General features: G+C 47.6%; 2 protein-coding genes and 1 long non-coding RNA gene across 3 annotated transcripts; 1 reads left to right on the top strand and 2 right to left on the bottom strand.

Annotated features, from left to right (window-relative positions):
* The first annotated feature begins 17,042 nt into the window (after positions 1–17,042).
* LOC128405711 (uncharacterized) lies at positions 17,043–17,853 on the top strand. Its single transcript, XR_008328346.1, has 2 exons — positions 17,043–17,081; positions 17,408–17,853. It is a non-coding gene; the product is annotated as an uncharacterized LOC128405711 (long non-coding RNA).
* A 7,928-nt stretch (positions 17,854–25,781) lies between these two features.
* Positions 25,782–38,393, bottom strand: EBI3 (Epstein-Barr virus induced 3). The gene is made up of 7 exons (XM_053372642.1): positions 38,139–38,393; positions 36,792–36,909; positions 35,301–35,546; positions 31,991–32,105; positions 29,986–30,158; positions 29,033–29,196; positions 25,782–26,487 (listed from the first exon to the last, which is right to left on the bottom strand). Exons 2-7 carry the CDS (start codon positions 36,877–36,879, stop codon positions 26,335–26,337), a joined length of 939 nt encoding a protein of 312 aa, XP_053228617.1. The 5' UTR covers positions 36,880–36,909; positions 38,139–38,393; the 3' UTR covers positions 25,782–26,334.
* Positions 38,394–40,940: 2,547 nt separating this feature from the next.
* LOC128405718 (procathepsin L-like) lies at positions 40,941–60,178 on the bottom strand. The gene is made up of 8 exons (XM_053372621.1): positions 60,098–60,178; positions 54,602–54,738; positions 50,812–50,922; positions 50,414–50,572; positions 48,882–49,106; positions 46,740–46,908; positions 43,604–43,718; positions 40,941–41,573 (listed from the first exon to the last, which is right to left on the bottom strand). Exons 2-8 carry the CDS (start codon positions 54,728–54,730, stop codon positions 41,474–41,476), a joined length of 1,008 nt encoding a protein of 335 aa, XP_053228596.1. The 5' UTR covers positions 54,731–54,738; positions 60,098–60,178; the 3' UTR covers positions 40,941–41,473.
* Between the last annotated feature and the right edge of the window lie 10,240 nt (positions 60,179–70,418).

Here is a 70,418-nt window from a genome sequence, read left to right as displayed (position 1 = left end):
ATTCGTGTAGAAAAACAACTCAGAACTCTCCTGGTGACAGAGCACTCATTTTGCTCGTCTCTCCTCCAGTAACGGAACAACACTGAGACACAGGAAACACTCCCCTCAGTATACTAAACCACGCCTCAGAATGCGAGACGTCACTCAGAACTTCTTAACCCTGTAAGTTCTGATTCTCTCCACACCCCCTCTCGTATTGCATTCTGAGAGGAGTTGTGAACACACATTTATAGACCTCTGAGAGTTCAACACCTTCCCCACTGCCTTTCGCTCCTTCCTGGCATTATTGTCAGGCAACTGTTGAACCTCCTCACAAATCTCAGGTTCGCACTGTGCGAAACCAACCCACGCATTGGTGACCTGAAACCTCTCAGGTGGAATTCCCTTTGTTGCCCGAGATGATCGCCTGGGCACAAACTTGGGGTGCTTCTTCTGACCCACTGGGGCCAGCAAGTGTGTCTTCTTCATCAGACGATTCCCCCTCTGACTTGACCCATCTGTGAGCCTTTTCCATTATGCTAACAGGAGATGAAGGCTCACTCTTGGATACTCCTTTAACAACCTGTGGAGACGCCCAACCCTGTTCCTGGCCCTGATCATGGACTTGGTCCTCATCATCAGGTTCAGCCTCTGGCTCTCCCTCCTCAGATTCAGACAGACAATCTGAGTGAACGTCAGGGCTCGCTTTGCGCCTTGACCAACCATCCTGCTCACAGAACTCAGCATGTTTACTGATCAGAAGCTTGGTCTGATCACCTTCTGGATATGCAAACCTCCACCCCTTTGTCACAGATTCATACCCACAGAAGATCATTTCCTGGTACCTCGGGCCACCCTCCTTCTGCTGAAACTTTGGTACAGGCACCAAGGCTTTCGTACCAAACACACGGAGGAAATGCACTTGCGGTTTCTCTCCGTGGAGTGCAAAATACGGGGTTTTGCCTACCACTGAATTGTACCACCTGTTCATCGTGAAATTTGCAGATTTAATCAATTCAGCCCAAAACCTCTGAGGCAAACCAGAGTCACACAGCTGAATCTCCAATGCTTGAACCAGAGCTTTACTCCTAAGCTCTGCCACGCCCCTCTCCTGAGGAGAAGTCACCTTGTGACATATCCCTCTCTGGTGAAAAAAACTATTTAGAGCAGACCCAGTGACCTCTGAATCCCGGTCACACTTGACCCCCTGCACCTTGGTGGAGAACCGTAGTTCCACCTCTGCAATCCAATCTTTGATCAGTTGCGTTGCTTCCTCCTTCGTTCTCAGCGTGAATACCCATGCGTTCTGGGTAAAATCATCTGACAGCGTCAGCATAAACCTGGCCCCGCCCAGACTTGGCTTTGGCATGGGACCAAAAAGGTCTGCGTGCACAAGCTCAAAAGGTTTTGTGGTTACTCTCTCCACCCTGGGATAACTGTATCCCTTGGTCTTGGCTTTCCTGCAAGCTCTGCAATTTAGGGGTTTACCACATTCCTTTACTTTGCACCCTTTAGTGCACTCCGGTAACATCTGGATGTCTTCACAAGAACCATGTGACATTCTCTTGTGCCACACGCAAGCACATGAAACATGAGTGTGAACGGTGGCTTTCCCAACATTCCCTTCACCCTCCAGAGGTGTTTCCAGAACAAAGAGGTTGTTCTGATTTTTCTCAACACTTACTAGTTGCTTCCCCCCTCTGGAAATTGTACAGACATTCTTTTCAAAACAAACCTTATACCCCTCCTGTAAGAGACAAGGTACAGATAAAAGACAATGTTTTATCCCTGGCGACACGTAGACTTCCAGCTGCGCCTGTAAAACAGAAACATAAACATTTCCAACATCAGACAATGGCTTTTGTAAGCCATCTGCAAAACACACTGATTTCCCAGCTGAAACAGGTTTGCAGTTCCACATCTTGACACCAGGTGACTCAGTTATGAGATGCCTATTGGCACCAGAGTCCACAATCCAACGCATCACTTTGTCTTCACTGGAGCTGTCCTTCATTGTTGCCTTAGCAACAGACGTCCCGCTGCCCCCATCCTTGGGGCCTTGGCAGGTGTCCTTTAAAACCGCCATGGATGCAGTTAGCTGATAAGTGCCGTCTTTCCCCTCTGAGCCACGTACTCTCTGCGTCTTCCCATGCCTGCCTCCCTTGCTGGACTGGTTGCCATGGAAACCCGGCTGGTTCCCATGGGAAGCGACCTTGGCAACATCCTGCCCTGTCTCCCTTGCTCTCTGGGAGCAGTAGCGACGCAAATGGTCTGGAGAATTGCAAATAAAGCAACGACGAGCGGAAAAAGCCTGAACGGAGCATTCCGCTGGCCTGGCCCCTCTGCAACCTGAGGAGCCTCCCGAGCCAGCTTTGCCCTCTCTGATACGCCGTTCTTCTTCATCCCCCAAACGGCCTGTCACATACGCCAGCGTCAGCTGTTGCGGATCCATCGACTCCAAAGTTAGACACAGATTGTCATAACTCTTGTCCAAAGAGCTGAGCAAGATATAAACTTTCAGTTCCTCAGAAAAGTTAACTTGCAACAACCTCAGCTGGTTGAACACAGAAAGCATCTCAGTTACATGCTTCCTGATGCTGTCACCAGGACGCAGCTTCATCTCAAACAGGCGTCTGGTGGTGTGTATCTTCGCCCCAGCTGTTGTTCTGTGGTGCACTCTTTCCAGTGCACGGTAGGCCTCATAAGCGGTCTCGAGCCCTTCTACCAAAGGCAGCTGAGAACCCTCCAAACTGAGCACGATAGCTCCCAGGGCCTTTTGATTCTTTCTCTGCGACGCGTGTGCGTTTGCAACGTCTGCTGCCGCAGCATCGGCTGCTGGTGGGGGTAATGGACGCTGTTGGACTGCTTCCCACAAACCCTTGGCTACCAGCCAGGCCTTCAGCTTCCTACTCCACTCCTCCCAGTTCTTTCCGTCCAATTTTTCAAATGGGACTGCATACGATTCATGGCTGTCTGCCATCTTCTCCCCCGGGGCCCAGCGTACTCATGTAAACAACAGTAGCTTTCCAGCTCCCGGTTCAGCAGATCAGCTCCTCTCCAGCGAGTTCCTCCGCCCTCAAACCCTTGGCAGGACTCCAACTGGCTTCAGCGTTTCTCCAGTGTCTTCTCAGCTGGCTGCAACACACACCGGCACGTCTTTGCAACTGCTTCAAAGCGTTTGCTGACCGCCCATAACCTATGGAATGTTTGACTTGTAGCTTTTCTTTCTGGAGCCCACACGCTTCCGCCTCAGCGCTCTGCTCCCAGGACTTCCCACAGCTACTTGTAGCAGAGTGTCGCAGCGTAGAAACTGTTGCTGTGTGTGTGTGTGTGCATGTAATAACACAGGCTTCACGCACGGTGTCTTCCTTATCCTCTAAAAGTCTTTATTCGTGTAGAAAAACAACTCAGAACTCTCCTGGTGACAGAGCACTCATTTTGCTCGTCTCTCCTCCAGTAACGGAACAACACTGAGACACAGGAAACACTCCCCTCAGTATACTAAACCACGCCTCAGAATGCGAGACGTCACTCAGAACTTCTTAACCCTGTAAGTTCTGATTCTCTCCACAGTTCCTGGGGTATCTATGGGTCTTTCTACCAGGGCCGAGTTTTCTAGGGTGGCATTCTTTTTCGTTTTGACTCTCAGCCGTGTAACTCTTCGGTTCTCCCCCCCCCCCGTGCTCCTTCTTCCCCCGTTTCCTCGCCGCTATCCGAGTTGTCGTGAGGGGCGGGTGGTCTTTGTTCTCTATAGTAAAAGGGGATCAGGGCTTGTTCCATGGAGTCATCTGTGGGGTGTCCCTCGTGGGGGGGGGCAAAGGCTGCCGTCCATGATTTAAGATGGGCAGCTGATAGGTAGTGGCTCCTCTCGAAGCTTGGAGCAGTTCTTTAACCGTTTCAAAGGTGGCTAAATACTCTAGCTGACGGGGCTTCTCCTCCATCAGGTATTTTCTTAGGTGTTTCAGGCGGTCTTCATTAAAAGAGCCTCCTGTTGGCCAACGTAGTTCTGGTTTCGCGGAGGCTGTACTGGCGGGCCAGGTCTCTCTACAGAGGTCCTCTAATTTTTGCCTTGACAACAGTTTGTGGCCAGGTATTGACTTCCAATAGGTGATAACAAATTCAAGAGGAGAGTCAGGGTCCCTCTGGGACTTGGATGGCTTTCTAGAAGCCTTCCTCCCGGAGTGAGCCCGCTCATGCTTGGAAGCCTGGGTACCCATATTAAGATTCACGCGTGTCTGGGTAAAGAGGGGAGAAAGAGAGGGGTCGGTAAAGAGTTGGATAATTCACACAGGGATTAGGTTAGGGTTTCCTATCTCTTGTTGCTTGGCAACTTCCTAAAGGGTTTTAGCGAGCTCTACCTATCCAATTTTCCTTATTCCTTTCCTTATTCCTTATTTCATATCCTGGGGTTCCTTCCCACTCTGCCAATTCCTGCCTAATTCCTCCTGGGCTATCCCTCCTGGCAACCTCCTACCCATCGTCACAATCTCAGGAAAAGGGGCCCTACTGAACGCCCGCGCCGTGCGGTGCCAAATCGGGTAGTCCCTGGGTAGAGTTTTCGGGTCAAAAATCCCCCTTGCTTTCGCAAGCGGGCTCACGCACGATACACGTGTTACGTGGCTCCGACTGGTGTGGCTGGGATTGGTGATAGAAAGCAAGACCGCTTCCTGCCCCCTTGCCGGGCGCTAGGGAAGTTCGGAAAGAGAGCTCCAACCCCTTGCTTTCAACTGGGATGCCCGTTCGGAGAGTCGGCTGTCTTTCAAGTCGGCTCTCTCCATCTTACTTTCGGGCTCCCAATTGGTGCGGCTGGCTGGAGAGTTTAAGAAAAGGGATAGAGCTCAGAACCCCCCTTTCGGGTCGAGCAGCAGTCCACGGTCTCTCTCACTAACCGGACCAAGAGAAAGGTAAGACGGAGCGATAGAGAGGAGGGCAGAGATTCAGTTGCCAGGAGATTACCACCCCCCTCCCACCAGTGCACTGGGTTTCCTTTTCCTATACTCACGCGTCTTCAGTAGTGATCCCGGGATCGATGAGCAAGCCGGCTGGATCTCCTTTTGCTCCCCGGCTGAACTCTTGGGGCGTTCGATTACCGCCCGGAAGATGGCCGGAGGTCCAAAAGGGTCTTCCCGGGCAAAGTGGCCCGGAGCCGGCTGAAGATTTCGGGGGCCCCGGTCAGCAACACGGGAGAACCGCTCATCCCTGTTCGGGCGCCAACTGTTATGGTAAAATCTGGGTGCGAGGCTGCTCTGCCACCCAGCTCATCGGACTAAGTCCGCGGGTCCCTGCGGAGGAAAATGAGCTCAGCCGGAGACAGGAGCAAACTGCGGAAGATCCCAGTTTATTGCACAACAGGTTCAAGGCGAGATTGAACCCCGAGAAAGGGGTGACATGAACTTTTGAAACTTCCCTCCATGTCCCAGGGTACAGTGCGAAATACATCATCATTGCATCATGAATGTATTAAAGAGGAGTTGAGTTACACAGAATTGTGTCATGAATACATTAAAGAGGGGTCGGGTTAGACAGGATTAACATATGGAGGAGGGAGGGGGAGATATGCAGAGCCGGAGATATGCAAAATAAGCACTTCCTGAGCACCGGTGTTGGAAAACAATGGTCCATATATGCATGGTCTGCCACCTGGCATCGCCCGGAGGAAAGGCTTGGCAGAGCGATTTGATGGGATTAGGGTCTTCCTGAGTACGTGACTCCTCGCTTGAGGGATCATGGAGTCCGGTGAGGTGTTGTGGAGCCCAGAGGAAACTGGATCAATCGGCACAAAGAGCGAAGAAATCGAAGCTGTGGTTGATTTTATATGATTTTTCAAAGGTTTCTAGTCATTTTAGTCCACTTTATATTAGGTAATTGATATCGGAAACAAAATAGATACATTGTAACAAGAATTGACACTTTTACGAGGTCAGAAGTTTCGGTTCCATTGTTCTCCCAGCGGGGAGCCGTCAGCAGCTTGTCAGGAGGTTAAATGAGGCGTGCAAGAGCTCGCTGAGCCAGCTCTGCAGAGCAAATGCATGGTTCTGATTGGGTAGAACGCGGCCATTGAAAGAAACGGGGAATACAACTTCGTACGGTCGACTCACGATACAGATAGAGCGGGGAAAGCATAGGCATTGGGCTTATTTCGCCCGTAGGAAAGGGAAAGGCACTTTATTTGTGGGGTTTGGGGTAGAGTGTGGTGCTTATGGAACGGTGTGGGGGGGTGAGGTGGTCAGCGCGGGGCAGGGTTCCCTCGAGGTCATCGCCTCGGATTATCTGGTGATCAGTGGAAGGAGTCCCCCCCCCTTCCTTCCGTATCACCCTCGCCAATCTTTTTCTTCAGCCTCCAGTTCCCAAGAGACTGATCCTGAGGGAGAAGCAGCGGGACTCAGGGAGCAACAAAACCAGCCCCAGGGCCCGGCCAGTCAAGGAGGGAAGCCTGAAGGCCCCAACAGCGCTTCTGAGCCAAGACCTCTTTGGTGTTATCCATAATCCTAAATACTTGATTTTGGGGTAGATTTTAATTTGTATTATTTTTTACTAATTCTGCTTTTCCATCTGGCGACAAATTTTTAAGTAATAGTTTTGTCTTGTTTAAATTCAGTTTGAGCCCCGCAACTTTACCGTAGCCATATATTATTTCCAGCGCCTTTGTTAAACTCTGTTTTGGTTGCTCTGTAGTTATGATTAGATCGTCAGCAAATGCCCTCATTTTGTAACTTCTATTACTCAGCATAATCCCTTTTATATATTTTTCTTCCCTAATTTGTTTACAGAAAACTTCCAATGTTAATATAAAAATTAAGGGGGATAGTGGGCAACCTTGTCTGACCCCTTTACTGATTTCACACTCCTGTGATAAATTTCCATTTATTATGATTTTAGCTTTTTGTTTTGAATATATTGCTTCAATCCCTTTTATATACTGCATACCAAAATCCATATAGTGTAAAAGACTTTTCATAAATTTCCAGGAGACCCTATCAAAAGCTTTTTCAGCATCTATGGCCATTAAGACTGCCTTCTTTTCTATTCTTAAGTCTAAATACTCTAATAAGTTTATAATGTTCCTAGTGTTGTTATAAATGTGCCTCCCGGGCAAAAAGCCAGCTTGGTCATTGTGTATCATCATCTGGAAGACTTTTTTTGATCTTTCAGCTAAAATATTTGCATATAGTTTATAATCGTTATTTAGGAGTGTGATAGGCCTATAGTTGTTAATAAGTAGATTGTCCGCTCCCTGCTGCAGCATCTGGTCCCGCATCTCTGTCATCTCCCTCTCCTTGGCGTCCAGCATCTTCCGGAACTTCTCTCGCTCACCAGCCATCAGCTCCTCCAGCTCCCGTATCCGGTCTTCTGTGGCGTTTGCCTGCAGGAGAAAGAATAGCGCTGGCCTGGGACCCAGAGAGAGAAAGCCTCCCGGGTGGAAGGGCACTGTGAAAGGAAAGGGGGGCTAGGGCCAAAGCACTGTGCAAGCAGCCCCTCCCTCACCCAGCCCAAGGGCAGGGCCAATCCCACAGGGAAGGCCTGGCTCAGAAACAATCGACTGGAAAGGAACACTTGAACAATCCCATACGAGAAACACTGTCCTGAGCTGAAAGGAGTTACTACAAATAAACACAGGAACTTCTCCGGGAGGTATAAAAGGGCACACGCAGTACAAGGTAGCTTTGTGAGACCAGGACAGCCCCGGCCAGTCCAGAGCTGAGACTGGATGGCAGAAGGGCGTGTGAGAGGCTGCCTTTACCTCACCTGCTTCTGCAGCCCTGAAAGCTGGTAGCTGAGAGATTCAATCCTCACGCGGGCCTCCTTCAGCTCCTCCCGAGCAGCACTGGCTGCTTTGTTGTTCTGTTCGGAGCAGAGTTTGGCATTCTCCAGCTGACGGGAGATGGAGGAAAGCGTCAGGCTGCTCCCAGGGCTCTTCTGCCTGGAGATCTGCTGTACAAGGCACTGGGCACTTCCCCCCCCCAGCCCCCAACGCCAAGGAGCACCACAGAGAGCAACAGATTCCAGGAGGAGGGAGCTCCTGAAGCCCCTTGAACAGAGCTGCCCAGAAGCACTCCTGGCCGCTGACATGGAAGGAGTGCAAGGCCAAATGGACAGCAGCCCCCTCCCACGTCAAGCCTTTCCCAGCCCTCTCAGCACCTGCCTCCTCCCTCACCTTGGCCTGATAGGTCTGCTCCACCTCCAGCTTGTACAGCCGGACCTGCTCGTCATGCTGCTGGCGAAGGTCTTCTAGCGTCTGGGAGAGTTTGGACTCGCACTCCTGCTGGCGGCTGCTATCCACCTCCACCAACTGGCATAGACAGGCTGCCTCGTAATATAATTTCAAATTTGGTACCGAAAAGCCTCCTCTCTACTTTCTGTCAGTTAATAATTTAAATTTAATCCTTGGTCTTTTTCCTTGCCAAATAAATCTTGATAGAATTTTTTGCCACTCTTTGAACTGAGATGAGCCTTTAATCACCGGAATCATTTGGAAAAGAAACAGCATCTTCGGCAAAATATTCATTTTAATCGCAGCCATTCTTCTGCTCCAAGATAGCATCAATCTGTTCCAAATGTCCAGGTCTCTTTTAATTTCTTTCCAAAAGATGTTCTTTCTCCTCAGAATATCTGGGATATTCTGTTCAAAAAGTGCCTCGAACTTGGGATCTCAAGTTCAAAAAGTGCCTAGGAACCTCTTTAAAAAGCACCACATTTATCTAGAACCTTGAGGCCTTTTTTATAGTGATGTCCCAAAATGATATCTCTTTGTTCCCTGGTCTTAAAGACCACAATACAATCGTAGGTTATTTTAGTCTCTTTTTTGGGTCCAAATCTGTAAGCTTTCTCCACCCAATCTTCTACTTCCTCTTTTCCAGATCCCAGAATTCCACAAAATGTCCTATCAAAGATTCTCTGAGTTTATCCTGATCCTGTTCCAGATTAGGAAATCCTCTCAATCTCAGATGAGATTCGTTCGCGGTCAGCTGCAAATAAGCTATAGTATTTGCGTTTTCATGTTGCAAACGTTCCAAATCCTGCACTCTGACATTCTCCAGTTGCGTCAATCTTGCATCATGTGATTTAATTTCCTCTTTAACAACTCTCAGTTCGATACTTAAATGATCAATCCTTTTTTCCAATTTATTTATAGCGACTGTATTGCGGTCTAGTCCTTCTTTAATATCATTTAAGGCTGACAATACCGACTCCTCTAATTGTGTTGGTGCTTTAGAGCCGCGTCTGGGCTTTTCTTTTTCTGAAGTCATAGCTAAGGAATGTCAAGGTCCGTCACACAGTCTGCCAAAGTAATGGAGAAAAACAGTTTCTCTCCTTTCCACCAGCCAGATCAGAAGCAGCTTCCTTAGTCTTTAAAACTGTTTAAATCCCAACTACAAATATGGCAGAGAGAGATTTATCCAAGGCTCCCTTTGTTGAGAAGAAGTAAGACCATTTTTATCTACTTAAAAAATTACCAGTCAGAGCAGGACAGTTTATAAACTGTTCAGTAGAGACAGAGATGGAATTTTTCCACTTCCATTGTGGTATCACCATGGAAACTAGCCTTCCCTCCCGAATGGTCCGCTGCCGAAAGAGGATATCTCAATCTTATTTAACAAGTTTCCAGTTGATATAAATAATTCACAGCCCCTTTTCCTCCCAAAAGAGGGAGAGGGACAAAATTGCTTGCAGAGTTTTAAAAGTTTTTCTTTCCTTTCAGGCTTCAGTCTTTGTTCAACAAAAGGGGACTCCTTTTTTTGAGTCTCCCTTATCTTGCCAATTATTTCCAAGATTGATTTAGGAGTACTTACAGTTCTGAATTGCTAATTCTTTTTATGAAGGAATTGGCCACTGATGATCGCCAGTCTCGGAGCTTGTTTCCGCTGTGCCGCGTCTCCACCCCACTCGCTCTCGCAGCTCTTGCGAGCTTACCGGGGAACGGGGGAGTCGCTAAAAAGGCATCTGCCGGAATACCAGGTCCTCAGAACGCCCGATCTGAGGTTTTTTTTATGGGGAACTGTGTTGCTCTCACAGTCTCCCCCACTTCAAAGTGCAGGAGTTCTTTCAGCCGAAAGACCCCTCGACTGCCAGGAAGTTGGTCCTGTTTCCTTGGACTCTGCCGCTGGTGCGCTGTGTTACCGGAAATCCGAGGGCTCTCTTGGACAAAATAAAGACACCAACCAGAGCAATTCAGAGCAAAACAGCAGCCAGTAGGCTCGGTCTTTATTTTAAGGAAAGACTGTCGCGACAGGACTCCCACCGCCCACGATGTGAAGCAAGATGGAAGCCCCGAACAAAGGGAGACCCTAACTTTTATTACTTGCTAATCCCCTTAGCCACACCCTCAGAATTACATCATATTTACATCATGATTACATTAAAAACGGCGAAGCTGTCAAATGGAGCTGTCAAACGGCGAAGCTGTCAAATGGAGCTGTCAAATGGAGCTGTCAGATGGAACTGTCAAATGGAGCTGTGGTGGTTTTACGGAATCGGAGGCGGATTGGGGGTTGCTCCGTGTTGTCAGTTGTCGTGATGAGCTCGGAAGACCAATGAGCGGGTGAAAGTGGTGGGTCAGGTCCGGTCTGTTGGGCCCGATTCGTGCCCCGATCAGGTCCGGTCTGTTGGGCTCGATTCGTGCCCCGATCAGGTCCGGTCTGTTGGGCTCGATTCGTGCCCCGATCAGGTCCGGTCTGTTGGGCCCGATTTGTGCCCCGATCAGGTCCGGTCTGTTGGGCTCGATTCGTGCCCCGATCAGGTCCGGTCTGTTGGGCTCAATTCGTGCCCCGATCAGGTCCGGTCTGTTGTTCTTATTCTATGTCGGTGTCGTCGTCTCTCGGTGTAGCTGGGATGCAGTAAGGTGAGTCGTCTGAGGCAGATTCGGGTGGCGAAGCGGGTTTGCAACGGGTGTGATGCAACCAGGCTGTCTTTTCCGCTACCTTAACAGAAGTTGGGGTCGTTAAAAGTACTTGGTAGGGGCCCTCCCAGGTGGGCTGTAGGGTCACCTTTTGGTAGGTTTTCGCCAGTATCCAATCACCTGGCTGGTATGGGTGAATGTTCTCGTCTAGTGGGATGTTTTGGCTCGCTGCAGCGTATCTGTGAAGAAGAATGAGTTGCTTCTGGAGCTGTATTATATATTTAGTCAATTCGGACTCACCCACCTCTAATTCTGAAGTAGGAAATTGAGTATTATATACCGGGGAGGGTCTGCCAAACAGTAATTCATAGGGTGACAGTTTGAGATTACTGCGGGGACATGCCCTTAAATTATGCAGGACTAAGGGGAGGGCATTTAACCATTTGACCCCCGCGTCTTTGCAGAGTTTTCCTAATTGAGACTTTAGTTGCTGGTTCATCCTTTCGACCTGTCCGGAGGAAGGAGGGTGGTATGGGGTGTGCAGTTTCCACTTGACCCCTAGAGCGCTGGCTACTTGTTGGATGATGTCTGATGTGAAATGTGAACCCCTGTCGCTGTCTATATGTCTGGGAACACCAAATCGTGGTATGATTTCTTGTAATAGGATCTTTGCGACTATTTGGGCAGTTGCCCTGCGAGTAGGGAAGCATTCCACCCACCCTGTCAATTGATCAATGATAACTAGAGCATGTTTGTAGCCTTGGCAAGGGGGTAGGTCTATAAAATCTACTTGAAGACTTTCGAATGGGACGAAAGCCCATGGTCTGGCGCCTGGAGGGCACCTTGCGGTGTGTTTTGGATTAAAAGTCTGGCAAGTATGACAATTCTTTACGGCAGCCTTAGCGGCGAGAGTGAGGCCAGGGGCATACCAACAGTGTTGCATTGTATTGATAAGCTTGTCTCTTCCCCAGTGTGTGCGTTGGTGCAGTACTCTCAAATGCTTGGGTACCCATAGTCTGGGCATTATGAGCCTTTTGTCTGGAAAATACCAAACGTCGTTTCGTAAGTGGGCTCCTTGTTCTTCCCACCCTTTAATCTCTTCTGGGGTCGCTGTTTTGTACATCTCAGTAAAGTCTATATCTGATGGGACCTGGGGTCCCTGGAATTCGTTGTCTGCAGAGAGGGGTTGAAGGGCTGCTTCCTGCGCTGCGCGGTCGGCACATCGGTTCCCTATGGAGACTTGGTCCCTCCCCTTGGTATGCGCTTTACAATGGACTACTGCAATAGCTTCAGGTAGGTGTATAGAATTCATGAGGCGCTGTACTAGGGAAGCGTGTGCAATTTGGGTACCCGCTGCAGTCAAGAAGCCTCTCTGTAACCAGATCTGCCCGGTGGTGTGCACTAACCCAAAGCAATACTTTGAGTCTGTGTAAATAGTAATTCGTTGTCTTGCACCCAGTTCACAGGCTCTGATCAGGGCGATAAGTTCAGCGGCCTGCGCGCTGTATTTTGCATGGACAGGTCGTGCCTCTAGGGTCTCACTATCGGTTACTACAGCATATCCACTTTTCCGTTCCCCCCCTACAATCTTGGAGCTCCCATCAGTGTACAGGATGAGGTCAGGGTTCGTTAAAGGGAGGTAATCGAGGTCTTCACGTGGTTTTTCCACATGGCGGACTATTTGAGAGCAGTCGTGGTGTGGAGTGCCATCGTCGGGGAGGGGCAAGAGGGTTGCAGGATTAAGAGTGTTCACTCTCTTTATGGTGACGTTTGATGGGCTGAGGAGGATGGCCTCGTATTTGTTCAAACGTTGTATTGTGAAACGTTGGCACCCTTGTAAGCTGAGAAGGGTAGCAACAGCATGGGGAACGTTCACGGTTAGGTTGTGGCCCAGGACAGTCTCCTGCGCTTTCTCTAGGAGCAGAGCTGCAGCTGCCACTGCTCTAAGGCAGCCCACATTCCCTCGTACAGTAGTGTCTAGTTGAAGGCTGTAGTAAGCGACAGGCCTGTTTTTCCCTTGAAAAGGTTGTGTAAGGACGCCAGAGGCTACTCCTTTATTTTCATGTACGTACAAGGAGAAGGGTAGTCTATAGTCCGGGAGTCCGAGGGCAGGCGAGGTCCTCAATTCTCTTTTAATGGACTCAAAGGCTTCAAGTGCCTCTGCCGACTATTGTAGTTGGTCAGGGGCATTGTCGTGTGTCATTGCTGTAAGTGGGCGGGTGAATTCTCCGTAGCAGGGAATCCATGCTCGGCAAAATCCACTCATCCCGATGAAGCCTCGGAGCTGTCTTTTAGTTTTTGGCAGGGGTAATCTAGTTATTGCCTCAATTCTATCTGTAGTCAGAGCGCGGGTGCCCTCTCCCAGGATGTGGCCAAGATATTTGACTTCCTTTTTACAAAACTGTATCTTTTTCGGGGATACCTTATGTCCCTTTTGTGCTAATATGTTTAGGAGAGTTATAGTGTCACTTTTACAGGATTCTAGGTCCCGTCCACAGAGTAAAATGTCATCCACGTAGAGTCTCAGAGCGGAGCCTCCTGGCAGGGTCACATCAGCTAAATCTTGATGTAGTATAGACGAGAAAATTGCTGGGGATTCTACATATCCTTGGGGTAATCGGGTCCACGTTAGTTGTCCTGTCTGCCATGTGAAGGCAAAGAGGAATTGGCTGCCTGGGTCTACGGGGATGCTGAAGAAAGCGGAACATAGATCTATGACCGAGTAGACCACAGTTCCCTCCGGAATTGTGCTTAAGAGGTGGTGTGGGTTAGCCACCACAGAGTGTCTGGGGATAACGAAGGAATTCACGAGCCTGAGATCTTGTACCAAACGCCATTTGATGGGATTTGTATTAGGCTTTTTGACGGGAAGAAGGGGGGTGTTGCAGGGGGAGGCACATGGGACTAAAACTCCCATCTTGAGGAATTCATCAATCATCGGGGTCAATCCATCTATTGCTTCTGGAGGAAGGGGGTATTGCTTGGTGCAAGGGAAGGGCAGATCTTTCCTATAGTTTACTTTTACCGGGGTTGCAGATTTTAGGAGTCCTACGGAGGTTGACTCGGTTCCCCATAGGGAAGGGGAAACACTATTTAAGAGTTCGGGCGGAAGATTGATGGTGGTATTGTGGGCTTCTTGTAATACTCCTTGAAAACTGAAGATGGACTCATTGGGCATGTGCAAATAGATTCCTTCTTGTCCGCATTGTATAGTAGCATTTAATTTGCAGAGCAGATCCCTCCCCAAGAGGTTGACGGGGCTAGATGTCAGTAAGAAAGTATGTTTGATAGATAGGGGTCCGACGGAGACTTTAGCAGGTTTGGAAAGAGGACAGTTCCGAGGAATTCCATCCAGTCCCATTACGGTTCTGGTTTCTTCCCCGGGGGTTAAATGGCTATTTGTGAGAGTGGAATAGGTGGCTCCAGTGTCTAAGAGGCAATCGTAGGGTTGCCCATCTATTTGCATGGTGCAGATAGGATCGGAAGAGGACAGTTGCAAGACAGGACAAAGAAAAGGAAAGGAGGCGGGATCTGCTTTTAGTTGTCAATGCTCTTGATATTCTTCCATCGCCATTTCACAGGCTGGGCTGATGGGGTTGGTGGCGTGCTTAAAGGGGTTAAGAGGATCTTGAGCGTGATTCCTGGGTCTTGGTTGTGGAGGAGGAGGACCAGCCCGATACTGTGCTTGGGCTGCTGGTTGAATAGGTCCGTATGGGGGGTATGATTCCCTAGATTTAGAGTGTGAGGGTTCCTGGTAGTCTGGTCGGTATGGTTTTGGATTTCTGTATTCGGGTCTCATAATCTCTGGTAGGAGGGGGCAGAATCTCCTTATGTGCCCTACTTCTTCGCAGTTGTAACAAATACGTTGGTCTCGGTACTCCAGTCCCTTTGGTTTAATTTTATCCTTGTAAGGTGGGACTCCTCCTGCATAAGCTAGTACCCGCGGAGAGTCAGGCTTTTGATCTTTTCTCCTCCGCTCGTCCCTCGAATTAAAAACTGATTTGGCGATGGAAAGGATTTCGTTTATGGTCTTTCCATCATACCCAAGGTGTGCATTTAGGGCTTTTCTTATGTCCGCCGTTGCTTGGTCTTTGAAGAAGCCCTTAACTATGACCTCATGTTGGGGGCTTTCTGGGTCTATCCCGCCCCAGGTTTTAATTGCAGAGACCAAACGGGAATAATAATCGGACGGATGTTCTTCTGGTCCTTGAAGGACGGCTTGGACTTTGGTCCAGTTTACGGTTCGCTGACCAGCAGCTTTGATTCCATCTAAGATGGCCTTTTTGAAAATCTTTAAGGCCCATACCCCGTCAGTGGTATTGTAATCCCAGTCTGGGTCGTTAAGCAACGTCTGGGCGGTCAAGGGGGCCATGGAGACAGGTCTATTTGATTGATAGTCTTCGCGAGTCAGAGCCTCTCCTGCCTTTGCTAATATTTCTCTTTTTTCGGCCTCATTAAAGAGGGCTCCAAGTAACATATGTACATCTGCCCATGTGGGGTTGTGGGTCGAGAAGATGATGGCCACCTGGCGGTGGCATTTATCGAGGTCATCTCTCAGGGAGGGCATCTTGTCTGACCAATTCATCAGATCCGACGTAAGAAAAGGTTGATGTGTGAAGACCATGCAGGGCGGGTCCCCTGCCCTCGCCGGTGGTATGGGCAGTGCCCTTAAGGGAAAGGCGCCCTCTATATCCCCGTTCAGTAAGGTTTCCCTAGTTCGCGTTTGGCTGGAGACTGGTCCATCTGGCCCCTCATTAGTATGTTGTCCGTTCAGAAGGGCCGGTACATCCAAAGTAGGATGGTCCTCTCCCGTCCTGGAGGTGCCGGAGGAAGAGTCGGGCCGTGATACGGTCGCTTCTCCTCGGGGAAGGATAGTGGCTGGGGAAGTGATTGTATCTTCCCCCGGTCCGGTGCTCCCTCCACCGGGTCTTGCCCTGGCTCCCGGTAACTGGGGCGCTCTAGGTTCAGGGTAGTAAAAAGGAACAAGATTTCTATCCAGCTGTTCTTCTTGGGCCCTGATTTCGTCATACGGGGGAGGTCGGGCTGTTTTTAAAACAGCCATTTGGCGGATGATTTGAGCTTGCTGACGTCGAAATAGCTCACGAGCCTCGACAAAGAGGTTAAGGTAATAGAGTTGGCGAGGCTTCTCGTCGGCTAGATAGGACTTAAGTGCTTGCATCTTCACAAGGTTAAAGGAACCATGTGGTGGCCATTGGGAAGGTGGTTCCAGATGGTGGGTAAAAGCGACCCACGAGATGTTGCAGAGATCCCTCAGCTTGGATTTTGAGAGTCCCTTTCTCCCTCTCAATTCTTTCCAGTTAAGGAGAACAAAATTTAGAGGGGTATCGGAATCTTCTTCAGAGCGGAAAGGCTTCATAGAAGCCTTGTCGCCAGGAGAAGTCCAGTCAGAGTGTTGAGAAGCGTGAGCTCCCATCTCTCTGTTACACAAAATAGGGTATTTCGCTAGCGGTGGGTACTACAAGACAAAAGATGGACAGACAAGGGAGGACAAGGAGGGGAGAAAGGGTAGGAAGGGATAGAGAAAAAAATAGTGTTCTTTCAGGAAAAGTAGTTATCTTTCAGCAATTTTTTTTCCAGGTACCTCTATTTATCCCTATTTAAACTTGATCCTGCCTACCATTGAACCGTAATCAACTTATTATTCATGAACCTCAAACATCAGCCTTAAAGTCACGGGTCTCTCTCTCTACCCGATACACAACTACGAATCCTAAATTCTGCCTTAGTACTATTTGCACAACTGGTCCTAGTGTGGGGCCCCAATTCGTGAACCACCCTTTCTACCTCCACGACAGCCTCCTGCCTAGCCTTTGAGACTTAAGTTCGGAATCCCCTACTGAACGCTTGCGCAATGCAATGCCAGATCAGGGTCCGAGAAAAAGATCAAGTTCTGAAAAGAAGCAAACGACCTTGCGTTCTCACATATCCGGGTCATCCTCAACAAGAGTCGCCAGGCAGGAGGGGCGGCTTCGTTTGCATATTTGGGACAGAGAGAGTGAGAGAGAGCACTTTGAAGGACGCCTCCGGACGACTCCGAGGGAGGGACGTCAGGGAAAACAGTAAAGAGCCACGCTTTCCCGGACTCAATTCCAAGACAGAAAACGGGGGAGAAAAGGAGAGAGTGAGATTGGAAGGACGACTCCGGACGACTCCGAGGGAGGGACGTCAGAGAAACAGTAAAGAGCCGCGCTTTCCCGGACTCAATTCCAAGACGGAAAACGGGGGAGAAAAGGAGAGAGAGAGAGTTAACGTTCCCGGACGACTCCGAGGGGTAACGCTGGAAGCAACAAAAGTACCACAATTTCCCCGGCTACACTCCGAAAAGGAAATTGGGGGAGAGAAAGGAAAAGTTATAGACGCACCCGGACGACTCCGAGGGGTAACGTCGGAAAACAGTAAAGGAGTCACAATTTCCCCGGCCACGCTCCGAAAGGGAAATTGGGGAGAAAAGGGAAAGTTTTAGACGCACCCGGACGACTCCGAGGGGTGATCGTCTGACAGTAAAGTTCCGCGATCTCCCTGGCCACACTCCGAGGGGGAAAATCGGGGGAGGAAAGGAGAGAATCTAAGGCGTTCCCGGCCGACTCCGAGGGGCAACGTCAGAAATGAAAGAAGGAAAGTCTGGCTGTCGTGGGGACGTTACTTTACCTCCCCCCTCCCAATGTATTTTCTTCAAACCATACTCACGTTCGAAGATGTCCCCCGCAGATCCCGGGATCCTTTTCTTTAGCCGGCTTTACCTCGCCTTTGCTCTCTCTGGTTGGGCTTCTGGTGACGGTTGATTACCGCCCACAAAGAAGAGGCAGGGAGAGGAAGAAAAGGGATCCCTGGGCTAAGGATGCCCAGTGGCGCCCGATCCCCTCTATCTCCCCTCTCACCTTTGCAGGAGAACCAAGTGTCCCTGAGCACGGTCGCTAAAACTGTTACCGGAAATCCGAGGGCTCTCTTGGACAAAATAAAGACACCAACCAGAGCAATTCAGAGCAAAACAGCAGCCAGTAGGCTCGGTCTTTATTTTAAGGAAAGACTGTCGCGACAGGACTCCCACCGCCCACGATGTGAAGCAAGATGGAAGCCCCGAACAAAGGGAGACCCTCACTTTTATTACTTGCTAATCCCCTTAGCCACACCCTCAGAATTACATCATATTTACATCATGATTACATTAAAAACAGGAGGGGTCAGGGGAGGGGTTGGACAGGTAACTCGAGTATCTCAACACCTGGCAAGTGTCCCCCTCTTCCCCCTTTCAGTGAGTCATCTGGAAAACAAAGAAATGGGCGCCGCTTCCTGCCCCCTGGAGGGAATCCGCCCGCAGTCCTTTTGTCTTGGCTGAAGCAGAATACACGATCATATGCAGGCTATTGTGTCTTCTGCCGGTTTTACTGTCTAAGCCCATCAAGCCGGCTATCAGGGTGGGCAGGTCATCCGGGAGGAGGCACTGAGTACGTGCTCGCTCGGTTGAGGGATTATGGGTGGTTGGTACCAAGTCACCCCCCTTTGATAGTCCTTGTGATTAGAAGCCGAATAAAAGTGGTCCGATGAAAATCCGAGGTACGGTTGATTTTTGGTGAATTTCCGAAGGAAAAGGGTTTTGAAGTTCAAAGTACTCTCAAGTTTAGGAAACAATGTTGCAACATTTGATTAAATCAGTCACGGTCAATTGAATTTGGAAACATTGTATTAGCGAGCTGTCAAAGTGGGGAAGCGGTGGATGCCGGCTGCAGTACCCGCGTAGCCGCCACTAGGGGCGCTGTTCGGTAATGCTGATTGGTTGAGACAGCAGCCGGCTGACCTAGAGTTTGGGCGCCCGGTCAACCCATAATAAAGATAGGACGAGATCGGGGCGCCCGGTCTACTGGGGAAATTACATGAAGGGAATAGGGTTTCTGTAGATCTTGTCAAAATAGCACTTCCTTATTTACGGAAGGCTCTTTTTTTAGGAGACAGCCCTCTAAAGGGACGTCTCCAGGGTCGGGGAGATGTGTGTGTGTGTGGATGTGGTGCTTGTGCATTACATGTGAGTGTGTTAAAGGAGGGGGGGGTCTCCGGCCACAGCTGGGACAAGCACATCTCAGTAGCTTGTGTGCAACACATGTTCCGGCCCAGACACGCTCACTCCTAAGGAATGCGGCCGAGTTGCCTGAAGGATGGCTAACTTTGCCAGCGTGATTTCTCCCTCCAGCCCTTTTAGCCCAGCTGACACTGCAAGAAAGGCCAAAAGTTCATCGTGGCAGCATGGCTTCCCTCACCTCTTGGCAAGCTCATCAAGTTCTGCTCGCAGCTTGGCCCTCTCTCTGGCCCTCTCATCAAGAACTCTCCGGGCATCCGACTCTGCAATTTAACCTTATATATACAACAAATTTTCCCCACTCTTCCTCAAACTTTGACCCTTTTTGATCTCGGATTTTGCAAGTCATTTTGGCCAGTTCTATATACTCAAAGAGTTTAACCTGCCAGTCCGATACTGATGGAGTTTCCTGTAATTTCCATTTTTGAGCAACAAGAATCCTGGCTGCTGCTGTAGTGTATTGAAATAGTTTCGGTCTTCTTTTTTAACTTCCTCCCCTATTATGCCCAATAACATAGCCTCCGGCTTTTTTGGGAATGTGTATTTAAAGAGTTTCTTTAGTTCATTATATATTAAATCCCATAATTTTTTCATCTTCTCACAATTCCACCACATATGATATAAATCCCCTTCTTTTAAATTGCATTTCCAACAGGTTTTCCTCCTTAATTTATACATTCTTGCCAATTTTACTGGGGTGATATACCATCTATACATCATTTTTGCTAGATTTTCTCTTAAAGTAACACACACTGTAAATTTTATGCCTTCATTCCAGAGTTTGACCCATCTATCATACTCGATATTATAACCAAAATCCATCGCCCACTTTATCATCACTTCTTTTACTAATTCATCCTTTGTATCCCACTCCAATAAATAATCATACATTTTGGACAATATTTTATCTCTACCTTCCAGGATTTCTATTTGGTATTTAGATTTTTTCTCACCAAAACCTCAGTGCTTCTGAGCCAAGACCTCTCTTCCCGCAGCCTACCTTGTCAGAGCGGTTCTTCAGCTGAACATACTTCCCCTCTGGGTCCACGTCCTCGATGCTGATGCTGCCCTTGGCAGAAGCCTGCTGGGAAGTCTGGAAGGCGCTGCTACTGCCGGCACTGCTGCTCCTGGTGCCCAACCTGCTGGGGCCACGGCCAGAGAGCTCCTCTGCTATTTCCAGGCGCCTCCTCTGGGCAGGAGCTCAGCCCAGAGACAAGGGAGGCCCTTGCACACAGCTGACCTGCAGCCGGGCTATTCTGGGATCAGGAAATCAGGAACCAGGAATGAAGATGATGCCTATGGAGCGACTGCAGGCGGCCCCTTCCCTGCTGCTTCTCAGGGTGCTCTCTGCCTCTGCTGTGGTAACCCCCCCCTTTACCTTGGCCAGCTGTGCACGCAGGTCGGCCACCTCCGCCTCCAGGTGGCGCTTCTCTGTCAGGGTTGCCGTGAGTTCTGCTTCACTCTGATGGAAGAGGACTTCCTCTCACGTTGCCCGCGAGACAGTCGTATGGGCTGAGGGGGGGGCTGGGGGACAGCTTCAGCCTGGCGGGGAAAGGCAGGCGAGGGTCAGCGGGCAAGAGCAGTGAGGGAAGGGCCATCCAGCCAAAGAACCCCACCCCCCGAGAAAATGCCTTTTGTCTCACGTTCTCCCCATCTTTCTCTGGAATTCCCCGAAAGACCGGTAACTCGTAACTGCTGCCTCCCACCTTGTTTTTGTGGCAACCAAGTGACCTCCCCTTGGCGCAGGCCTGGGTCGTGTGTCTGGGGGTCCTGGGCTGCCCAGACAATGAGACACCCCCCCCTTGGCCTCACTGATGGGGTAAAAAAGGAAAGCAGAGCAAGACATTGGGCATCCGCTGGGCTGCAGGATTTGCCGGAAGGAGGCGTGGAAGGTGCCATCCAGCCGCCTTAGGGACTTTGCTCCAGATTTATGCAGGGTTTACTCCTGATCCTTTCCCCCTCCCAAAGATGTCCACAAGGCAGCGGGTGCAGATACTTCCTCAGGCTTTTCTCCCAGAGCCTGTCTCATGGATGGGTATAGCCGCAAGGACCAGATACAGAATTAAGGGGCATGGAATTCCTGAGTGCTTTTGTGGACCTTGCCACTGCTGCAACCCCCGGCGCGTGTGCATGTTTTGAAATCCCCAACCCTACCTGGTCTTTCATCTCACACACCCCTGTGAACCCAGGCAGCTTTCTGGAGCCACCTTTGCAGACACAAACTAGGACAGGTTACCTGCCGCCCCCCCCCCCAAGGTTGCTCCCTTGCCCTGTGACGGATGCTAGTGCGGCAGCTCACCTGTGACACTTGAGCTCCGCCATGCCTGGAGCAAAGTTTGAAGGCCCGGCTGTTTCACTGGCAGCTCAGGTTCAGAAATCCCACTCCAAGGGGCCACTTCTGGGGTTTGCCAGCCCCCCCCCCAGCCCACGGAGCCACGTCTGGCTGTTAACAGGAAAGCCAGCGATGGCAGTCAGTGCAGCAGCCGGCTTTGCAAGGGACACCAAGACTTTCAGGGTGACCGTGGCCACTGGTTTCTGTGCCTGCGCATCTTTTGGAGAGGATAAGAAAAGGCGGGGGCCAAGGGGCCACTTTCTACCCCAGCGCTCTCAAGCCCGGACCCTCTCTGGACCTTTTTTTGGGGGGGCGGTCCCCAGAGCAAGACATAGGCGCATGCACACCACAAAAGCAGCAAATGTGGCCCCTTTCTGCTGTCCTTTGGGCCTGGGGGAGTCTTGTTCTTTTCTCTGGCTCCACCCTCAAGTGGCCTTCCTCCTGGTGAGGTCCTGCAGGGCCCCCCCAAAAAAAATCACCTTCTCTCTGCTGCCTCTCTCTGCCCACCCCACAGCCAACCAGCATCACAAACTTGGAGCAAGGCCTAGGGCAGAGTGGGAGCTCCCCCACATACCCACATGGATGGAGCAGGAGGGGTCCTGGGGGGCCAGACCCTGAGAGCAGGATGGAGAGTGAGGGAGGGGTGGGGTTCACTTATAGGGTGAGGGGCAGGCTGTGCCACAGCTATGGTGGCTCAAGGGCAGGGGGGCACCCCTGCCACATCCAATGGCCCCATCCTGCCAGGGTCCCTAGGAGGAGCTGCTTCCCATGGAGGAGGCAGGGGGGGTTGGGGCTCCCCGCTTCTGACCTCTGTGGGGAGGGGGAGCCCTCTGCGTTTGGGGGGAGGCAATGGGAGTCCAGAAGGACACCCCCCTTTAATAGTAAAAGAAATCTTCTTGTGGGTGGCTCTGACTCGTGGTTGCTTTTTCCTGGCTGCATCCCAGTGCAGACGGCGCTGCTGCTTGTAGCTGTCTGCATCTCTTTGGCGAGGGGGGGCTTGCTCCTCCTAGGGGGTCCGCACAGTCCTAGGGGAGCACCGGCCCTCCCTTCCCAGCCCTTGCCCAAAACTGGGAGGGAGCAAGAGAGGGGAGCCCCCGGGAGCCCCAGGAAAAGCCATGGCAGGTGCGCCAACCCTCCTCTCCCCTGGGGGGCACTTTAACCCCTTGCTTGCCGGCCAGAGAATGTCTGCTCCCTGCCCCTCTCCACCTGCTTGCCCAGGGCCATTGCTGCACCAAAGAGGGGGTTTGGGCAGCTGGGCTGGGGGGCAAGAGAGGCTTCATCATCTCTCTGCTCCTTGGTTTCCTTTCTCTTTTTGCCAAGCCCAATGGTGCTTCTGAGCCAAGACCTCTCTTCCCGCAGCCTACCTGGTCAGAGCGGTTCTTCAGCTGAACCTACTTCCCCGCTGGGTCCACGTCCTCCATGCTTTTTGGGGGGGTAATATTTTTTATTAATTTTAGCATACAAAAAATTTAAGACATACCACACCTATTATTATACATATATCCTTCTTTGGACTTCCTTCAGCGTCTCTGATAGCCTTCCATCTTAATTATTTCTCCTGCAATTCCTAACTTAATATTGCCTTTACATTTTCTAACAAATCGTTTCTTCCTTTCCATTTTTACAATATTAGAACAGCCCCAGATAAAAATCTCCCAACCATAATAACCTTTTTTTAATATATAATTAATTTTTATTCAAATTTCCAATAACTAATCCAATTACAATTTAACATCCAGATTAACTTATATATCTTATAGACTTCCGTCAGCCTATCTGACAATTTCCATAATTTTCACAACTTTTCACATTCCTTAAGTTTATGTTGCACTTTAACAATCCTTATTTTATCTTTTCATTTAAGCGACATTCCTTACTATTCTCTTCACAAAGCTTCCTGAAATCCAACAAGCGTTATTTCCTGATCACACACAGTTTTGATATACTCTGTAAATTTGTTCCAGTCCTCGGTGAATCTCTGATCGCGTTGGTTTCGAATTTTACATGTTAATTTGTCCATTTCTGCGTATTCCATCAATTTCATTCTCCATTCCTCCCTCGTTGGCATTTCTTCCTGTTTCCATTTTTGGGCCATCAAAATTCTAGCAGCTGCAACTGCATATCTAAATAACTTCACATCTTTCTTTTCAACATCGTTACCTAATATGCCTAGTAACAATGCTTCTGGTTTCTTTACAAAAGTATATCTCAGCATTTTTTTCATCTCGTTATAAATCATTTCCCAAAAGCTTTTCACTTTCTTACATTCCCACCACATGTGATAAAATGTTCCTTCTTTCTCTTGACATTTCCAACATTTATTACTAACTTTAAACATCTTTCCTAGTTTCACTGGAGTTATATACCATCTATATAGCATTTTCATCACATTTTCTTTTATCGTAGTACATGCGGTGAATTTCATTCCCTCTTTCCACAACCTTATCCAATCCTCAAATTGTATATTATAACCAAAATCTTTAGCCCATTGAATCATTACCGTTTTAACTTCCTCATCCTTTGTAGCCCAACCATAATAACCTTATGGCCTTATGACTTTTATAAAAAAAGCAATTAATAATAGCAACATTTGTTCTAAAAAGGCAATAAAAAAGCAACATAAATTATTTCTCTCACAAAGGAGCGAAACTGAACCTCTGGTTACCCACACCAATGTGAGAAGCCTGGGCCATGGGTTAAGGTTAGGGTTTCACCTAGCTTGGCTCCCTTCCCAGGTGGATGAGTTTCAAAGAGACTTCTTGACAGAGCATGCAGCTCTCTCCTGGAGATGTTCTTGCTGTGGAGTTCAACTCCAGTCCTCGGCTCTTTCTATCCAAACCAAGTTGAAGGATGTGGAGAGAATCATAGAATCATAGAGTTGGAAGAGACCACAAGGGCCATCGAGTCCAACCCCCTGCCAAGCAGGAAACACCATCAGAGCACTCCTGACATATGGTTGTCAAGCCTCTGCTTAAAGACCTCCAAAGAAGGAGACTCCACCACACTCTTTGGCAGCAAATTCCACTGTCAAACAGCTCTTACTGTCAGGAAGTTCTTCCTAATGTTTAGGTGGAATCTTCTTTCTTGTAGTTTGGATCCATTGCTCCGTGTCTGCTTCTCTGGAGCAGCAGAAAACAACCTTTCTCCCTCCTCTATGTGACATCCTTTTATATATTTGAACATGGCTATCATATCACCCCTTAGCCTCCTTTTCTCCAGGCTAAACATGACCAGCTCCCTTAGCCGTTCCTCATAAGGCATCGTTTCCAGGCCTTTGACCATTTTGGTTGCCCTCCTCTGGACACGTTCCAGTTTGTCAGTGTCCTTCTTGAACTGTGGTGCCCAGAACTGGACACAGTACTCCAGGTGAGGTCTGACCAGAGCAGAATACAGTGGCACTATTACTTCCCTTGATCTAGATGCTATAGAAATGGGCCTGGAAATAGTTTATTATGTGTGTCTATCATTGTTTCTGTTTTTTTCGTCCAGCGCTTTGTACTGCTTCCTAAGAAGTAATTTGTTACTGAAGCAAGAAGAAATGTTCTGCCTGCTCTGATCTTGGGAAATCTTTTAGTTCTGTAGCATGAAAGAATGAGTGCCAGGAGTTTTCTTTCCCCTCCCTCCTCCACTCCAGCCCCTTTTCCTTTTGTGGACTGTCTTATCACTGGTACTTATAGAATCATAGAGTTGGAAGGGACCCAAGGGTCATCTAGCCCAACCCCCTGCAATGAGGAATCTCAGCTAGCTCATTCATAACAGATGGCCACCCAACCTCTGCTTAAAAAGCTCCAAGGAAGGAGAGGCCACCACCTTCCTAGCTAGTCCATTCTCCACTCTCGGACAGCTCTTTCTGCCAGAAAGTTATTCCCGATGTTTGGTTGGAATCTCCTTTCTGATAACTTGAAGCCATGGGTTCGAGTCGTACTCTCCAGAGCAGGAGAAAACAAGCTTGTTCCCTCTTCCATGTGACAGCCCTAAGATATTGGAAGATGGCTCTCCTGTCTGCTCTCAGTTTCTCCAGGCTAAACAAAGCCAGCTCCCTCAACCATTCCTCATCAGGCTTGGTTTCCAGACCCCAGAATAGGGCTTGATCTTGTAAGCCACTGGTATTAGTAGCAATAAAGGTAACACGAATCGCAATAAGAAAGATATTAGGCATCGTTAACAATTGTTTTTAAGAACATTGTTTACACATTTTCATACTGCTTAACTGTGTGCAATGCAATTATGTATTCATTGCTTTAAGTAGTAATTTTAAGTGCATTGTTAATATAAGAATAAATGTGCAATACTGTTAAAATGCATATTTTCATAAAATGTAAACAGAAATAACTGAAGTATCCTATACTAATGCAGTGATTGGACTAATATAATATAATAATCTGATGTCCTGCTTACAAGGACATCTGGTTGGCCCCTGTGAGAACAGGACGCTGGACTAGTTGGGTCACTGGCCTGATTCAGTAGGATTTTATTATGTTCTTGCTCTTGTTTTCCAACAGTAACATTATATAAGAAGATTGGCTGATAGGAGCCTTTTGAGTAATGAGATGTTATTAATTCCTATTAAGATAAATTTGAATACTGCCATTGGTTGCAGTGTGATATAGATAGTGCTTTCTCAAAAAGCCCTTGTCAGAAACTTCTGGATTGGTGGTCTATGATCTTTTGGGGAGGGTGTGTGAAAGAAACTAGGTTTTTTCTTTTTCAACAAGAAACTGTTGTTGTTGTCATTTTTTATACAGAATGTTTATTGGCATAAGCACATGTCAAATGCAGTGAGAATAATGAATGTAAGAAATGCAAATAGAAAAATAAACTGAAAATACAGAGGGGAGGGGAAACCGGGAAACAACTGAGAGTGCAATGAGAGTATACATTTATCACATGTATAGAAGAAAAAGGGGAGTCAAATTAGTTCCCAGTAAAGGAAAAGGAGGAAAAGGAGCTGAAATTTCCCCATGCAAATAGAAATTAGACTTCAGGCTCTGTGTGAACTCCAGAATTGCAAAAGGTGATGAAGAACTCTTGGCCATCCCTGGGAAGTGGGGGCACATCCGAAAGCCACAGGAACTCCAGAGCTCTTCAAGCGCATCACTCTGGCATCCAGGCTGCCCCTGATGCTGCCGGACTCCAGGCACTGTACTGGCCGTGATCAAGGAAGTCCTTCGCTGCCACCTGGGCATGGTACGTCACCCCAGGGCGGATCCCAGTCAACACAAAGGATATCTGCTCGGTGGGCCTTGTCTGCGAGAGACAAAAGACCACAGCTGTAATTTCATTTTTCAAAAACCTGACACCCACCATGCCACTCTGAAGAAAAAGGAAGCCAGTGTGGCCCAGTCTAGTGGCTACTGACTAGAAGTGGGGAGATGGGTTCAAATCCCTCCCCCTAACACGATGCTTCAGCCAGTTCTGGTATTGTTGTAAACAAAAATCTGCCTTTTTCCCCCTTATGGGGTATCCAAGAGCCCATATAGAGTCCTTACGTAGGTTCCCTATTGGTAGGAGAGAATAACAGAGGCCAACCAGAGAATATTGAGAAGCAAAGCAGCTAGTAAGCCTGATCTTTATTGATCTGTTGCAACAGGGTCCTCACTCACCACATGCAGGAGGGAGGAGGAACTCAGAACAAATGTGTGCCTGCCCTTATATAGACTTTTAAAATTCCCTCCCTGGAGTCCAAGGCCACTCCCAGATACATCATACCTACATCACAGAAAGGGTGGTCTACAGCAGAAATCTGAGTGCTTTGTTTAACCTCCTGTCTGCCAGGTTACCTGTTTAATGGTCACTTGACTGGATTGCCTGGGGACCCTGGCCAGTCTTTTGTAATGATAAATACTTAGTTCCTGAGCCAGGTCACAGGCTCACACCCTATTCATATCTTAAATGTGTCCTTAAGACAGGATTTGTGAAGACAATGGGGAGGCTTTTCCATTTTCATTTGACCTTGCAGAGAAAACATTTGGTCAGTTTGGGAATCAAAAATGGTTTCAGGTTGGTCTTCCTGTGCTGATCTATATACGTGCTTGGTTGGTAACACTTATGAACATTTAACGTATATCTAAAACCTCAAAATTCCTATCACAGTATCTCTGCCTTATCTACCTCAAAGATTGTTGTGAAGATAAAATGCGAGGGGAGAGACCTGAAGCAACTTTAAAGCCATCCAAGTTGGTGCCCATTGCTGCTTCCTGTGGGAAAGTGTGGAGAAGGGGCTTCTTTTATCCAGAATCTTCCCACATTCACTTTCAACGGAGGTCTCCGAGTTCTAGTAGCAAGAGAGTGAGAGAAAAAGCTTTCTCTGCCCACTCCACGCCCTGCTTAATTATATTATATTAATTATACCCTTCTACAGTGGTACTTTGGTTCTCAAACACCTTGGCATTCAAACAACTTGGAACCCAAACACTGCAAACCTGGAAGTGTTCTGGTTTGCAAACTTCTTTTGGAAGCTGAGCATGCTCCGTTTTGAGTATTACGCTTCCGTTTTGAGTGACACACTTCCATTTGGAGTGTTACACTGAAGTCTGTCTGTTTTTGCTATTTATTTTGCATTTTTGTTTTTGTGGCTTTTTTGTTTTGTTTTTGTGACTGTGTGGAACCCAGTTCAGCTACTGATGGATTGACTGTGTGACTGCGGTACATTGTTTATTGCTTTCATTTTATGGATCTGTGGTCTCATTAGATAGTAAAATTCATGTTAAATTGCTGTTTAGTGGTTGTTTTTAAAAGTCTGGAACGAATTAATCCATTTTACATTAGTTTCTATAGGAAAGTGTGCCTTAGTTTTGGAACGGACTTCCAGAATGGATTAAGTTTGAGAACCAAGGTATCACAGTATTTGGACCCCCCTCGCCTAAAATTCACAGCACAATTTCTTACAGGTCCTGCTCGCAATCATGTTTCAGGCTTACAGCCATGCTTAGCTGATAGTCTGACTCGTATCCAAGTGGGCCACGATATTACATTGGAAACCGCCTAGAGTGGCTGGGGTGCAAAAATAAATTACTGCTACGACTACTACTACAGTGGTACCTCGGGTTACATACGCTTCAGGTTATGGACTCTGCTAACCCAGAAATAGTGCTTCAGGTTAAGAACTTTGCTTCAGGATGAGAACAGAAATTGCACAGCGGCTGCGTGGCAGCAGCAGGAGACCCCATTAGCTAAAGTGGTGCTTCAGGTTAAGAACAGTTTCAGGTTAAGAACGGACCTCCGGAATGAATTAAGTACGTAACCAGAGGTACCACTGTACTGTGGCAACATGCTCAGGGAAGCCATTTTGAGAGTTAAAATGTTAAGCAAGGAAGAACATTTTGTTGATCTAGGCCAGGCCCCCGTATCCAATAAATACACTCAGACACAGAGATAGGCTGATAAGGATTACCAAATTAGTACATGGAAGGGTCATGCCCTGTCTCTAGGCAGAATCTACTGTATCTATCAGAGTATGTGCAATGCTGTAACTTTTGATTGGATAAAGACCTGATTCAAGACTGTCTAAAGGGAAGCCTCCCCTGTGGCCGGACTTCGGAACTTATTCCTCCGTGCCATTGCTTGCTGCCAGCAAACAATTAAAGCTTTCTTGCTTTATTTCTCTGTTGCTGCGTGGTCATTTGACAGGCCTACTACTACTATTTCTATTATCTCCAATAAGCCAGCAGCCTGTGCACCAAAGCATTAAAGGAAGGGCTGCAAGAAGAAGCACAACGGTCAAATACAGGAAGCGCAGCAATTCTGTCCTAAAGCCACAGAGCCCTGACTCATATATGGGGCTCTCTCTCACCATTTTGCTGGTGTTGGTTCCATCCCTTGAGTAACGGATCAAGTATTTGAGGGGGAAGTATTCTGGGAATTTCCAGGAGCTGGGGGGCTTCCACACCAAAAGTATCTTCTTCCTCTGGCCCGGGATCTGGGAGACGGTCAAGTCTTCTGGAGGGTCAGGCTTGACTACGAAAAAGCCAGTGCAGAGAAAATAATACCAAGCAAGCAAGTGGAGAGATGGAAGAAGCATGTGTGGCCTACGGTGCCACCTTCACACCAGGCACTAAATGGTTATGGCTCCCAAAGAATCCTGGGAACTGTAGTTTGTTACGGGTGCTGAGGATTGTTAGGAGACCCCACTACATGCAACTACAGTTTCCAGAGAGGTTTAACAGTCCTTCCCGAGGAACTCTGGGAATTGTGGCTCTGAGGGGGATAGAGCCCTCCTAACAACTCAGCACCCTTTACAAACTACATTACCCAGGATTCTTTGGGGGAAGCCATGCTTGTTTAAAGCGGTATAAATGTGTGGTGTTAATGTGGACAACATTCGGAGTCAATCCTGCCAGCTCTGTAAAAGCCACTCTGTGTAACACAATGTACCCTCAAAACTCTGAACCTACAAACCTGTTTCTGTCACCCTTGTGGTTGAAAACCTTTCAAATCCCCCAGTGATGGACAAGTTCCCTATCTCTGCACTGTACAGACTTTTGCCCCAACGAAGCAGTGGAAGACTTGCTCATCTGCCTCCACCAGAGGACAGGGGATCCTTCTTTGGGCTAGCTAGTGTGGCCAGGTATTGGCTAGTGACTCATCAGCCCCAGCCATCATGACCAATGGTCAGCGATGATGGAAGCTGTAGTCCAGCAATGTCTAAAGAGCAACAGCATGTTACTGCCGTCAGCATGAATCCTGCTTCCTTCCGTTAGAAAAGTTGAGGGAAATCATGTGTGTCGTGATTCTATGAAAACTTACGGATCTCATTCTGGAAGAAGTAGTAGTGGGTCGTCGCTGCCCCCAGGGGGTTCACCGCTGTTACATTCAGCACATAGGGATTGATGGAGAACATCTGGACATTGTCGATGGAGCAGCTGTTGGCCACTGTGGTAGCTTGGACACACTCCTTTACTTCTCCTCCCATGCCAAGCCTGGGTTGCAAAGAAGTCAAAGATTAGCATGGGCTTCCCAGGCCACCTAGTGACAAGAGCAAGCCAGCAACAAATCACCCCAAGCGAGCTGAAGTTAACTCCATATTAGCAAAACAGGAGCTGCACAGGAGTGTCAGGCCTCATGAGCACAGCAATTCTTGCCCTGTGGAGCAGTTGCTGAGACTAAAGGTCCCTGGCTCCCCACAGCTGCCTAAGTCTCCTCCTCTCCAGGGTTTTCCCCATGCAATCTGAGACTGCGCTTGCGTGAAGCTCATCTCTGCCTCTTGGCCTCCTTCCTCTCCAGCTTCTTCTTCTGCCCTCTCTGCCACAGACTCTCCCTGCTCACTAAAACCTGTTACCTCCTCAGCTTCTGACACCTTTTCCCAGTCTGCTCCCTCTGACCACTCATTGTCGTCCCACCTGCAGTCCCTGGGCTCTGAGCCTTCTTCCCTTGGGGTTTCCTTTTTTTAAAAATAATTTTTATTAACAGGCCAATCACATCACATTGTTCAAATCACATTAGTTCCAAATTATACAGCCAAATTTTAAATTTTGTTGAGGGTACCCATACATCAAGCTCGGCACGAGTCCAAAATTCCGGATAACTCCAGGCATCACTTATTTTACTGCTTTAATTAGACAGTTCTATCCAGTTCGATCTGGATAGTCCTTTATTACTTTCTTTCTCATCTTGTTGTTATCATATATTCCTTTCTTTGCGATCTCTGATGATTCTCACAAGCAGATTGAAAACTGACGTCTCTGTGTGGGTTTTGTACTCTTCAAAGACCAGGGACAGCCTCTGTTCAGCGCTTCCATAAACAAAATTAAACTTCGGTCTGTCCTTTGTTTTTTCTCAGGCTAGCCAAATAAATCAGGGGGCTCTGTCAGGTCAAACTTGCATTCCAGTACTCCTTCTCTTTCAAACAGTCCTGATTCTCCTCCCCCTGTCCTTCTTTCTCCGGCAAGCCTGTCTTGGCGAGATGCCATTTTTTAACTGCGTCATAAAAAATTTCCTCTTTCTCACCGTTCACCAGTCTTCTCTCCTGTTGTAATCCGTCCCCACACAGTTCTTAAAATCCTGCTTATGATTAATAAAAACGCGACGATCTTATTTCTTTCTGGGGTGAAGGATTATTGTATCACATTGTGCAAAGAGGGGGGGGGAAGGGTCTTTTCCTCCACCCCCCCTTCGTTCCAAACATACAGTCTCCTAGTTCATCAGAAGATTTACTTATCCGTCCGTCACAGAGATCCATTAATCAGCAGCCTTATCTGTCGAGCTTTACTTGATATATGTGCTTCAGCTTTATCTCCAATCGTATGTCTCCAATTATAATTCCGAGCTGAAGCAACCAGCACGCGCTAATTGGAATCGGCGTCAGGAAGAGCTGACTTCACCGAGGGCTTGTGCCAAGTGTTCAGCACCCCCATCTCTCGGATCAGGGGGTGCATTGTGAACACCGCTGGCAAGACAGGGCCCCCCCATATCCTGGGGTGGGTGGGGAAGGCTGCATACTTCCCATAGCAGCTCCTTAATTACCTCAATGGGTCAGAGAGATGTTATTGTGGGCCATCTTCCAACGCGCCACCTGGTGGCCCCTCCCTTGGGGTTTCCTAGCTGGTTCCTCCCACCATCCCTGTGTCCAACCAGTCCATGACACCTACTAAGGAAACAAGTTGGTTTATGAGCGTCATGGGTAGCCCTGTAGCCCTTCTGAAAGCTTCACTTTAATTTTATAAATATTGTTTCCTTTGTTTCTGTGAAGAGAAAAGCCGGATTGCCACAGCTGTATCTATGATACCAATAAGAGGGAGTTTCTTCTTTTTACCTGTACGTGGAGGAAAAATAAGTAGGCAGGTGTGTCTTTGTCTCCAACCTCCAGGAGCAATTGATGGCTGGGTAGGTGGTGGACCAGCACCATACTAAAGGCTTATCAGGTGGGTCTGGAGGAAAGGGGAGGAGCAGAAAAGGTGGTTTAATTATTTATTTCATAAAATTTATGCATTGCTTGATAGTAAAAAACAAAAACAAAACACCCTCAAAGAGGTTTACCAAAAAAGCTAAATCTATAAAATGGGGGGGGGGGGTGTCCATAACCATACTTTAAAGCATAGAAAAGTTAAAAGACTCAAATCACCTTGACTTTCTTAGCATCTGGGTAGGCTTGTCTAAACAGGAATGCTTTTAGCAGGCACCAAAATAATACAGTGAAGGCGCCTTCTTGATATCAAGAGGCAGGGAGTTCCAAAGTGTAGGTGCTGCCACACTAAAATATTGATTTCTTACATGTGTAGAATGGGTTTTATGTGGTACATGTAATATTGCCAATTCTAGCTGCTTCCTAGCAATCAGACCCCTCCAGCTGCCTACTCTGGCTGCTAAGGACAATGTTCTTTTTTGCTTTCTGCTCTGAGACAGGCAGAGCATGTCTGCTCCTAGGGGAGGAGGATCTGCCACTGCACCACAATCTCATCTGCCCAGTCCCTGACAGTTCCCAGGATCATGTAGGTGGAGAATTATGCATTAAATGCGTGGTGTTTAGCCAGTCAGTCACATGACCCGATTTTGGTCATTGCTCTCGCTCCACTTTACTATCTGTTGGGGAGACAGTTACATTTGAGTAATTCCATGAAAATGTCAACCAACAAACACATTTTTCATTTTCATATTCAGTTAAGATGTTCTGTATCACCAACACCACAAAGACAAAACTCTGCTGCACCAAATTCAGATACCTAGGGGTACAAATAACCGGAAACCTCAGCAAACTACACCTCCACAATTACAACCCCCTGTGGCAACAAATTAACATAGACCTGAGGAAATGGAACACCAGTTTCGCCCTCTCGGACAAAACAGCCATGATAAAAATGATTACCCTCCCAAAATTAACCTAAAACTACACTCATTTATTTTCCTCACACAAAAAGCCAAGAATAAGCCTCAAATACCTGCACCTCCCCCCCCCTCAGAAGGAGGATGGGGCATTCCCAACATAGAACTAATCCCATGCAGTCTAGAAGATGAGATAAAACAATGGGTATACAGTGGTACCTCGGTTTAAGAACTTAGTTCGTTCTGGAGGTCCGTTCTTAACCTGAAACTGTTCTTAACCTGAGGTATCACTTTAGCTAATGGGGCCTCCCACTGCTGCCATCACACAATTTCTGTTCTCATCCTGAAGCAAAGTTCTTAACCCGAGGTACTATTTCTGGGTTGGCGGAGTCTGTAACCTGAAGCGTATGTAACCTGAAGCGTATGTAACCCGAGGTATCACTGTACTTGGAGAGGCCCACAATTGAAAACACCCCCACCACAGCATGCCCATTCCTTCAAAACAAACTAAGGGAAATTCCCACAATGCTTAACAGGTTCCCACAGGAAGGAAAAAGTAGTCAAACTGTCCCCAACCCCAGTTAACCCCCTGACTCATCACCCACTATTCCTTCATGCAGCCCAATGCTTCAAATAAAAACTTGGCAAACCAAAGGCTTATCCCGCCTAACATGCTATAAAAATAACAAACCCATATGGACACAAGAAATACAAGACAAACTAGGGGACACCCAAATACCTTGGCTAACACACCACACCTTCTTAATCCAGCAGTAAAATCAGTAGCCACTAGGCCCTTGACCACATTCGAAAACCTTCGCCTGGCAGCAGAGGGACACGGCTAGAAGATGGTATCCACAATATACAAGATACTGCTCCAGAATCCCTCAACACAATCAAAAAACAATGGGAGCATGACATAGGCTACGAAATAAACCCTACCCAATAGACTAAAATGTGGTCTAAACCTCCCTTGAAATCCATCTTAGCTAAAAGAAGGGAACTTACTTATAGATGGTACCTAATACCACAGAAATTGGTGCTGACACACCCAGGAATCTAACCAAAAGGCTGGAGAGGCTGCAGCTGTACAGGCACATACCTCCACACGTAGTGGGATTGCCCCAAAATCCAACCCTTTTGGACAGCAGTCCTACAAGAAATATGCAGAAGAACTAAACAGGCATTAGAAGCCACCCTAAAAATAGTTGAAAGCAGTCTTGAACAAAGTGTAAATGTATTTTTAACACAGTAAACACCACAAACACAGGGAATAATGCCATTGTGGGAAATGTGATTATATCAAAAGTGCAAAAACAGTAATTGAGGTACTGGTGTCAGCTGGCAACTTTGTTGAGTTTGAGACTGGGAAACTGAAAAGAAAAATTGCTGCCCAGATGATGCAATAGGATATTCATAAGTATGAAACCCTCTTTTTTTAATAATGGGGACCTCTGTGACATTTACCTTCCCTGCCAATTATGGTATATGGTAAGTTGAAACAAAAACCAAATCATTAGGATGTTGCCATGGCTAAGGGTAAATTCCTGTGGACGTTGTAACTTTTAAACCCTACTGTGCCTTTAATTAGAAGCTTATTCCTTGTGGCTTCTACAACCAATTGCAAAAGCAAAAGCACTGCTGAATTACTCTCTTTTGTGCCTTTACTTATTCTGTTCCCATTTTCCTGCCATCAGCACCCAAGTGGCAGATTACAGGTACTTGTTTCCTCTTGTTTCCTAATTTACCACCCCCTCCCCGCATAACCCCCCTCTTTTCCAATTTTAAAAAATTGAAAGAAGCTTAGTGATTTAAGTCACCTCCCACAGACCAAGACCAGACCAAATTAAGGGGCTGCCGATGCCTTAAGATGAAGAAGATGCAAGGAGCAAGCTTCTAATCAACATTGCAGGGGCCTTTGGTGAGCAGGACCTCTTTCTAAGAAAATCCTATAGAAGAATCTTGGTCATGGGAAAGCCATGCCACGATAGCATGCAGTTAAGTGCTACGCTGAATTTTAATTCCTCTTCCAACCAATTCAAAGTAGGGTTTCCCAAACTTGGGTCTCCAGCTGTTTTTGGACTACAGTTCCCATCGTCCTAGTCCTGCAGCTAGGGATAATGGGAATTGTAGTCCAACAACAGCTGGAGACCCAAGTTTGGGAAATCCTGGATTACAGAAAGGCAGACTCTTAGTTAGACTCTGGTGGGGAATCAACCAGAGAGGGGCAGAGTCACAAAAGACCAGACATCAAGAACTTGAGACATAAGGAATGTGGACTGTAATTGTCTTTTTCTACTCACAGCCCAGCTTCAGATGAATTCTCCGCAGCAACCGCCCAGTGGCGAGATCATGGCAACTGTATTCCCCATTCTGAGCCAGGCTGGCGTTCTGCAAAACAAGGCTGCCATCTCTTCTCACTGCCTTCAAAATCCCACGGAACGTGCTGCTCATTTTCCATCCCACCGTAGAATTGCCTTCAGGGACGGGGCAATGCAAGAGGACTTCAGGCGCCCCAAGGCTGGCGTACTGCTGGTCCAGTGGAACTCCTGTGTTCCCCCCACGCCCAAAAAAAGAACAATGGAAGGGGGGAACAATTAATAATATACAACAGTTGCGTGGTACTGCATCAGAGGAAGAGATAAGCTTGCAGCACTTATCTTTTATCCCAGAGCTTACAAGTAGAACACAAGAAAGAACTCCTATTTTCTTACAACCATAGAATTATAGAGTTGGGGGGCACTCCCAAGGACCATCTAGTCCAAACCTTGACAATGCAGGAACCACAGCTAATGAATCCCTGACAGGTGGTCCTCTGGCCTCTGTTTACAAACCTTCAAGGAAGGAGAGGCCACCGAGGGAGCCCATTCCACTGTCCAACAGCTTTTACTATCTGAATGCGCATCTTAATGTTTAGCTGGGATCTCCTTTATTGTCATTTGAATCAGTTAATTCAGGTCCTCCTCTCTGGAGCAGCAGAAAGCAAACTTGCTTTATCTTCCATATGAAGCTCTTCAGATATTTGAAGGTGGCTCTCATATCACCTCTCAGCCTTCTCACAATGACCCTGTGAGATATTATTATTATTATTATTATTATTATTATTATTATTATTATTATTATTTATATACTGCCCTATACTCAGCGGTCTTGGTTAGCTGGGCTGAGCTGCTTCAGTGCCTCTTGCCCTGGTCCTGAGACTGTGCCTGCTCAGTCTGCTGCTCAGCTACTAAGTGTACATGGGAAACATCAAGGATATCCCCTCATATGGCCTTTGAACCAGGACAATATCACCAATGCCTCATCCTCTATAAATGTTTTCAATGTGATCTTGCTATGATTTGCTGGGACTACAAGGGAGCTTTCCCAGACCCATTTAATAATACAAATAAAATAATAATAATAATAATAATAATAATAATAATAATAATAATAATAATTGATAGGCACCCCAAGCTTGCAATTTGGGCAGTAGAAGATTTGTTCCAACTGTTGATAATTCTACACAATGCACTGAAATGTGCAGTGAAGCCCCCAAATTAACCACAACACAAATTAAAGGGGACCACAGGGGCTGCTAAGTAAGAGTTTTAGGACTGGGGGATCCCACCAGTATTAACCCAACACAGTATTCAAAGGTTGGAAAGGGGTCCTCTGGATGATATGGCAAGAGTTGCTCCAGGAAGCAAGGTGCTGGACCTCATGGAGCTCTGGAGAATCTGCATGCAGCTTTGGAGCAGCAAAGCAGCCACACTGCCAAGCCTCTCCCCTCCTCGCCTCTCTCCCTGCCATACCTCTTGAGCCGTTGAACCAAACAATGTCCTCTTGGGAAGGGAAACCGGGTGAGAGGAGAAATGTGATTGTCAGTATTATCCGCTGCATCTTCCTTCAGGGCTTGTGCAGCTTCGAATCCTGTGTGAAAGAGTCATCAAAACTCAACTTATGTAAAATACTTAATATGCAGTATTTTCCAAGCTTACAACTTAACTAAGAAGGACCCCTCCAGACAGCTGGTTTTTTGGTGGGTATATTCTGTAGCATGTTATTGATGCAGTAGGAGTGCATTACAGTAATGGTAGATTTACACTGGACCATCCACAGGTCACTCTGGTATATTAGTTCTGGAATGTTACCACATTATTGCCGTCTGGAGTGGCACTCTTGTACTGTAGTGCAACAAAAGTAGGACAAGAAACTACAACTCAGGAAAATTTGTGTTATTAAAACTTACAAGATTTTAGCAGGAAACAAGAGGATGTCCACCAGTTGCAAGTGAAGCAGTATGACCACCTGAAAGCTTTTACAGGCACAAATGGTCTTTATTCCTATATACATAAAAATGCAAGGCTGTCATCACACTGTAGTTCATGTGGCTGCCAGTAGGTGGTGAACTTTAGCATGATGGCAGGTGGCCCAGGTGAGCTGTTTGATGGGGGGAGGTGCTTTGCAAACCGCTCTGTGAAGCCCACCCCCTTCCTTTAAAAGCAAGGGGGGTCATGGTGATCAGGGAGTGGAGGGGAAGAGGAAACGTTTGGGGCAAGCTGGGAGGGGATAGGTGAGTGAGGTGTAAAGGCAGGAGGGGTTGGCGGGTAGGCAGGGGTGGCAAGCAGAGTGAGCGGGGGGCGGCGGCACCTAGCATTTATTTTAACAAAATTTGTAAACCATTAGATTTTCTTCTTAAAATAAAAAACCACAACACCTCTAAATGATTTACAAAATTATAAAACAAAATATTAAAATTATCAACAGTCAAAACAAGTAACTAAAAGCATAATTAAAATTAGACAATTAAAATTGGCAGCTGAGAGAGAGAGAGAGAGATGTTTTAATTGCAAACTGATGTCTAGGACTGAACTCAAGGCTGGAAAAAAACGAGAATTTGAGAGAAACCAAAATTGACAGGTTAGCCCAGCTCTCCATGACTAGCGAGGGCCCCAAAGTTCAGTCCTAAGGGAGGAGATGGCGTGGCCCCCGGGAACATTGGGAGAGCAACAGGCATGCCATGCCATTGCAGGCTCATTGGGGCAGAGATCCTTTTATGCTATGATTTGTTAAAGGCACTGCATTGCATGCTGCTGTCATGGCAACAGTAAATGGAGTCCTAAATTTTTATTTTTATTTTTAGGGGGGGGGACACTCACCAGTAGCAAAGATTTTGCCTTCCGAGTCTGGGCTGGTTACCGACCACGTCTCTCTTCAGGAGGTTCTTCTGTGGTTTTGTCTCAACCGCTGGCCTTCCCCTCACTTCCTGGCTCACAGCTGATCTCAGGAAGCCTTTTCTCCTAAGAAGGGGCGGATTCCCATAACAGCCCCCCCCCCCGTCCACTGGCTCGGATTTCCCCTCCTGTCACACATCCCGGACAGAACATCCAGAATGACAAAACAGGCTTCCCGAAACTTCCCCAAGGCTGTGGACTTGTGCGTGTGCGTGTGTGTGTGTGTGTGTGTCCCCTCATTTAACACTTCTTGGAGCAATTTTTGTTTAGCAAGGGGCATTCCTGATTCTCTCACAACGACCCTGTGAGGTAGGCTAACTGACCAGAAATGGGGGTGGGAATGTGAGTTATTCTGTATTTCCCCCCTTCTTTTTAAAGCAGTTGTTAAAAGCACAAATGGCAAGGCTGTTGATAACTTTTGTGCCAAGTTAAGCCTATTAAGCCTACAGATGCCTTCCAGATGATTTGAAGGCAGCATCCAACAGATTTGCTGACTGGGGGTTGATGGGAGTTGTAGTCCAGAACTGTTCCGGCTGGGGCCGATAGGAAGAGCCGCCTGAAAAATCTGGAGAGCAATAAGTTTGCAAAGGCTCATGCAGATAGAATATCCCTGCTACTCATTTTAGCTTCCTTTGCTAGAGTTATGAGTAGTGGGCGCCAGGTGGAGCTTTTTTCAAACGGAGAGCCCTGGCTTCTCTCAGTCGGTGTCGTTGCAGTGAAACAAATATTTCAAGTCAAAATGGAAACTGGCCAGTGTGCAAGTTTACCCTTTTATTTAGATTGGAAGACAATAATCAGGCATCTGCACAACACGGCCAGTACAACAAAGCTGATGTTGAAGAATCATTGCTTTGACACGGGTGATCTTTGCTTCTTCCAGTACACTGGCATTTGTTCGCCTGTCTTCCGAAGTGATGTGTAAATTTTTTTGGAGACATTGCTGAATCAAAAGAAACAACCACCCACCTCTAAGCACTTTACAGTACATAAAACGATATATGAAAATGCCAATAAAATCAAACTTATAAAACAGCCAGGGACAAAAAAAAATTATCAAAAGACAGGTGAAATCAACAGTTTTCAAAACTACAGTCATACCTCGGGTTACAGATGCTTTGGGTTGTGCGATTTTGGGTTGCGCCGAACCCGAAAGTACCAGAACTGGTTACTTCCGGGTTTCGGCGCTTGTGCATGCGCAGAATCGCGACCCGTGCGTGCGCAGATGCGGCACTGTGGGTTGCGAATGTGCTTCCCACACGGATCACGTTTGCAACCCGAGCATCCACTGTAATACAGAAATGCTGCATTGCCTAAACTTCCACTGCCTTGCAGGATATCTTCAGGAGAAGAAAAGGCTAAGGAGTAAACACTACACAAACCCAAAGATGGCTGGATGGCAACTCTTGCCCAACGTCTTGCTCTGCAAGGCCAAGAGGGAGGTCTTGTCATCTGGACAGCCCAGGACCTTCAGAAACACTGCCCAGGCTTGCGCCCTGTGGGGTCACTTTGGCGCTGCTAGCGCAGTTTGACTTCACCCCCTAGAGGCATACTCCAATGTTTCTCAAGACAGAGGGATGCCAACAAATATAATATTATTTCAGTTTAAAGACCACTTTATCTAAAGGATCTCAAAGTGGTTTGCGTACACAAAAGTACAAAAAAATAATGGGCTGCATCCACAGAAGTCTAGTGTCCAGATCAAAGGAAGTCATAGTCCCGCTCTCTTCTGCCTTGGTGAGACCACACCTGCAATCCTGTGTCCAGTTCTAGGCACCACAATTTAAGAAGGATGTTGACAAGCTGGAAGGTGTGCAGAGGAGGGCGACCAAGATGATCAAGGGTCTGGAAACCAAGCCTGATGAGGAGCGCTTGAAGGAGCTGGGTATGTTTAGACTGGGAAAGAGGAGGCTGGGAGGAGATAGGAGAGCCATCTCCAAACATCTCAAGGGCTGTCATATGGAAGATGGAGCAAGCTTGTTTTCTCCTGCTCTGGAGGGTAGGACTCGAACCCATGACTTCAAGTTACAAGAAAGGAGATTCCAACTAAGCATCAGGAAGAACTTTCTGACAGTGAGAGCTGTTTGACAGTGTAAGACTCCCACGAGAGGCGATGAGCTCTCCTTCCTTGGCGGTTTTTAAGCAGAGGTTGGGTGGCCATCTGTCAGGGATGCTTTAGTCGAGATTCCTGCATTGCAGGGGGTTGGACTAGATGACCCTCGGGGTCCCTCTACAATTCTATGTCATAACATGTTGGGATGGACAGCAAGAACAATGTCCTCAATGTAGAAAGGCCATACTGTTTGGAGAGGAATCCATTTATAAACCTGTGGCCCTGCTGCTCTGGTGGTAGCTGGACCACATTTCATGCTATGGTCTCCTTGCTTGAAGCACTCACACACACACACACACACACACACACACACAATGCCAAACTGAAATACAGCAAATGCCAGAAAAGCATTGTTAACTAAGTGTTAACTTCCAAACATCCCCAGGGTGTGTAAGTGGGTGTAGGAAATCCAGGTGTGGTCAAATTCTGTATCATGCAGATGGCATTCATTTATCCTAGAGTCTAGCCCAAGCCCCTGCGATGCAGGAATCTTTTTGCCCAACGTGGGGCTCAAATTCATGACCCTGAGATTCTCATGCTCAACCGACCGAGTTATTAAAATATTCATTTGCCACTTTCCCCAGGAAGTTCATCACGGTTTCCGGCAACAACAGGCGTTTCAGAATTCCACGTTTATTTAATAAGGCAACAAAATGCAGGTTGCTGCTGCCAAATGGAAAGCGATACAAGGATAAAGTGTGCATCAGAATTATATGCAGGACAGAGACATTTAAAACAACAACAACTAAGGAACAGGGAAGTCAGGAAGCCCAGCAGGTAATAATAGTACAGTGGTACCTCAGGTTACAGACGCTTCATGTTACACACTCCACTAAGCCAGAAATAGTGCTTCAGGTTAAGAACTTTGCTTCAGGATGAGAACAGAAATCGTGCTCTGGCAGCGCGGCAGCAGCAGGAGGCCCCATTAGCTAAAGTGGTGCTTCAGGTTAAGAACAGTTTCAGGTTAAGAACGGACCTCCAGAACGAATTAAGTACTTAACCCGAGGGACCACTATACATGATTTCCTTTGCAATTTCAGCTTTTCTCAGAGAACGTGAAATTGCATGTTCAGCAACTGAGGATTCATAGCTGTGCAACAGGTTCAGGTGGGGCAGGTCGGGAGGGGTGGGATTCTGGCTCTTGAGAAGCTTACAGGGCGGGGTAGCTGGCTTGATTGGCTATGCCACAGTGATTGCCAGTGCCCTTCACCAATCGCATGTAGCCTTGCTCTCCCCATTTCTCAGACCAGCTGATAGAGAAAGAGAGAGAAAGGAGGGGTCAGTACATTATTTTATTTCATGCAATTTATATATCACTTGATTGTAAAAAAAAGCCCCCCAAACCCTCAAAGCCATTATCACCATCATAACCGTATATTGTCAGCAGTAGTAATAGTAGTATTTTCATTTCCATGCCGCTTTATATTTTTAAGGGGGTGAAATCTCTTTTTAAAAATTATATTTTGTTAAGTTTCCAGATGTTTAGCATATACAATCAAAACACATTTTCATCTTTTCTTGATTTTTTTATCTGCTTCCCAGTTTTCCATGGAGTTGTTGTTTTTCTCCTTCTGCTACACTCTCTCTTCTATTAAATCATAACCACAGTATTATAATCTAATTATTTCTGTTGCTCATATCTCAAATCCTCCTCACAAGCTCATCATACTATAATATTTCTTTAAATAGTCCAAAAAAGGCATCCATTCGTCCATAAAACACTCGTCATTAGATTCTCTTAATTTTGAGAGTTCTGCAAAGTCCATTATCTTACTTTTCCATTCTTCGTTGGTGGGAACTTCATCTTCCTTCCATTTCTGCACATATAAAATCCTAGCCGCTGTTGTTACATAAACAACTTTAATATTTTGGGGGGGGATTTCTGCCCCTATAATCCCTAACAAAAATGCTTTTGGCATTTTGGATATCTTTTTTATTTCATCATGTTTCATTTCCCAAAATTCCCTTGCTTTCTTGCAATTGTACCACACATGAAAAAAAGATCCATCTGCGGGTTTACACTTCCAGCAATTGTTAGGAATATTCTTACACATTTTAGATAATTGGTTAGGTGTTAAGTATATCACTTAAGCAATACATGTAATTTTCATGTAATTTACTTTTAAAGCATACTAAGCAGTATATTTCATATCTACTTTCCACAGCTTTTCTCATGCACTTATTTCCATATTGTGTCCCAGATCTTTAGCCCAGTGTATATTCTTGATTTAACCATTTCGTCTTTTGTATCCCATTCTAATAATGGGAGACGGAATATAATTCGTAATATAATTACTTTGTAATATAATTTTAGGACACGGGTGGCGCTGTGGTCTAAACCACATGTGCGGGTCGTGACTCGACGCTTCTGCGCATGCATGTATGCCTGAGCGCCGAAACCTGGAAGTTACCCGTTCTGCTACTTCCGGGTTCGGCGCGATGCGCAACCCGAAATCACATAACCTGAAGTATCTGTAACCCGAGGTACCACTGTATTAAACTGTTGCAACAGGGTCCCCACTCCCCACACGCAGGAGGGAGGAGGAACCCTGAACAATGGTGCGCAAGCCCTTATATAGACTTTTGAAGTTGCCCACCCTGTAGCCCAAGACCCCCCCCCCCAGGATATACATCACAGAAGGAGGCGGTCTCCAGCAGAGATCCTGTCTGTCAGGATACCTGTTAATGGTCCCTGATTGCATCGCCTGGGTAGCCTGGCCATTCTTTGGTAATGGCACATACTTTAGTTCCTGAAGGCTCACCCTATTCATGCAGAAATATGCCCTTAAGACAGGATTTGTGAGCAAGAAGACAATGGGGAAGCTTTCCCATTTCCTTCCTCCTGCAGAGGAATATTTGAGGTCAATTTGGGAGAGTCAAAATGGCTTCTGGACTATTTTCCTGTACTGTTTCAGACATGTGGTTGCTGGTGACCATGGGAGGAGAAGAGGGCTGCTCTTGTGCCCAAATCCTGCTCCCAGGCTTGGGGGCATCTGGTTGGCCACTGTGAGAACAGGAGGCTGGACTAGATGCCCAAGACACCTGGGCACCTGAGACAACCACTTGATGGTGTCCCACCGCCATGGGTGGGAGGAGACGAGCTCCCATTGCCAAGGGGCCGCTATGGAGGCTGGATCTGCTGCCCCATGGATCCTACAGCCTGAGGCGGTTCCCTCACCTCACCTCATGGGTGGGCCAGCCCTCGCAGAAGAGCTTCTCCTATGTTCTTCTGAGCTTTTCCCGACCATTCCCGCCCTGGCTCAAATACCCCTTTGGTCACCTGTTCTTTAGGATCCAATAAGCCGTGTTGTTCCCACCGTCCCGGAGCGTCCCATAACCAACGGCCAGCATGGCGTGGCTCACCAGCTGGGTACACGAGGAGCTGTCAAACACCCCTGGCAGGAGAAGAGACCTGGAGTGAGGCAGGATCAGAACAGGGCAAAGTGGGGAGGAAGGCGCGCCCAAGGGAGCTTCATCCAATGTGAGCCTTGCTGGCAGCAGATCCTCCGATATTTAACATAAATACAAATTTAATAAACAAATAAAATAACAATGACCAACTGAGACCACTCAGAGTAGACCATAACCGACTGCACAAACACTCCAACGCCACCATCACTCTGAAATCTAGTTATCTACTTTGTGTGTCAAGTATGACTTTCCAATGGGAAGCTTTTTGGGTTTAAAAAAGTAAATAAATTCCAAGTTCTATTTTTTTAAGAGCACCCGGATCTTTGAAGGGGTAATGCACAAAGAGGGAAGGGGTATGGAGAAGGAAGAGCTGTAGAAAGTCAGGGCTTGTCCTGCCATCCCAAAGAAAACTGCTCTTTAGCGCTCAATAGGCAATTTGGGTTTTCCCTGGTTTGCCATTTGTTCCAATCGATCACCAAAAGAGCCAGTTTTCCCTCGGAAAGGAGCCAGGGCAAGGGGGAGAGCACTTGACCACACTTTCTGTGGCACACAGGTAGAAGTGTGGGCGAGCCCTTTGTGTAGACAGTCCTGAGGTATATATTATAGACCAGGGGTCAGCAAACCTTTCCAGCAGGGGGCTGGTCCACTGTCCCTCAGACCTTGGGGGGGCGGACTATATTTTTTTGGGGGGGAATGAATGAATTCCTATGCCCCACAAATAACCCAGAGAAGCATTTTAAATAAAAGCACACATTCTACTCATGTAAAAACACACTGATTCCCGGACTATCCGTGGGCTGGATTGAGAAGGCAATTGGGCAGGATCCGGCCCCCCGGGCCTTAGGTTGCCTCCCCATGTTATAGACCAATGGCCTGACTTCCCATAATACAGCTTCCTCTTTAAATCAGGCCCATGAGGACTGGAATCTTATTTTATTGACAAGGGAAGGAGTGTAGCTCAGTGGTAGAGCCTTTACCACATTGGCTCAATCCCTGATGGCATTTCCAGGTGGGGCTGGGAGAGAGAGACCCTTCGGCCTGAAACTCCAGAGAGCTGCTGCCAGCCAGTGTAGACAATACTGAGCTAGATGGAGCAACGGCAGCATCCTCTGCCTCATAGATGGGCTAGCTCTATAATTGTACAAACTTCCCCAACCATCCGACTTGATATAAAGTCTTGGTGCTGACCTTTAAAGCCCTAAATGGCCTCGGCCCAGTATACCTGAAGGAGCGTCTCCACCTCCATCGTTCAGTCCGGACACTGAGGTCCAGCGCCAAGGGCCTTCTGGCAGTTCCCTCCCTGCGAGAAGTGAGGTTACAGGGAACCAGGCAGAGGGCCTTCTCAGTGGTGGCGCCCGCCCTGTGGAACGCCCTCCCGTCAGATGTCAAAGAGATAAACAACTACCTGACATTTAGAAGACATTTGAAGGCTGTTTTCAGGGAAGTTTTTAATGTGTGACATTTTAATGTATTTTTAATCTTTGTTGGAAGCCACCCAGAGTGGCTGGAGAAACCCAGCCAGATGGGCGGGGTACAAATTATTATTATTATTATTATTATTATTATTATTATTATTATTATGGTTTTTAGCATATGGAGGGTCTGAGTTCTGAAGTTTTCAGGCACAGAACTGGCCTTTAAGCCAAGCACATCCAGTGCAACATAAAAATATTATGTGTGTGTGTTCTTTACAGTACCAGTACATAAAACCATATAGTGCAAAACCATATTAAAAAGTTTAAATCAGAAATCAGCTAACTATTGTGGGAAGATGCATTCTTCCTTCTCTGCTTAGGCCTGGCATGGAAAAGTTTTCAGCAGGTGTTTAAAAGTCGGCACAGGCAGTGCCTGCTGGCTTGCTAGTGGCAGAGAGTTCCACAGGATAGGGTTCTGATTCTTGTTGCTGTCAGGTGAGCCTGAGTTGGGGAACGACCCTACAATGCTCCTGCAGGTGATCTCAGTAACTGAGCTGGGAAAGAAGGCTTCAGGTGATCCCTGAGGCAGCCTGGACCTAAGTTGTTCAGGGATTTGTAAATCAATGCAAGGACTAAACATGGCTTGGCAGGGGTTGGGCAGCCGGTACAAATATTTTTAACAAGGGTGTCTCTCGTCCTCAGCCAGATGTCTCCATCAGCAGTCTGGTCACTGCATTCTGCGCCTGCCAGTGCTTCCAAGCCAGGTGCAAAGGGCAGCCCCAAGCGCTGAACATTGCAGTAGTCCAACCTCAAGCTCACCACTGCATGGACTACAGTGGCCAGGGTACAAGTGTCTGGCACTGCTGCTGCGGCCCACCTTAGATGAGGCCCACAAATTAGCCATCTGTGCCCAGGAGTTGCCTATTATCCTTTAGCTTGTTAAGTATAATTGTGTAATTGCCCACTGAAATAGAGAAATAGCTTATACCCAAAACAAACTTAGTTGGTCTCTAATGTGCTACTGGACATTTTTTAAATTTATTTTGACTGCATCAGACCAACACGGATACCTACCTGAATCTAGTATGTTGCTAAGGGTTTAACATTGGAAAATCCCATTGTATACTAAGTTAGAAAGAGCTCTCTCTAAGCATCTAGCTGAGTCTATAATTAACTGTTCATATTCTCTGCTAGCCTTCACATGAGTTTAGCCTTAGATGACGCAGTTAATGTATTCAATTGCAAATTCATCATTCTGGAGGGAGCTGGCTTGGTCTTTTGTACCCAAACACAGTGAGAGGAGGACGTGATAAGCTGCCCTTCCAGGAGCTGCACAGAGACACAGCATGCATTTTTGCTCTGGTCATAATTTAAGAAGAGCCTATCCTTGATGCAAATGCTTTCTGGATGTATTGCTGATTGTTTTGTACCTGTTTAAAGCTTTGAATTGTATTTATGGATCTGGACAATTTTCATTCCAAAAGGAGTCCGTTTTTATGCATCCAATTGCTTCATTCTGCGCAATATTAATAATGGCAATATAGCTGCCACCAAAATCAGACCAGAGGCTGCAAACGTTTGGCCCCTCACCTGACTTGTAGAAATGGAAGTAGAAGCTCCTGCTGTCCACGGCCACCGAAACCGGCCCAATGGTTGCCACAGCCTGCTCCAGGGCCACCTCGTTCCCCACTGGGACCACCACGACGGATGTGCAGTTGGCCGCGCGGTCCTGAGAGTTGTAACTGCACGTGGATCCATCCTGTGGAGAAGCGACAATCACCTGGAGGCGGCTGCAGAGCAGGGCGAGTGAGGAGAGTGGCTGGGGCAGCTTCCCCAGGGCTGCATTTGCAGCTCCAAAAAGCCCCCAGGGCTTCCAGGGCTCAGGGCGCCTGGCTGTTAATCAGAAGGCTGGTGGTCCAAGCCAACCCCCGTGGGGCTGTGGGCAGGGGGTTGGACTAGTGGACCCCCGGGGTCCCTCCCAACTCTACAATTCTATGAATGACAGAAACTCGTTTTGGAAACTGAGCTCCACAAAAAAGGGAAACATTTCAACCTGCCCTCCTCAGAGGAAGGGCTGCAGTGCAGACTTTGCAAGGCTATGAAGGATCCACGAGAAGCGGACTTGACTGAGCAGTTTGCTGCTTCCAAACTAGGTGTAAAATTTGGTGTGGGCTTATGCACTTCCTTCCTGCGCTGGTCCCAGTGGTGTAACCTGTGTTGACATTGCCCAGGGCAAGGCAAGGGTTGCGCCCCCCAACCTCCTTGTGGGTGTCGTGCAGGGGGCAACAGGGGGACTTCTCTGCACGCCTGAGGGGACCACATTCGCCCTTTCAGCTTAGTGAGCTCCCAGTGGGCGCAGCGGTGGCGCTCCTTGGCAGGCTTGGCAGCATCCCAGCAGCCCTGCAGCTGCAGCTGCAGCAGGCCGAGGAGGAGGGGGCGGAGAGAGCCGAGGCTCCTGGCGCAGCCCTTGCCCAGGCACCACTCCTTGGCTGTGCGGCACGAGGGCGGGTGCCAGCGGTCCAGAGAGGAGCACAGTGAAGGCACCTGTCAGATGTCAGTCAGCAGGGAGTTCCAAAGTGCTGCCACACTAAGATTGATTTCTTCTTAGATGGACCAGAGGTCTAGCAAAAGGATCCCTTCTCTCCCTTACCTCCTAATTGTGTTTTCCACCTGTGAAGGGCGTGTTAAGTATTATTATTATTTGTTTAATTAACATTGAAATAGAAAATAACTCTGTATGTGCTTGTATGTGTGCTGCTGAAAATTGGAAAATCCCATTGGGCTATAATAAAGCAAAGCAGATCCCTTGAGCATCATGAAGGGGTCTGCGCATGGCGTATGCTCAGAAGTGGAGGGAAGATCCCAACAAAGGAGGAATGGCAGACAAAGTTAATAGAATATTTAGAAATGGCAAGATTGACAAATAGAATAAGGGTCAGGATAAAAAAAAGTATTCAAAGATGGCTGGAAATGTTTTATAGATTATTTGGAAACATATTGAAAGCATGTCAAAAAGTTAACAGTAAAAGCAGTAAGAGATATTGAGATATAAAGTTGAGAAAAAATAAGATATAGGGGGAAACTAGAATATGTAGTGGAAAAGAAAGTAAAGAAAGTAGCAAAATGAACCATGGAAGGGGAGGTTCTTGTTTCATGTGTAAAAATGGAAATGATAAACAAAAATTGAAAAAATAAAATAAATGGGTTGATAATCAATTTAGGGTGTTCTCTGCTCTCTCATATCATGTTTAACTTTAGATCATGTGTGAGGGTTATTAAATTGCAAACTGCCATTTTGAAGGGAGTTGCCTTTGAGTGTTTCTCTGGAAGCCACAGAGAACAAAGGATGTGATAATGAGGTCTCTCCTGGAGAGAAAACAACTGCGGGCTAATGGAAGCTGTGGGGAGAGACAGACCTCTGATTTTTGGTCCAAACAGAACTTTCTTCAAAACTGAACATCAAACAGTCAGTGTTACATTCAGATAGTTGTGTAATATCATGTGCACATCCAGCATAGGTTCAGCTTCTTATAAAAATGATATTAGGAGTAATTGTGAGTGAAGCTTTTGTGTCTGGACAATATATGCAAAATATTAATATATGCAATAGGGCAGACTATAAATTAGAAGTAATTTGAAGGTGGCAAAGGTCTGTACTTGACCGCAGAATTGTGCACATGTGTGTGGCCCAGATCAGCGAGGCATGTGCACTGATTCCTCCTTCCGTCTTACTTTCTCCAAGTACGGGTAGCTGGTCTCTGAGTTTATGCCTCCGTTTTCCCGCACGTACTCGAAGGCCCGGGTGATGTACCCTCCGTGGCAGCCCTGGTTGCCCAGCTTCCAGGAGCAATCAATGAGGTTCTGTTCGCTTAGCGGGATCAGCTTGCCTGTCCTGTTGAAGCGCAGCCCTTCAAGTGCTCCAGTGGCGCTGAATGCCCAGCAGGATCCGCAGTGGCCCTGTGGGAACAGCAAGAGGTGGCGAGGCAGAAGTAAATCAAACATGCATGGTGTGGGGGTAGACCCCACCTGGGCCCTGGGTCCCATTCTGGGAGCCACAATTTAAGAAGGAACATGTGCCGAGGAGGGTCTGGAAACCAGGCCTTATGTAGAAAGGTTGAAGGACTTGGGTATGTTTAGCTTAGAGAAGGGGAGACTGGGGAGATATGAGAGCCATCTTCCAACATCTCAAGGGCTCTCACATGGATGAGGGAACAAGCTTGTTTTCTCCTGCTCTGGAGGGTAGGAGCCAAACCAATGGCTTCAAGTTACAAAAAAGGAGACTCCAACTACCGTATTTTTCGCTCTGTAAGACACACCAGACCATAGGACACACCTAGTTTTTGGAGGAGGAAAACAAGGAAAAAAATATTCTGAATCCCAGAAGCCAGAACAGCAAGAGGGATTTGGCTTATGGGATAGCCGCGCAGCCTGCATTCGCTCCATAAGACACACACACATTTCCCCTTGCTTTTTAGGAGGGAAAAAGTGTGTCTTATAGAGCGAAAAATACGGTAAACATCAGGAAGAACTTTCTGACAGAAAGAGCTCTTTGAGAGTGGAAAATGGACTCCCTAGGAAGGTGGTGGTCTCTCCTTCCTTGGAGGTTTCTGAGCAGAGGCTGGACGGCCACCTGCCAGCTTTAGCTAAGATTCCTGCATTGCAGGGGGTTGGACCCTGAGGGTCCCTTCCAATTCTGCAATTCTATGATAACGCAAAAAGTTTTTCTCCCTCTCCCATAACACTAGAACTGGTGGACATGCAATGAAGGCAGATGTTGGAAGATTCAGGACAGAGGGAGAAAAGCCCTTCAGAAGGACATTTAAAGGGCGGAACTCCCTCCCAAGGGAGGCAGTGAGGGCCACCAACTTGGATGGCTTTAAAAGAGGGCTGGTCAGATATGTGGAGGAGAAGGTCAGGCTGGCTTCTAGCCAGGATGGCCCTGCTCTTGTATTTGGGTCCTGCTTGCAGGTCTCCTGTTGGGCCATCAGGCTGAGTCCTGTGAGAACAGGACGCTGGGCTAGATGGACCTCCTTTTGTCTAATCCAGTAGTGTTCTCCATGTGCAGAACCTCAGTGGCCAGGGGCAGTCCACCTCGGAAAGCCAGTTGATGGGTATCACAAGTGGGCAGAGTGCTCTTGCCCTGTGGGAACCGGATGCTGGACTAGACGAGCCATGGGCCTGCTCCAACAGAGAGATGTTAAAAAAGGCCCCTCCAGGAATCCTGAGCTTGGCCATTAAGTCTCCCCAGGTGGTTCTGGGCTCACCTGGTTCTTGACTGGGGTGACATATCCTTTGGTGCGCCAGTCAACTTCCTTGGGAGTCTCCAGGCTGGCGGATTCTTGGAACAAGGCAACCTTCTTACCGGGTTGGTCGGCCAAGTCAGAACGGAAGCTGCTGAGCATCTCGTTAAACTCTTCATCCGTCTGCGGGAGGAAACCATAGTTGCTGTGCTCTTACTTCCAGATTTTCAGAATGCCCACTCCTGCCAAGCTACTCCTGAGGCTGCATCCCAGGGCAAAGCTTTAAATCACTGGCCAACACCAACATCCTCCCTCTCCACTCCCAGCAGCTGGACTGCAGCCATTCCCAAGACCTGCGTTCCCCCAAAGAGAGCGCTCACAAATGCCGGCTCAACAAGGCAATGCAAGAGAGTTCCGGTTACCAAATCGCCCAGGTGGTTCATTGCCAGCTGGAAGCTGTTCCCCTCCCGGTTATGCTGCTCAATCCTCCGCAGGTTTTTCTCCCAGACGGTCCGACGAAATGCCTCTTCCTCCTGCAATGGGAAGTTCAGTTGCGGATCAGGGGTTCTCAAGCTTTTTTCTCTGACCACACCAAAATTTTCTCATGCCACACTGACTTTTTTCTTGGTAAGAAATACATTAGAAAACAGAAAGAAACACCTCCTAGCAATGCTTGATTTGTAACACAGAACACGCTCTCAAGATGAACGTTATTCCCAGAACAATCTACATTTTGAGAGGAATTCCACTTCATTTATCTAGTAAATATTTATGTAAAATGAACTCCTTAGTTAGGAAATGCCTAAGGGGTTCTGCAACTCCAAGAATATCCTTACTAAAGAATGCAAGTTACCAACAAAAAAGGAGGATTTGGCATCCCAAATCTAGAACTGTACCATCAAGTTTATTTACTACCAAATGTTAGATGTTGGAAAGTAAATTCCAACAATATTTTTCTGGCTTGGGTGTCCCTTGAATATGCAGCTATAACCCCATTAGGTGAATGGGCAGCACTGGGATCAAAATATGTTATAATTCAAAATCCACCTGACAGAATTAAGTCAGTCAGGAAATTATGGAGCATGATGGCTAGTAAAAATAAATTTGATCAATTCTCCCACAATAAATTGATGCTATGGAAAATCCAACTTTAAAAATGGGGATGTATGTGTGCCAAGTATTAAATCTAAATGGCATTTCTGAGGGAGAGAAATCACTTCAAATAACAAAAGTTTTATAGCATATTGTGTGTATTCCAGGCTGGAAGCTGAAACAGGCCAGAACATGGCCAGTACATCTCCATTCTGCTAAGGAACAAGCAGAAGATTCTCATCTGGAATGTTTTTCAGAGGAGATGGGAGCAGCTGGACTGAGCGGGATGAAGATCAGCCCTGTTTCCTGCTTGGCAGGGGGTTGGACTCGATGGCCCTTGTGGTCTCTTCCAACTCTCTATGATTCTATCTTATCTCAATGATACACTGTTTGGACAGGCCAGAAGGAGTCTCTCTTCATTCTCTCTCTCTATTCTGCTCCGGTGTTTCTCTCTTGCAGCAATGAGTTCCGCAGGCTTAGGCTGGAAGGTCAAACAAGACTGTAGTCAAGAAATTGAAGCAAACCAGCAGCCAGAAGGCCTGATCTTTATTGTTGCAACAAGACTCCAAACTTCAACACAGAAGATGCAGTGAGGGGTACTCTTTTAAACAAGGGGTGCTCTTTTAAAAGTTTCCCTAGATTACCCATAACACCTTGATGTCACACATATGTCATAAACATGTCATGAACTAGGAGTGGCATTTGGGCTGAAAACTGATGCCATGTCAATCAGAGATATACTACATTCCTATCACTGGGTAAGCTGCAACCTCCGACTCCCCAGGCCAAGTCAAATACCCCCCTTTGTCTCTCCCAGTACACTGAAACTGGTTGGACATTGTTCTCTGAATGGTTTTGAGTGGCAATCCTGAGTCAGGATGATGAGACTTAACCCCGAGGCAGTATGGCTGGCGAGCGTGTGACCACAGGCTTCAGGGATTATGGCCTCGCTTCAAGTTCCCTCCTCTGATGGCCATCTTTTTCCTGAGTAAAGCAACGCTGGAATGATGAAAATCCACCACGGAAATGATGGGATATGAATTCCTTTCTTTTTAAAAAATATTGTTTATTATTAATATAATAAAAATCATACAACTAATCATACATAAATAAGAATAAAAATGTGCCCCCCTCCACTGAGACCACTCCACAATGCCTGTTCATCTTCCCAAAATCTCAGCACCTCCTGTGACGGTCCCTTTTCTGTGTGAGTAATACAAACTCCAAAAACACCCTCCATATCTTTTCAAAATCATTCCTCCCCGTCTTACCCTAATGGTACATGTCAACTTGTCATTAATAGCTATATCCCAAAGCTCTTTGTACCATTCTTCCATTTTATATTCTCCTTGCCCTTCCACTTCCCAGCTATAATGATTTGTGCGGCTGTCAAAACATTTGTGAGCAAGTCCTTCCTGGCCCCGTCGTAAACTGATAATAGTGGGACCTCTGGACTTTGGATCATCATTAACCCCGTAATTTCTCTTATCTCCTTAAACACCCTTTGCCATTATTATTATTTTTTACATATTTACACCCCCACCACATGTGAACATAAATCCCTGTTTCCTGGCATCCCCACCAATATAATGCCAAATATTCCTTGTTTATTTGATTTAATCTAACTGGTGTTAAATACCATCTCCAAACTAACTTACAACAATTTTCTTTTATTTTTATGGACAACATATTCAATGTATGCTTCTATCATATTTCCCCCTAGCTTTGATAATCTATCTGCCTTGTTGTCGCCTTTTCTCACACCTCTTTTAATTGATCTTTTTGATCCTCCATTTCTTCTAATATTTTATAAATTTCACTGGTTCCCCCTTTTATAAATGTATTTTCTTCTTTAGCTCGGCAAATAAATTTAGGACAAAAATAAAAAGCAAGGGGGGGGAATAATGCTATTATATAATAATAATAATTTATTATTTATACCCCCCAGCCACTCTGGGCGGCTTCCAACAAAACACTGAAATAAAATAACCTATTAAACATTAAAAGCTTCCCTAAACAGGGCTGCCTTAAGATGCCTTCTAAAAGTCTGGTAGTTGTTCTTCTCTTTGACATCTGGTGGGAGGGCGTTCCACAGGGCGGGTGCCACCACCAAGAAGGCCCTCTGCCTGGTTCCCTGTAACTTGGCTTCTTGCAGAGAGGGAACCGCCAGAAGGGCCTCGGCGCTGGACCTCAGTATTATTTTTATTCTACTAAAAGGCCACCGCTATTACATGCATTTATACCTCACCTTCCTCCAAAGGAGCCCATTTGGTGCTGCCTGTCTCTGAAATGTTCCTGCCCAGGAGCTTCTGCCTCTGAATAGCAGCTGCTGGGGGCCCAGAAGGGCTGAGGCCCAGATGTCCCTCACTAGAACGCCATGCTGAATTTAGAGGGAACCTTCGTCTAATCCTGAAGGGGTACAGTTAGGGTTACCCCAGAAAGCCCTAAAACTGTTTGTGAATTCCCCCCCCCAGCCATGCCTTGCTTCAAGCATTTTTAAAACTGCATTTTCCTCTAAGACAAAAAGCGTTAGCTAAGCAGTCCTCTCTGTAACAAAAAAGCTGTAGCAAAAAGCTGAGCTGAGAAGAGTAAAGCTTTTTGCTTCCCAGATCCAAGATGACCTTGTTCTGGCACATTGACTTGCAACATACTTCCGGGAGCAGAGCCAGAGAACGAAAAGCAACATTTCTATGTAAAATCTTTGAAGGGGGAGAGGGAAGAAAGGGGGGTTGGGGAACAGGATAAAAACCTGATGTAAAATGCTTTTTGCTGCGGCCTGTCTTTTGTGAACTGAATCACACAGGTGCCTCTGCCCCCCCCCCCAAGATGGCAGAATAAAAAGCTCTTTCTCTGGATTTAACCCCTTGGTGTCGTTTGGCTCCTTTCGTCCCTGCCCGGGTGCAACATTTTCCTACCCATGGTTAATAAGGCTTAGAAAGGCTACAATCCAACAAAGCAAATACGTTTTTATAAGTAACCAGGCACTTTGTATGTGCACAGAGAGTCTTTGTCTTTAGGTCCCTTGAAGAGAAGTTGGATTTCCCAAGGGAAATTTCTCTCTGCAATAATCAGCAGTGCTAGGACTTTGGGGAAATTGACATCTTGTCACGGCAAACTCACCTTGAGGTATTGCTTGGCATGAACTTCCTTCCATCCTTTCCATTCTCCTTCCAGGGCCCAATCCAGCGCACTGGCAGATGTTCCCAGGAGCACCAGCAAGATCAGAGGGACTCTTGAAACGGGAGGCATGCCTTAGTCTGGAAGAGATGGGCAAACAGAACCATCGTCAGGCATTGGAAGGGATGAGGTTGGAAGCCAAAGCCTCTGGGCGATAACTGAGAACTGGCGAGTGGGGATCTGCATTCGGAAAGCCCATCTTGCCCAGCAGGTGCCCCCCCCCCCCGCCAGCCCTGCAATGGCCCTGTGATAGGAATTTTATGGTCTTAGATATATGGCAATGTTCATAACCGCACATACATAGATCAACACAGGAAGACCAACCTGGAACCATTTTGATTCCTAAACTGACCAAATGTTTTCTCTGCAAGGTCAAACTGGAAAAGTCTCTCCATTGTCTCTTTCCTCACAAATCCTGTCTTAAGGACACATTTAAGATATGAATAAGGTGTGAGCCTGTGACCTGGCCCAGGAAATTTTACCACTACAAAAGAATGGCCAGGCTCCCCAGGAAATCCAATCAAGTAACCTGCCAGACAGGAGATAAACAAGGACAAGAAAAAAACAACATTTAAATTTCTGTGATGTAGGTGGGATGTATCTGAGGAGTGGTCTTAGGTTACACCCCTTCTGTGATGTATGTGTAATGTTTCTGGGGGTGGTCTTGATCTAGAGGATGGGATTTTCAAAAGTCTTTATAAGCCCTTGCACAGCATTTTTGGGGGTCCTCCTCCTCTCCTGCGTGTGAGGGGAGTACCCTGTTGCAACAGATCAATAAAGATCAAGCTTACTAGCTGCTTTGCTTCTCAATATTCTCTGGTTGGCCTCTGTTATTTTCTCATACTGATAGGGAACCCACTTAAGGACTCTATACGGGCTCTTGGATACCCCATAAGGGAAAAGAGCATATTTTTATTTACAACAGCCCAGACCAGAGACCTTGGGGAGAGGGGGCAGAGCAGGTCAGGCCCCCAGAGCATCTCTGCAATCATTTGCAGCCAGCACCTGCCAGTCTGAAGTTTGGAAGCAGCATGTGTACAGTGGTACCTCGGTTTAAGAACACTCCAATTTAAGAACGATTCCGTTTACAAACTCCACATAACCAGAAATAGTGTCCCAGTTTGCGAACTTTACCTCGGTCTAAGAGCGGAATCCAAATGGTGGAAGGGCACCAGCGGCAGGAGGCCTCACTAAGGAAAGCACACCTCGGTTTAAGAACGGACTTCCGGAACGGATTAAGTTTGTAAACCAAGGTACAGTGGTACCTCAGGTTACAGACACTTCAGGTTACAGACTCCACTAACCCAGAAATAGTACCTCGGGTTAAGAACTTTGCTTCAGGATGAGAACAGAAATTGGGCTCTGGCGGCGCGGCAGCAGCAGGAGGCCCCATGAGCTAAAGGGGTGCTTCAGGTTAAGAACAGTTTCAGGTTAAGAACGGACCTCCAGAACGAATTAAGTACTTAACCCGAGGTACCACTGTACCACTGTATATATATATTGGTTTGGTGAGAGGATTTAGTCAGCATGATGCCCTTCTGATTCTTTCTCAGCAAAGTGAAAATCTAACAGATTTCCATTGTTGAACTAGCCAGGCAGGTTTCTTCTTACTGGTCACAGTTGCCACCTAAGGACCCCTGTGATGGTGGCCTCTGGGCAAATAAATGGGCCTTGCCCCCCCCAGTTGTGTGAGAGCTGAACTGGAAGCAGGCTGCAGGCCGAAGCGAGAGAGACCCAGCCATGGTGGACTTCTGCTGGATTCCACGGCTGGGAAGGCTGGTTCCTCCGCAGCTCAGAAGGGAGACGCCAGGCTCAATGTGAAGTCAGCTTTTTATTCAGAAGAGGGAAAACACAGCAGAGTTCACCTAGGCTCACCGGCCCTAGTGGAAGACGTTGCTGGGACTGGCATCAGGCCCCCCCCCCAGCCCTCTGCCTCTGGACTCCTCCCAAGCAGATGCAGGCTATGGTGAGAAGGAGGGACCCCCCTCTGGGCTTCTCTGGCCTGCTGCTCAGCAACCGGCAAGACCCTTCGTGACCTGAGTGACGGAGGGACCGTCCTGCTGCTGTGAAACTGACGCAGCACCTGGCTCTCCACTGGGTAAGCACCGGGGACCCCTGAAATATCTCTCTGCTCAGAGATTGGGGTGACATGCATCTGTCTGTCTGTCTATCTATCTATCCACCTATTGTTATGAGTTTGTAGGTGACAGACCTCTCTAATCCCTGGATCCAGCATGTGTTAAAATATAAGCCAGGCTGCCTCCCTGATGGGCCATTAAGAGATCAAAGGAAAGAGGGCTCTGTGCAGTATGGCAGATCATAGAATCAGAGTTGGAAGGGACCCCAAGTTGCATGGATTGCAACTAAACTTGAAAAAGCCGGAGTTTGGGAGCAGTTATTGGAACTAGAAGCTGGAGACAGAAGCAGCAGGCTGGGAAGGCAGAGAGAGAGAGAGAGCCATAGCTGATTTCTGCTGGGGTCCAAGGCTGCGGCTATGGGAGAAACAAGACCCCTTTGGGGTGTTGATGCTGCGAACCTAAGCACCCCATAAAAAATGCACCCAGAGCCCCAGCCCCACAGGCCACCCCTGCTGGGATCCAGATAGACTGCCTCTGGTCTGGGAGGTTCCATAAGAAGAGCCTTGGCTGCTGGATCAAGCCAATGGCACACGGCCCAGCATTCTGTCCTCCCAGGGGCCAGCCAGGTGCCTGGGGGAAACCTGCAAGCAGGATCTGAGCGCAAGAGCCGCCCCCCCCCTCAGCTTCCAGCCCCTGGCATTCAGAAGCATTTCCCTCTCTGACTATGGAATCAGAGCAGAGCCATCCTGGCCGGCAGGACCAATCACATGACCCTTCCACCGTTTTGTCACAAAAGTCCACAAATTTATCCAATCCTCTTTTATCACTGTCTCCTGCAGGAGTGAGTTGCATAGCTTAACTATGGGCTGCATCAAGAAGCCGCCAGCTGAAGTGCAAGCAAATGATGTTCTCACCTTTCCCTTGCAAAACCAGCTCTCCTGCGCCACCCCCCCAGCCCACCCACCCGGCTCACTGCAGAGGCTTATCTCGTCCTCTGCAGCAGCGGATGTGGACTAGCGGTTTTGCAAAACCCATTGCTTGAGCAAGATAAGGCAGAAGGGGGGAACCAAAGCTGCAGAGGACACTTCCGTAGAGCCTTGGAAAACCTTTCTATATTCTGGTTATTCTTCATGCTGAACCTTCAGCTAACGCTGGAACCCTTTGTGTATTTATGTGCATCGTTCAAATTACTTTTGCACATCCCCCCCCCCACCTGCATGAAATGGATCTTTCATTGTGGTAGAAGGTATTCTCCAGAACTCCTTTCCTATTGATATTGAGGCAGGCATCTTCATTGAGTTTCCTCAACCAGAGCCAGGGCCTTTTCAACACTGGTGGAACGCTCCGTCTCATGAGAAATTTTGAATGTTGTTTTTCTCCTGTCCTTGTTTATCTCCTGTCTGGCAGGTTACTTGATTGGATTTCCTGGGGAGCCTGGCTAGTCTTTTGTAGTGATACTTCGTTCCTGAGCCAGGTCACAGGCTCACACCCTATTCAAACACAGACATAGCCTTAAGACAGGATTTGTGAAGGAAAAGACAATGGGGAGGCTTTTCCATTTTCCTTTGACCTTGCAGAGAAAACATTTGGTCAGTTTGGGAATCAAAATGGTTCCAGGTCGGTCTTCCTGTGCTGATCTATGTATGTGCTTGGTTGGTACACTTATGAACATTTAACATATATCTAAGACCTCAAAATTCCTATCACAGAACATAGGAAGCTTCCTCAGTTCGCATTTAATGGCAACCCTTCCTAACTTGTGCATTAGAAAACCACACACAAATTGGAACACAACCACCCCAGAATTGCAGAGCTGGAAGGGGCCCCCACCCAAGCTCTGCTTAAATACCTCCAAGGAAGGAGAGTCCACAAGAAGAAGAAGAAGACTGTGCACGCAGCTTGCAACATTCAGGAGCTGACTGCAAATTATTGCAAGGATTCCTGCAGGGGGTGTGTGTTTGTGTCCTCTTCCCCCTCTCCCAATTCACCTCTTTCTCCAGGGCTTAGTGGTGGGAGAGAATAGAAGTGGGCTGGGCTTGAGAGGAGAGAGCTGCATGCTCATGCAGGCCTGGCACGGCGCCCACCCCAGGTAATATCATGGGGGCGGCCACTCAGTCTCAGGTTTGGGTCCTGAAATCTCAGGGTCTGGGGTGCTCCTCCCCTGCGAATCCTAGTTCCACACAATGTACGAATCAGGCCTTTGTGGCCCCAACTCTTGGAAACTCCCTCCTGTTAGATATTGGACAGGCACCATTTCAGTTGCCTTTTCAGCACCTGTGGAACAAGACTTCCAAAAAGATTTAAGTTCTCTGCTGTTAGATTCTTTTTTAAATCATAGATTCTTTTTTAAATCAAGTGTATCAAAAGCCACAGACAGAAAGTGGCCTCTAGAATCATAGAGCTGTAGAGCTGAAAGGGACCGTGAGGGTCAAATAATCCAACCCCCTGCAATGCAGGAATCTTTTGTCTAAGCTTGAACCCACCATCCTGGGATGAAGAGTTCATGCTCTACTGGCTAAGCTCTCCACAGGCCCATTCGCTCACCACTACCCCCACCCCCATTTCAATAGCCTGAAACACACAGAGTTGCTTGCTGTCTTCCTGAGGATGCGAAGTACAGGACAAGGGAACAGGCTGTCTGAGGAGATGGTGGCCTTGCCTTTGCTGAAGAGACAGGCCGGCCAGCCACCAGTCATGGATGTTGCAGGTTGTGGGGAGGGCTGGGCACATTTACAAAGCGCACCCCTTGGCAGAGCCTCTTGCCTACAACAGAATGGTTCTTTCAAGTCTAATTTCAGCCCTGATCTGGCCCTTTGGCCCTCCAGATGTCACTGATGGGTGCTGTAGTTCGGTGGCAGCTGGAGTGCAAATGACCTCTGAGCCTAGGGGTAGCAGGTCAGACTATTCATTGATCTAGCCCAGGACCGTTAGCTCTGGCTGGCAGCAGCTTACTAGGCTCTCAAGCAGAGAGGTGTTCTTTCCTTAAGAAGAGCCAGCTGGGCCAGGCCAGTGCCCCCTGCCGCCCACCGTTCTGTCCTCACAGTGGCCCAACAGGTGCAGAGCCCAAGAGCAGGAGTTGTGTGCAATAGCAAGTCGCCCCATTTGTGATTCCCAGAAACTGATATTCAGAGGCAGAACCTTCCCCCTCTCCTTCTCACGGGAGATGCCTGGGGATTGAGTGACTGAGCTCTGGTTCCAATCTCTAGACAATACAGGAACTTAGCAAGATGCCCACCTCCCCAAACAGGGACCCAGGTCTTTCCCACCACCTGCTCTTCGGTCTGTTTTAGCTGGCAGTGCCAGCAGGCATTAAACCTGCAAATTCCTGCCATCGATTCCCACACAGACAGACACAACCTACCTCTCTGTGCAGCAGGGCGGGTTAGGGGGAAATAGACTGCCTGTTGGCTTGCCTCACTCTGTGAGAGGAAAACCAGCCGTGACACTTAGGCAGATAGTGTGCCCTAAATGGCACAACTTCCTTTTGTTCACACACACACACACACACACTGGTCTGCCTGCTTGCACAAGTCAGGTTGCTGGAAGAACAGGCCGGAAACAAAAAGCCATGTTTTTGTTTTTTAATATAGTGTTATTAATTTCCAATATATAACAATTACAAAAAGGAGAAAAAATACAAAAACAAAATCCCAACTCTTTTCCCCTCCGGGATGGATCAATCTAGTTAAGTTTGCAAAAGTCAAATCTGTGGTTTCGGTAGTTGCCATTCTTCAAGATTATCAGTGAAGTATTTTATAAAAGGATGCCATAATTCAGCAAAATGTATGCAGTATCTTTGTTAATTTTTCTGATACAGCAACAGACCATACATTCTGCTTCCAACGAGAGATACACAGATTTTCCAATCTTCCAATTCCGTGTCACTAGTTGGCATGCCACTACTAAAAGAAAAGTAATTAGTTCTTTATAACACAGGTCAGATTGCCCTTCTTTAAAAATAGTTAACAATCATAAACTTGGGGTCCATTCCACATGTTGACCTGTAATAGAGCTTATTTTTGCAGATTCCCTCTGCTAGAAGGGCCACGTTGCAGGTCAATTTTGCGGCTTCCTAAGAAATTCAGACTTAAAAGTTTCTCACCCTTGTGGAAGTCCGTGGACAATGCCTGCTTAGAATTGTGGATGCACGAGTTGTTGATAAATGACCAAACTTTGTACCAAGCTACAAAAATTGCACCACTTCCTGGAATCATAGACTTACAGAGGTAGAAGTGATCCTGAAGGTCAACCCTCTGCAATGTAAGAACCACAGCTAAGGAATCCTTTGCAGATGGCCACCCAACCACTGCTTAGAAACCTCCAAGGACAGAGAGTCCAGCACCTTCTGGGAGAGTCTGTTCCACTCTCGAACAGCTCTTGCCATCAGATAGTTCTTCCATTTAGAATCTCCTTTCACAGAATCATAGAATCAGAGTTGGAAGAGACCAGGAAGGTCATCTAGGGTGGTACATAATAATGAATCGGAAGTGACCCAGGCATCATCCAGACTGACTCCCCCCACAAAACTCGTAACCTCATTAAGGGCCTGAGTTGCAGAAGTGTCATTTATTATAGGAAGATGTCTGTCCTATCTTCTCTCAGTCTCCTCTTTTCCAGGCTAAACAGATGCAGCTCATTCAACTGTTCCTCATAAGGTCTGGTTTCCAGATCCTTGATCATCTTGGTCACCCTCCTCTGCACATGTTCCAGCTTGTAAACATCCTCTTAAATTGTGGTGCCCAGAACTGGACTCCAGGTGTGGTCTCACCAGGGCAGAATAGACTATGACTTCCCTTGACCTGGACACTAGACTTCTGTGGATGCAGCCTAGAATAGCATTAGGCCTTCATGCTGCTGCATCTCACTGCTGACTCATGTTGAATGTGTGGTCTACTAAGACCCCTAGATCCTTTTCACATGTCCTACCGGCAAGCCTGGTGTCCCTCATGCTATATTTTTGCAGCTGGTTATTCCTGCCTAAGCACAGAATCTGACGTTTGTCCCTATTGAAAGTCACTTTGCTAATTTGGGCCCAGTTAGAATCACAGAATCATAGAGTTGGAAGAGACCACAAGGGCCATCGAGTCCAACCCCCTGCCAAGCAGGAAACACCATCAGAGCACTCCTGACATATGGTTGTCAAGCCTCTGCTTAAAGACCTCCAAAGAAGGAGACTCCACCACACTCCTTGGCAGCAAATTCCACTGTCGAACAGACTCGATGGCCCTTGTGGTCTCTTCCAACTCTATGATTCTATGATTCTTACTGTCAGGAAGTTCTTCCTAATGTCTAGGTGGAATCTTCTTTCTTGTAGTTTGGATCCATTGCTCCGTGTCCGCTTCTCTGGAGCAGCAGAAAGCAACCTTTCTCCCTCCTCTATGTGACATCCTTTTATATATTTGAACATGGCTGTCATATCACCCCTTAACCTCCTCTTCTCCAGGCTAAACATGCCCAGCTCCCTTAGCCGTTCCTCATAAGGCATCGTTTTCAGGCCTTTGACCATTTTGGTTGCCCTCCTCTGGACACGTTCCAGTTTGTCAGTGTCCTTCTTGAACAGTGGTGCCCAGAACTGGACACAGTACTCCAGGTGAGGTCTGACCAGAGCAGAATACAGTGGCACTATTACTTCCCTTGATCTAGATGCTATACTCCTATTGATGCAGCCCAGAATTGCATTGGCTTTTTTAGCTGCCGCGTCACACTGTTGGCTCATGTCAAGTTTGTGGTCAACCAAGACTCCTAGATCCTTTTCACATGTACTGCTCTCAAGCCAGGTGTCACCCATCTTGTATTTGTGCCTCTCATTTTTTTTGCCCAAGTGCAATACTTTACATTTCTCCCTGTTAAAGTTCATCTTGTTTGTTTTGGCCCAGTTCTCTAATCTGTCAAGGTCGTTTTGAAGTGTGATTCTGTCCTCTGGGGTGTTAGCCACCCCTCCCAGTTTGGTGTCATCTGCAAATTTGATCAGGATGCCCTTGAGTCCATCATCCAAGTCGTTCTCTGATCCGTTAATAATAATAATAATAAATTTTATTTATACCCTGCCCTCCCCAGCCAAGGCCGGGCTCAGAGCGGCTAACAAGCAATAATAAAAACAAGTTGAATTAATACAACTTAAAAACAAGATTAAAATACAACATTAAAATATTGAAACATTAAAATATTAAAATGCAGCCTCATCACAGGAGGAGAAAGAAAAAAGAAAGAGGGGGAGGGAATCAAATTGTCTCCAAGTCAAGAGCCGGTTATCCCAGTCCTCGACAAGGCCATCTAATGAGTCGCCAGGAGGGGCAGGGTCCTGCAAGGCCTGACGGAATCTATCAGGATCCATCAGCCTTTGCGGGCCAGCCCAAATAGGCTTGCCACCCGAGCAGGGGAGGAGCGGGAAGTCAATCTTGGCTTTCAGAGCGTAGTGATCAGACCATGGCACTTCCACAGCGGGGAGCATGATCACATCTATGCCAGCACCAAAGATCAGATCCAGCGTGTGGCCTGCTTGATGAGTGGGGCCCAAAACAAACTGGGAGAGCCCTAGTGTTGCCATGGAAGTCACTAGGTCCAGAGCCTGTGAGGAGGGAGCGGCATCGGCATGGACGTTGAAGTCTCCCAAAACCAGTAGGTTTGGGAACTCCAAGGCCCAGCCTGCCACCACCTCCAGCAGGTCTGGCAGGGTGGTTGCCAGTGTGCTGGGTGGTCGGTACACCAGCCAGACAGCCAAGCTCTCCTTGGTGCCCCACACGAGACCAACACATTCAGTGCTGGAGATCACCGGTGATGGCAAGCTCTGAAAGAGCAATCCTCCCAGATTAACAACGCTACTCCTCCCCCCCGACCCACAGTCCTCGATTGATGGAGGACAGAGAAACCTGGGGGTGTTATCTCATGTAGGGAGACTACTTCGCCTTTCCGTACCCAGGTCTCCGTCACGCAAGCCAGGTCAATCCCCTGCGAGACAATAAAGTCACGCATGGTGGCGGTTTTGTTGCCTATGGACCTGGCATTGCACAGCACCAATGACGGAGGTGTGTAATCCTTGCTCTCCCTACCCTCATCCCTTGGGATGGGGCGTAGATTGGAAGGGGTTTGAGGATCACTGCATCTCGAAACCCTTCGCCGATAGAGATATCTAGCCCCACCGCCATTCCTCCCTAGCCCTTCAACAGTGGAAATCCCAGACCCCATAGTAACCTCCCCAATAGAGGGGTAACATCCCCTCACTAACAAGTCATCCTTGGGCCAGGACTCCTGGGTCAAAATGGTATGGGGAAGAGGTGAAGGTTTGACAGGATAAGTATCCATAGAAGATAAAACCCAACCAACCGCACCCCTAGCGGGGGGGGGCAGTCCCCCTCTCCCTCCTGAATTGATTGGAGGACTGTTGGTTCTATCTGTGGCTGTGGGAGTATTAATGAGGTATGTGCTATAAAATGTGGATCACTGGCCAACAAAGAGCCAGCTTCGAATTCGGGAGATCTGTCGATCCTGTCTCACCAGGAGTACAGTAGAGAAGGTTGATCATTCTGATAAGTTTTTGGAACATTAGGCAAAGGTCCAGATGTAGACTGGGTGCTGGATTTCTCCAGTTTGTCAGCAACATAGAGTTCTTTAGGTGCTGTTGCCATAGAAATGTTGGAGGCGCCAAATTCCTCATCTAATTCAGTGTCGTTTGAAAAGGGAACAGGGAGTTGCACTGATATCTTTCTATGGGATAAAAAGCTGTTGGACGTCTTATAATATTGTGCTCTAGGCTCTACTTTCCTTATATTTTGGGTTGAGATCTCAGTCTTTATACTCATTAGCCTCTTCTTCAGGTCTTGTAATTCTAGGCTTACAGAGTTCTTTTTTTCCTTCGGGCAATTAGTGTTTCTAGTGTTGAGCTTGGTTTCCCTTGTCCGCATTAGCTTTGACTCTATGCAAGGGACCAATTGCCTCCTTGTTTCATCCTTAAATACCCTCACTGGGCGGAGAGAATGGAACCACCATAGAGTATCCTTTATCTCCATGAGTCGAGATGGGAGGGCTGATGACCTAAAGGTCATAAATAGGCGCGTGGTGTTTCTCACGGTAGGCAGGAAGTGGAAATTTTCTAGATCTACATTTCGGTAATGGTAATTCAGGACACGGGTGGCGCTGTGGGTAAAAGCCTCAGCGCCTAGGGCTTGCCGATCGAAAGGTCGGCAGTTCGAATCCCCGCGGCGGGGTGCACTCCTGTTGCTCGGTCCCAGCGCCTGCCAACCTAGCAGTTCGAAAGCACCCCCGGGTGCAAGTAGATAAATAGGGACCGCTTACTGGCGGGAAGGTAAACGGCGTTTCCGTGTGAGGCTCTGGCTCGCCAGATGCAGCTTTGTCACGCTGGCCACGTGACCCGGAAGTGTCTCCGGACAGCGCTGGCTCCCGGCCTCTAGAGTGAGATGGGCGCACAACCCCAGAGTCTGGCAAGACTGGCCCGTACGGGCAGGGGTACCTTTAATTCAGGAGCTGAGACAAGGACATAGTAATTTGTCTGCGGTTCATCCGCCTATGAGTGTATCGGTGAATCTCAAGCATTATCTGGTTCGTTTGCAAGACTTGACAGGACCTCACTTCATCCATAGTTTGAGTTGGTGAGTTGTTAACAAAGTAATTTCTTATCATCCTTTTAAGCCCCTGGACATTTAAAGGGGAGGAACTAGTATCCAATTGTTTCTCAATGTTAACTATTTTGGTGAGGATTTCATCCAGTCTTTGGAGAACCAGAACCATAGTTTCTGCAGACAACATGCAAATCTCTTGGTAGGGGTGCGTATCCCGAATTGGTTGAAAGCAGGCTCCTCTGATATCTTGTTCTAGAGGCCTGGGTGGGTCAGCGTTAGGAGTGGGAGGAATCCCTCCTGCTCCTTCCCTCTTGGACGGATTAGCTTTTTCTGGGAGGACGGGGGTCGGGTCCTTAAGGGGGGGTGAGGTTCCCCCAACGTTGTTGCTCACTGTTTGTTCTATTTGCTCCGTTTTCTCGGTTTCCTCAACCCGCTCTATTTCTGAGCCAGGGCAGATGGCGTTGGCTCTCTGCCGATTCTTTGTTTTAGAGGAATTGTGAGTCCCAATTGTGCTCTTCTGGCTCTTTGCACCTCGTTTTCTCCTTCCGGCAGGCATTCCAATAATTAACAAAGCTATATCAGTCGAGGGCTGTCTGTTTATTTTATCAGCAGACGAAACCGGCACTTGTTCAGTAGGGCTGTTATCGAACCTCCTTCGCGTTCCTCATTACACTGGTCAAGTTGAGCCATAAGACAAATCTTTAGTTTTCTGCGGGGAGGGAATGCTTCTGTAGCGAGGAGCAGTCCTTGGGTGAACTACGCCTTGCAATTCAAAGTCTTTTTCTCCTCTCAATAAAAGGCCTCAGGTTGTGTGAAGGTCAGTAATTAAGCCTCTTCAGTGCTTCCTGGCCTGTCCTGGGGAGAGACAGTTGGAGGAATAGGCCTCAAATCTTTCAAGTTTCAGCCACTTCAACCTTCCTGGCCTAAAAGAGCAGGTTTTAGCAGGGAAAGCCCCCCCCCCCCCGAACACACTCAGAGATGGAGACTTAAAGCACAGACCTGGAAAGAACAGGACAAAATTTAAGTGTGGATAAGCCCTTAGATTTAAAAAAGAAGGAAATGTTCCTCTCTCCTGACCCTCAACCTTTCCGAGCAACAGAACCTCCCGGAGTAGAACCAAATGTGCACCCAAATGTTAAGGCAGGCCAAGGCAAACTTGGCCTTCCAGATGTTTTGGGACTACAACTCCCATCATCCCTAGCGAAGAGGACCAGTGGTCAGGGATGAATCCCGATTCTGTTTTCTGCTACCCTTCCCAATTTGGTGCCACCTGCAAATTTGATGAGCGTCCCATCAATTCCTCCATCCTTAGTCATTTATAGACGTTGAACAACAACGGACCCAGGACAGAACCCAAAGCAGCCCACTTGTCACTTTTTTCCAGAATGATGAGGAACTATTTATAAGCCCTCATTCAGCCCTCATAAGCTCATTCAGTCAACCATCTACAAATCCACCTCACAGTTACCCCATCCAGAAACTTCATATTAAACCCCTTTGGAGTATTTCTTGCAATCATATGGTATATAAATTTTATGAAATGAATGAATAAAATTATACCAGTAAAAGCAAAACTCAGCCAAGAATGTTTCTCTGTGCATCTCCTCAGATGTCAGACCCACTGAGTTAAAGTGTGTGGAGATTATTATTTATCAAATGCCTGGCTGAAGGGAAAGTGTTTGGGCATTTGCCAAGGTGCCAGGCCTGTGGAAGGAGCAGGAACACTTTGTAAGGGGCAGGGGCAGCCTAGGATGCTTCACAGTTTGAGGCAAAGCAGGAAATTTCGCCCTGCCTTCTCCTCTTCAGCCTCTCTTGCAGCCTCCACATCCTCACCCCAAGAATCATTAGCTATTGTTTCTATAATGGTGGGAGTTTAGTAAGTAAGTAAACCATTGTTGAAGGTTTGAGGAGCCTGCCACTCAGGGCTTATTCATATGCATGCTTTATCAACAACTGTTGGGTTAATGATTTTTATTTGCCATTCTAATTCTGTTTTTCATTACTAAATGGGGGGGGGGGATAGAGCAGATGGTAAGGCGTTATAGTGGGTGAAAGGGAAAGTTCCATTATATTTGGAAAAATCCCTAAAATATAAAGAGAAGAAGCTAAAACAAAGTTTTTGCCACAATGTCCCTAAGCCCCACTTCTGAAAAGGATAGGACTGTGACCCAGATGAATATCAGCAGCATCAAGGCCAGCATAGCTCATCACCAGTTATCTAGTGGGAATCAGGCAGCGATAAAGCAGTACAGGCTAAACATTGGACCCAGTAGCCTTGTGGCCATTGCAGGTTTTCAACAATTATTTTCATCTTTCATGATTCATGTAAAAGGAAGAGAGCTATGTGGAGCTGTAATCCAAAGACAATTACTTGTGTTTCATCTCTGCAGTGATGGCCATTGTCAACACTGAATCCGATGCCATCTTAAGTTCTTGTTCCCAGGTGCTCCTTTGTATTCAGATCAGGCCTCAGCAGAATAACGTAGCACTTGGGGAGGAAGATGCAGCCCAGGAGCCCAGCACTGGAGGCCAACATAGAGAAGATCTGCACGGTCCCCATGTACTTGCCCTTGGTGCTCAGGTAGGTGGGCACAAAAGACACCCAAACACTGCAGAAGACCAGCATGCTGAAGGTGATCAGCTTGGCTTCGTTGAAGGAGCCAGGCAGCTTCCTGGCTAGGAAAGCCACCGTGAAGCAGGTGGCAGCCAAGAAGCTCATGTAGCCAAGGGCAACATAAAACATGGCCACAGACCCTTCGCTGCATTGCAGGATGATCTTTTCCACCTGGGAGTGCATGTCAGGCTCAGGGAATGGGGGAGAAGAGCCCAGCCAGATGGTGCAGATGAGAACTTGCCCCCCGCTGAGAGACTTCAGAGAAGTGTGACTGGCCCAAGGTCACCAAGCAGCTGCATGGGGAGGAGCGGGGAAGCGAACCCGGTTCACCAGATTACGAGCCCACTGCTCTTAACCACTACACCACACTGGCCTCTCTGACAGGGAAGCTGCAATGCCCAGGATCATTTGGGAGACGTCATGTGCTTTAAATGCTCACTGGATGCACTTTAAATCATAGCATCCTAGAACTGTAGAGTTGTGAGGGACTCCGAGGGTCATCTAGTCCAACCCCCTGCAATGCAGGAATCTCAACTCAAGAACCCATGGCAGGTGGCCGTCCAAGCTCTGCTGAAAAACCTCCAAAGAAGGAGAGTCGATCGCCTTCCGAGGGATTTCCTTCCACTGTCAAGCAGCTCTTGCTGCCAGAAAGTTATTCCTTGAGTCGGAATCTCCTTTCTGGTCGCTTAAAGCCATGGCTTCAGGTCCTGAGGGCCTCTGGAGCAGGAGAAGACAAACTTCCTCCCTGGGACGCCCTTGAGATATTGACAGGGCTCTCATATCCATGTCTGGAGGGACAGGGAGCAAAACACCTCCCTCTCCCCTTTCCCCACCCCATGCAGAATGGCAAGGGGTCTGTGCATCTGGCTGGGAAGAAGGTGGTGGGAGTGTGGAGCCCAGCCAGGGGCTGGCTGTGGGCAGGATCCTTGCACTGCCGGGGGTTGGACTAGATGCCCCTTGGCACCCCTTCCAACTCTGCCATGCTCTGATTCTCTCGAGCAGCTGAAGGAATGGATGGGGGAGCAAGATGCAGAAGAAGGGGAGGCGCAACCACACCCCCCAACAGCCCCCTCTGGCCTGACCCATGGTGGCCTCATCCCAGCACACTTTGACCCCCCCCCCCCGGTTTTATTTTTCTTCATTCAGCTGCCAGACAACCCAGCAGCCTGGCCCCTGTTTGCCAGCTGATGTCACAAAGTGCTGCTTTGCAAGCAAGCCTGATAATGCCCTGCAAGGGGGATGCCTGTCAGATGACCGTGAGAGTTGGGAGAGAAAGATGGATTCTCCAGGTAGGAGGCCTAGAGGAGATGTGGCAATATTATTATTGTGAGGTGATGCTATTACAATTCCAAACCCAGAGGTGAGTGTTCCCGTTTGTGAACGTTCCTTGGAAGCCGAACGTCCAACGCAGGGCCGGATTTAGGTGTGATGAGGCCCTCAGCTCCGGAAGGCCCTGAAGGCCCTGAGAGCCGAAGCCGCCAAGCAGGCTGGGAAGGGCTGGGGCTGCCCAGTCATTTGGGCCGAGTCAAGTCATCCAGGCCTGACTGCGAACTGCGGAGATACCCTGTCATGTGACTTGGCAGCCAGTTTCACTTTTGTAAGATGTCAGTCTGTAAGATGTCATCTGTAAGATGTCAGTCAGAGTCAGTCACCTCAGTTCTGAGCAGTATGGAATCTCAGTCCAACTGTTTGGAACCATGTTGTTTATGAAGAAGTTTATTTTAACTCAGTAAAGCTCTTATTCTTTAAAACTCTGCACTGTTAATTTACGCTGCGCGTCAGATTGTGCCTATGCTTACCCAAAGAAAGACTACAAGCCTAGGAGACGTAGTGGACCACAAGCTTAGCGTGAGCCCACAGTGCGATGCAGCAGTGAAGAAAGCGAAGGCTATTTTAGGCTGTATCAGCAGAAGTCTAGTGAAAAGTGCCACTCTATTGTGTCTTGGTCAGACCACACCTGGAGTTCCTGTGTCCAGTTCTGGGCACCACAATCTAAGAAGGATGTTGACAAGCTGGAAGGTGTGCAGACGAGGGCAATCAAGATGATCAAGGGTCTGGAAACCAAGCCTGATGAGGAACGGTTGAAGGAGCTGGGTATGTTTAGCCTGAAAAAGAGGAGACTGAGAAGAGATATGAGCGCCAACTTCCAATATCTTAAGGGCTGTCACATGGAAGAGGGAACAAGCTTGTTTTCTCCTGCTCAAGCCAACGGCTTCAAATTACGAGAAAGGAGATTCGGGCTAAACCTCAGGAAGAAGGTCAAGAAGACAGGAAGAGCTTTTTGACAGTGGAACGGTCTCCCTTGGGAGGTGGTGGACTCCCTTGGAGGTTTTTCAGCAGAGGTTGGGTGGCCATCTGCCATGGATGCATTGGTTGAGATTCCTGCATTGCAGGGGGTTGGACTAGATGACCCTTGGTGGCCCCTTCCAACTCTACAACTCTATGATTCTATGCATGGAAGGCGGACGCTGTCGCCCTTCCCCAAGGAGGAG

The sequence above is a fragment of the Podarcis raffonei genome, chromosome 18 (genome assembly GCF_027172205.1).
Source record: "Podarcis raffonei isolate rPodRaf1 chromosome 18, rPodRaf1.pri, whole genome shotgun sequence".
NCBI lineage: Eukaryota > Metazoa > Chordata > Lepidosauria > Squamata > Lacertidae > Podarcis > Podarcis raffonei.
This window is presented reverse-complemented; position numbering and strand designations above follow the sequence as displayed.

Excerpts from the sequence above, each read along its gene's own strand:
- LOC128405718 (XM_053372621.1), bottom strand. The coding sequence starts at position 54,730 with ATGCCTCCCGTTTCAAGAGTCCCTCTGATCTTGCTGGTGCTCCTGGGA. Across the intron at positions 50,573-50,811 it reads TGAACCACCTGGGCGATTTG|ACGGATGAAGAGTTTAACGA; the intron begins GTAACCGGAACT and ends TTCCTCCCGCAG. Across the intron at positions 49,107-50,413 it reads TCACCCCAGTCAAGAACCAG|GGCCACTGCGGATCCTGCTG; the intron begins GTGAGCCCAGAA and ends CTGTTCCCACAG.
- EBI3 (XM_053372642.1), bottom strand. The coding sequence starts at position 36,879 with ATGCAGCGGATAATACTGACAATCACATTTCTCCTCTCACCCGGTTTC. Across the intron at positions 29,197-29,985 it reads CTTCTTCCAGAATGAGATCC|TCAAGCCTGACCCTCCAGAA; the intron begins GTAAGTTTTCAT and ends GCTTTTTCGTAG. Across the intron at positions 26,488-29,032 it reads GAACCAACACCAGCAAAATG|ACAAGGCCCACCGAGCAGAT; the intron begins GTGAGAGAGAGC and ends TGTCTCTCGCAG.